At 39.4% G+C, this 72089-nt stretch overlaps 3 protein-coding genes, 1 non-coding gene and 1 pseudogene across 4 annotated transcripts; 1 reads left to right on the top strand and 4 right to left on the bottom strand.

Annotated features, from left to right (window-relative positions):
• Window positions 1–21141: 21141 nt before the first annotated feature.
• LOC141715943 (secreted RxLR effector protein 161-like) lies at window positions 21142–22809 on the bottom strand. The gene is made up of 3 exons (XM_074518754.1): window positions 22201–22809; window positions 21967–22092; window positions 21142–21147 (listed from the first exon to the last, which is right to left on the bottom strand). The coding sequence occupies exons 1-3, from the start codon at window positions 22807–22809 to the stop codon at window positions 21142–21144; spliced, it is 741 nt and encodes a 246-aa protein (XP_074374855.1).
• A 2512-nt stretch (window positions 22810–25321) lies between these two features.
• LOC141715635 (uncharacterized) lies at window positions 25322–26056 on the bottom strand. The gene has a single exon (XM_074518745.1). The coding sequence runs from the start codon at window positions 26054–26056 to the stop codon at window positions 25322–25324; it is 735 nt and encodes a 244-aa protein (XP_074374846.1).
• Window positions 26057–37699: 11643 nt separating this feature from the next.
• Window positions 37700–38224, bottom strand: LOC141715222 (uncharacterized). Its single transcript, XM_074518718.1, has one exon. It carries the CDS (start codon window positions 38222–38224, stop codon window positions 37700–37702), a length of 525 nt encoding a protein of 174 aa, XP_074374819.1.
• Window positions 38225–42106: 3882 nt separating this feature from the next.
• Window positions 42107–42845, top strand: LOC141715161 (uncharacterized; annotated as a pseudogene).
• Window positions 42846–55171: 12326 nt separating this feature from the next.
• LOC141679525 (small nucleolar RNA R71) lies at window positions 55172–55278 on the bottom strand. The gene has a single exon (XR_012558125.1). It is a non-coding gene; the product is annotated as a small nucleolar RNA R71 (small nucleolar RNA).
• Window positions 55279–72089: the final 16811 nt, after the last annotated feature.

Here is a 72089-nt window from a genome sequence, read left to right as displayed (position 1 = left end):
AATTAATGAAATATTGATTTCTCAGTTTTATAAAGTCCTAAAAATAATTATTGAAATTATAAAATTATAAAACTAATTTTAGAAATCATCCAAATATTTATGGAATTAAAAAAACAATAAAATCACTTTTACAAGTGAAATAAAATCGTATAACTCACTAATAATTCACGCAATCAAATCCCACAGCTCAACATATCACAACTTAATCAAATAATAATCAATAACTGCTGCCAAAACCATTACACACATTTTATTTAATTATTTAAACTTTATTACAATTTGAATAAAATAAAAGAATAATCACGAGTCGTTATACTAAACATTGCAGAAATGTTTTCAGCTTACTATCAGGTCCTGAGCTTCCAACCTCAGGCCCTGAACATTGCAGAAACTTATTTCATCACATCATCAGGCCCTGAACCTCTAGCCTAAGGTCCTGAACATTACATAAATTTCACAATATGCTTCTCAGCTAAAACCGAAACAACTCTTATATAAATAAGCATTATTGCTCTTATTTCTACATGGATTTCACTAAGAAATTGTCTTAGATCCAAATAAGAATGGTTATGTCCTTATAGAAAGGAACAACCTCCATTTGTTATTAACCGGAAATTGCATCAAGAAGACATATTACATGTGTCCTCAAATTTCAATTTTCTAAGAATCCCCCACAAATCCATATAGAAATGCATATCAGATTTTATCATGACTTATTTTTCAGAGTCAGTACCTTTCCGAGTTTGAACCCTCCTAAGTCCTCTACTTCGATGGCTATCGGATATAGATGGAATGATTCACCATGAATCTCTATCCGTTTGGTGTAACCACACTCCATAGACGATGACAAGTTAAAAGGCTATGGCGCTGATCTACGGCTTTGAGACGTTATGGTCTTGTCTCGATCCTGTTTATCGAATGCTTCAAGGAATAACCCTTTCCTCTAATTGCGGCCACACAATTGCATTCGCTTAGCTTGGCATCTCCAAAGATGTACTGCTAACATCTCGTCTTTCAAATTGACCCCATTCAGAGTTTACAAATTCTGACACAGTATTTGGTCCATCAAAATTTATCAAATCCTGATCCAAAACTGTTACAATCAGAGTTTGTTAAAACTCTTGCTAACTAGCAGTCATAGTACCTCTTAAGGTTTACAGGGGATAGACTCAGATACATAAGTATCTAAAAGTATATGGTAGAGGTACTACCAATTCATCCTTACAACTTGTTATTATCACATTGAATACACTTCGAGGGATCTCCTCTCAGGTGTATTGGATTCCTGTTGTTGATTAATTATGATGGGTTATCAGTCCCATCCCCAACCTCGACTTAAGGACTACAGCATGCTCAAGCCCTTTAGTCAGCGGATCAGCTATATTATCCTAAGTTCCTATGAACTCTATAGCAATAATCCTATCAGACACAAGACCCCTTATAGACTTTAGTCTAACTTGAACGTGTCTCTTTGTTTTAACATTATACTTTACACTTCTGACTTTGTCAATAGTTTTACGGCTATCACAATGAACATAAATGGCAGGAAGTGACTTGCTTACTACAGGTAACATACTCATGAGTCCATATAACCATTCAGCCTCCGTCCCCGTGGAATCAAGTGCACACAACTCAACCTCAAAAGTAGACCGAGTAATCAAAGTCTGTTTAGAAGACTTCCAGGACACTACTCCACCCGCAAGGGTAAACACTCATCCAGTCACTCCATTGGAGCCTAATTTCTTAGCTATCCAACTTGGATCACTATACCCCTCGAGTACCCCGAAAATCTCCGATAATGCAAGCCAAGGGAAATAGTTCCCTTCAGATATCTAAGAACTTTATCCAGTGCCTCCCAATGAGTCTTGTTTGGACAACTTGTATATCTAGCCAACTTAGACACATAATAAGAAATATCTGGCCTAGTCACATTAGCAAGATATTGCAAACACCCAATAATATGAGAATACCTTAAATGAGATATAGGAACTCCTGAACTATTCTTGACTAAGGCAACTTTTAAATCATATGGTGTACTGGCGATTCTACAATTTGAATAACCGTACTTCTCAAGTATAGATTTCTCTATATAATAAGACCGTGACAAAGTTATTCCATCAGTTGACTGAATTAACTTGATCCCAAGAATCACGCTAGCCTTACCCATATCCTTCATCTCAAAGTGTCTCTTCAAGAAACTCTTTGTCTCATTCATAGTCTCAATATTCGTTCCAAACAACAAGATATCATCTACATACAAGCACACAATCACACACTCATTACCTCTAACCTTATAGTAGAGACACTTGTCACTTTCATTAACTAAAAAATCGAAGTCTAAAACAGTTTCATCAAACTTTTTATGCCAGTCTATAGGTTCTTGTTTAAGGCCATAGATGGACTTGACTAGTCTACATACTTTCCTCTCATTACCAGAAGCAGCAAATCCCTCAGGTTGATCCATATAAATCTTTTCTTCAAGGTCACCATGAAGAAAAGCTGTCTTTACATCCATTTGATGGATGATAAGACCGTGTACAAAAGCCAATGCAATAAGCATTCTGATTGTTGTCATTCGGGAAACTGGAGAATATGTATCAAAGTAATCAATGCCTTCCCTTTGCCTAAAGCCCTTAGCAACTAGCCTAGCCTTGTACTTATCTATTGAGCCATCAGGGTTTAGCTTCCTCTTGAAGATCCATTTACATCCAATAGTAGAACACCCGGGAGGGAGATCAACTAACTCCCATGTTCCGTTTGAAATAATTGAGTCAATTTCACTCTTTATAGCGCCTTTCCAATGCCTTGATTCCGAAGAATCCATGGCTTGACGGAAAGTTAAAGGCTCATCCTCAACATTATAAGTGATAAAGTCACTTCCAAAGTCATTGACTACCTTTGAACGCTTACTCCTTTTAGGTTACTCTACTTCATTATGAGTAGAGCTACTACTAGGATCCACCCCCACATTTTTCATCTTTTCCACATGATCAGGAATAAAACTCGATGTGTGAGTGGGATCATCCTCAGAACTACCCAAAGGTACACCAGTCTACATAGGGAATACTTCCTCAAAGAAAGTTGCATCACAAAACTCAACTATCGTATTCGCCATAATATCATCTATGTAAGATTTTAATACTATAAATCTTATAGCAGTTGTGGTTTCAAGATAGCCCAAAAAGATACAATCAACAGTTTTTGGACCCAGTTCATTTCTCTTGTATTCAGGGAGAAGCACATTAGCAAGGCACCCCCACACACGAAGATAACTCAAACTTGTCCTACACTTTCTCCATAATTCATATGGTGTTCTGTCCATATGTTTCAGAGGGACTCTATTCTGAATATGGCAAGCCGTATTCAGAGCCTCTCCCCACATTACTTAGGCAACCCAGAATTAATTAGCATACTGTTAATCATGTCTTTAAAAGTTCTGTTTTCGTTCTGCCACCCCATTAGACTCAGGTGTGTATGGTGGAGTAACCTCATGAACTATACCATTGTTTGCGCAAAATTCATTAAACAAGGTACTCGTATACTCACCACCTCTATCAGACCTCAAACATTTAAGTACTTTGCCAGTTTGTGTTTCAGCTTGATTTTTATACATAATGAATTTATCTAGTGCTTCATCCTTATGTTTAAGCAAATAAACATAAAAATATCTACTACAATCATTTATAAAGGTAATGAAATATCTACAGTGATCCTTAGTCAACACACCACCAAATTCACATATGTCTGAGTGCACTAAATCTAACAAGTCTGAATCCCTAACAACATTATGAAAAGGTTTCCTTGTTTATTTAGCAGTTACACACACTTGACACTTAGATTTCTTATCAATGACATACTTTGGAATCAACTCTAAATTCTTCATATTCTTTAGAGCACCAAAATTTAAATGAGCAAGTCGTAATTGCTACAAATCAGATGATTCTACACAATTAACGGAAGGTGCAACACTATCATTAATAAAACCACCCAAAACGGGTTCAAAATTTATTAAAAACAAACCATCAGACAAGTAACCCTTGCCAAAGAATGTACCAGTATATGTAATAACTACTTTATTACATTTCAAAGAAAGTTCAAAGACGTTCTTAACTAAACAACTTCCACTTATAATATTTCTACGAATAGAGGGAACATTATGCACTCTAGTGAGAGATAGAATCCGCCCAGAAGCAAACTTCAGGTCCACATTTCCTATTCCAAGCACTTGTGCAGCACTCGAATTCCCCATCATCACTGTCACTCCATGACTCCATTGATAAGATACAAACAAGCTAATAACTGCATAAATATGTACATTAGCTCTAGTATCAATCAACCACTCATGTGACAGATAAGTGGAAAGTAGTACAGGGTTGTAAGTAACATACCCGTCATCGGTTCCAGAGGCAACAACCTCACCAATGACCATGTTAGCTACTGGCCCACTCGTGGTTCCAAGTCCAAGCACAGTATATGTAATAACCCCAATTTTTGTAATTTTTGAAACCCTTATGAATAGTGTTTTGCTGATTATGCTGAATAAAAAAACTTTTCATACCACACTATGTAGGGGCTCTTTTATTGATCTTCTGGGATATTATTAGTACTCTATATGATAAATAAGTGTATGTAAAGATCGTCAGAATCCAAATTCGAACACTTTGATTTTTCCCGAAAATCTACCAGATACAGAAAGAATTGAGTATAAGGTAACAGAATAAAAAGGATTTAAATTCAAGGATTAAAAGAGAGGATCATGAAAGGAATATAATGTATTGAGAAAGGTTAAAGAAACCTAAGTAATAAGATCCCGGATATGATCCCTCAAACGATAAACGAAAACGAAAGTTAAGCGAACCGTATAACAGATCAGTGGTCATTAGGCAAACAATTAAGAGTTAATCAAGGAGGTTAGGGATGATGATGTCATCAAAGCAAAAAGAAGAGGACAAGTGTGGAGGGTGACATTACATGATGACCAAAGCATGACATAAGGGAAAGAAGTGTGGTTGATTTATAACCACACAATAGCATTGATGTCCTTGAGCTTATTATGACTGAAATCAGTAGCATTGATGTGTATCTTGAGTTGTTGTTGATTGGTAGTTGGATTGATATGATTTGGAATGGTAAAAATTTGGGAAATCGCGTAAACATAGCCGTCGTAATGTCCGATTTACTTTAGACTGTTTTTGCTCTTAACATGAGGACCGGAGAACTCCCGGTAAGGTTTTGACCATTGCTATGATTAGATAGTTCATGTTACGAGCTTCGTTTTGATATGTGGTTCGTTTGAATCCGATGTACGGTTTAGGAGAAACGACCGTTTTATGTAACGGTGTTTCGCGACCGAACCATTACCCCTCGCCTTACTTTGAAACCTTGGTTAAGGACTTTATATGACTATTTGGGGTAAAAAATATTTATGTAAAGTGGATTAGGAAGTTGGTAAGGTGCTCGCGAAAGAATAGCCTTAAAACTCTTAATGGCTAATTTATTAAAAATGGTGGAGCCGAGGGTACTCGAGCGACTTAGGTGAATCATTAAGCGCAAAAGCGAATGTTAGGACTCTAAATGGTTAAAGTCTAGTTTCTTAAGCGACCGGGGTTTAATTTCGACTTATGTTGTTGTTCATAGGTTATCGGACCCACTCTAAGCTTAAGTCTATCCGGGAGCACTCAGGCAAGTTTTCTACCCGTTATACTGTTGTTGCGATGTATATATGTATATGCATTATCTTGTGATAAGTGCATGATTGTTATTAGAAAATTCTTGCGATATATTGGAGCATGTTGATATGATATATATGCATGCCTGTTTCGTATTCTTGATTTATATATCTGTTGGTTCAAATGCTTATTAGTTGCATAATACCTATGCTAGAGATAAGCAGTAATTGCGTACACCCTGAGTGTAGGGGACCCAAAGGTGAACCCTTTTCTAAAACCGGGAGTAGATGTTCCCGAGTATATTATATATATATTTATATATATATTGATGTAGTGTTCAAAACTATTAATCGAATAAGGTTTATTCGATAACTTTATATTATTTAATGAATATTATTTCGAATATTCATTCGGGGGCTTATGACTCCTTTTATTTTATTTAATGAATATTATTTCGAATATTCATTCGGGGGCTTATGACTCCTTTTTTTATTGAATATTATTCGAATATTCATTCGAGGGCTTATGACTCCTTTTATTTTATTTAATGAATATTATTTCGAATATTCATTCGAGGGCTTATGACTCAGTTTATTTTATTAACTGAATATTATTTGAATATTCATTCGGGGACTTATGACAGTTTATATTATTTAATGAATATTATTTGAATATCCATTTGAGGACCTATGACTCCGATTATTTACTAAAATATATTCTTTATTTTATTAAAGAATAAGGTGTCGATAATCAAACTTATTTTTGATTATTCAAATAAAGAAAGTACTTTCGTATAAGTATATCTTTGGTTATTTAATACTCATTTCAAGTATAAGTTTTACAACTTCTACTTCAATTATTTGTATAAAGATTATTCTTTATGGGAATATTATTTAAATAATAATATTCAGATATTTTCTAATATATTGAGACTGATTTACTTTATTAAATCAACATTACTCCAAACAATCTTTAAAGTATTTTCGAGTCTTTAAAATGATTTTTAAAAGTTAGAGCAGATCCCAAAACTCATTTTATATATATATAAGATCTTCCTTTTAAAGGGGATTTAAATACTCGCTTAAAACCAGAGGGATCCGGCTCTGTGGTGTATTTTATATTCGCAACAAGGTTGCGGTTTTGGTAAATGAATTGATTACTTACCCAACGTTCGGGAAGTAAGTCCATCTATTTGAGTCGGCATAAGCAACATGGGTTCAGTGGGCGTCCATGAAAGTGTAAGTGGCTCAATGGGAGTCCATCAAATGTGTAAGTGGCTAAGTGGCAGTCCAGCATAAGGTCCTATTGCGACCAGGGTGATGACCAGTGGGGAATTCGTCCGTCTACTAGTAGAAAAGGTTACTTATTGGTATCTTTGCCTGATCAGCAAGATATCAGGTTTATGCCAAGGTTTTCTCCTTTCCAAAATTCATTGGATATTGCAACTCTATTTATAATTTTCATAACAGAGGTTTTCAAGGAGTGTATGAAATGTATATATATAGGTGTATATATATATATCGGGACTTAATGAAGTATCTCGTAATTTCATTATTTATAATGATATTTCAAGGATTGAATCTATTCAAGTCTTATCTTGTAGTCTCATCTGGGTGATGAACTTTTGAAACTGATTATAACTTGAACGGTGGTTGTTCAAGCAGTATTCGGATATAAGTATATTGGAGTATCTTGTAACTTCATCTTTTAAACTTATATCTAGTAAATGATTATCTTGTGCATGTCAAAGATTTTCGAAAAAACATTGAGACAAGGTTAGATATAGGAGATCACCTTGCAACGATATTTTATACAGTTATAAACTGGAACTCTGTGTATATTATACATGTCAGAGGATTTCAAAGATTGTGAAAAGTATATATGTATATATATACTGAATATTTTGTGACTTGGTCGCGTTAAGATATCACCTTGGTTCATTTCTACTTGACCAAGACTTTCATGAGTACTGTGAGAATGCTCATATATTGTTAATTATTATACATATTATTTCGGTGGGCTTGTTGCTCACCCTTGCTTTCTTCTTTCATCACACAACATCAGATAGACAAGATGAACAGGACCAAGATCCCAATTCGCGAGCGGATAGGAAACGTTCCGCAGTTTCCTATAGGCGTTGATGTCGTTGTAGCTGAGGTAGGAACTACCAATAGGCTAGGCTTTCAACTTTTGATGTACCAGACTTATGTATCTCTATCAATTGTAATAATGGCAAAGAAATATAAATTTATTCAGAAACCCTTTTAAGGTGTATTGGCATATAATTGTGGAATAAAATGACTTGTGATTATTTTTGGATATTCATCTCTGAGACTATACCTTGTGGTGTGTGTGTTTATGGTGGGGTCACAGTACAGAATAGTTGATTATTTATTAAGATTGGGTGTTATTAAGAGAAATGGAACTCGTGAAAACCCGGATCTCCGACCCCGGATTTGGGGGTGTTACAGTATATGCTTGAGCTACCACTCCAGCTTTCTTAGCTTTCTTACTTGGACAGTCCTTACTCCAATGACCAATCTGTCCACAAGACCAACATGGTTTGTTCGCCTTTGGTTTCTTAGCCTTCTTCTTGTCAGGTTTAGTGTTAGCCTTCTTAGTGACTACCTTTTTTTTCTGTCCTACAGTCACTACATTCATCTTCGAGCTTCCGTGTTCCACAGGCAACACATGTCCCTGTTTGGTCTTGTGTTGCTCGTGTACAGAGATGTCCAACATCAAGTTAGTCTATGTGATCTCTCTTTTCTGTCTTTTCAGGTAGATAGCAAACTCTTCCCAAGACTTAGGGAGCTTTTCAATCAGAGACATCACTCGAAACTTCTCAGTCAAGACCATATCGGACTCACCCAAAGCATGAACCAACATCTCAAACTCATGAACCTGTTCAATCATGGATTTCCCATCCACCAATTTGAAATCAAGAAACCTAGCCACAGAATACTTCTCAAGAACTTGAGAATCAGTATTATGGGTTTAATCCAGCTTATCCCATAAGACGTTAGCAGTATAGGCATTTGATGAATAAACATTGAACAAAGTGTTCTCCAAGGCTGCCAAAATGGCTTCCCTAGCCACCCCATCCTTCTCATCCCATAAAGCATAAGCCTTAACAGATTCAGCTTTCTCTTGATCCAACACCGGAGGATCATACTGTACCACTGGCCATAGACCCTTAACCGTTAACCAGAGCTTCATCATTTTCTGCCAACGAGAAAAAGAAACTCCACCACTGAATTTATCAGGCATACCAGATAAATCAATTGGCTGGGGAAAATGATACGTAGCCCAATCAATGGAAACAGTACCACCAGAACCATAACCAGTTTCAACAGTCTTAGGAACTTCTGTTTCATTAACAAACTTGCTAATTAATATATAACACACATAATCTCTTCAAGATTGTTGGGTATAATTCTAAATAGAACTAACACTGATAATCTCTTCAAGATTGTTGGGTATAATTCTAAATAAAACTAACACTACGCGCAATAATGGGACAGTCACATAGAACAAATTAACAAGAACATGCAAATTCAACCAAGTAATGAAACAAACATGAAGGCACAAACAATCTATAATTAGAGATCGAATTGACAAGAAATTAGAGAAAATCACTTAGCTCTATGAAGCTTTATCAGAATTAGAGAATCGGTTGAGTCGCCAAGCCCTCAAGAAGACTTGACTCTTCTTGAAGAGATTATTGCCCCACTTACACTGTGATGGGTTGCCGCAATATCACTTCCTGGCTCAACAATGATCAGCACCTCAATTCATGAAGAAAATCTATGAATATATGTATTTATATATGGGAGAAATCCAGAGAGGTGATGTTATAGGGTTTCTATCTATTTTCCCCAATCTATCTCTCTCTCAGATTTTCACACACTTCAACTTTTGCTCTTCTCTACAAAAGTAACGTATGTAATCTGATCTATTATATATTGTATAAGAGTCTAATTATTATTATTATTAAAATAATAATAATCCTCACTCAAATATTAATATATAATATACTTATTTATATAAAACATGTTTATATAGTTTTAGCAATTGGCTTCCAGTTCAGGCCCTGAGCATAAGCCTCAAACCCTAAACAAACCAAAACTTTTTAGCACCTCAGGAGTTGAACATCTAGCCTCAGGCCCTGAACATTGCAGAAATGTTTTCAACATACCATCATGTCTTGAGCTTCCAACCTCAGGCCCTGAACATTGCAGAAACTTATTTCAGCACATTATCAGGCCCTGAACCTCTAGCCTCAGGTCCTGAACATTGCATAAATTTCACAATATGCTTCTCAGCTAAAACCGAAACAACTCTTATACAAATAAGCATTCTTGCTCTTATTTCTACATGGATTTCACTAAAAAATGTCTTAGATCCAAATATAAAAGTTTATATTCTTATAGAAAGGAACAACCTCCACTTGTTATTAACCGAAAATTACATCAAGAAGACATATTACATGTGTTCTCAAATTTCATTTTCTAACAGTTATTACCACATTGAATACACTTCGAGGGATCTCCTCTTATGTGTATTGGGTTCCCACTGTTGATGAATTATGATGGGTTGACAGTCCCATCCCCAACCTTGACTTGAGGACCACTGCAGGTTTCAGTCCTTTAGTCAAAGGATCAGCTATATTATTCTGAGTTCCTATGAACTCTATAGCTATAATCCTATTAGACATTAAACCCCTTACAGACTTGAGTCTATCTTGGACATGTCTCTTTGTTTTAGCATTATGTTTTTTACTGCTAATCTTGTCAATAGTTGTTCGACTATTATAATGAATAGTAATAACAGGAAGCGGTCTGCTTACTACAGGTATCACAAACATAAGTCTGTGTAACCATTCAGCCTCCGTCCCTGTGGCATCAAGTGGACACAACTCAGCCTCAAATGTAGACCGAGTCACTATAGTCTGTCTGCTTGACTTCCATGATATTGCTCCACCTGCCAAGGTGAACACATATCCAGTCCCTCTATTGGAACCAGTCTTCTTAGCTATCCAACTTGCATGACTATACCCTTCAAGCACATAAGGAAATCTCTTGTAATGTAAACTAAGGTACATTGTGCCTTTTAGATATCTAAGTACTCTATCAAGAGCATCCCAATGAGTTATGTTTGGATAGCTTGTATATCTAGCCAACTTAGACAAATAATATGAAATATCTGATCTAGTATAGTTAGCAAGATATTGTAAGCTTCCAATGATCTGAGAATACCTTAACTGAGACACAAGCACTCCTAAAGTATTCTTGACAAGGGCAACTTTAGGATCATAGGGTGTACTAGCGATTCTACATTGTGAATAAACATATTTTTCAAGTATAGATTTCTCTCTATAATGAGATTGAGTCAAGGTTATTCCCTCAGCTGATTGAATCAGTTTGATTTTAAGAATCACACTAGCCTCACCCATATCCTTCATTTCAAAATGCCTTTTCAAGAATTATTTTGTCTCGTTAATAATCTTAATATTGGTTCCAAACAATAAGATGTCATCCACATATAGGAACAAGATAACACACTCACTACCTTTAACTTTGGTGTAGACACACTTGTCACTTTCATTAATCATATAACTGAATAGAAATACAATTTTATCAAACTTTTTATGCCAATCCTTGAGAGCTTGTTTCAAGCCATAGATGGACTTGATCAACTTACAGACTTTCCTTTCATTGCCAGATGTAACAAATCCCTCAGCCTGGTCCATATAAATCTCTTCTTCAAGTTCACCATGAAGAAAAGCGGTCTTTACATCCATCTGATGGATGATAAGACCATGGATGGAAGCCAATGCTATAAGCATTCAAATTGTTACCATCCTTGCAATCGGAGAGTATGTATCAAAGTAATCAATTCCTTCCTTTTGCTTCAAACCCTTAGTTAGCCGTCTAACTTTGTACTTATCTATTGAGGCGTCAGGGTTCAACTACCTTATAAAGACCCATTTGCACCTGAGAGTATGCACCTACATGTTGGATTTTCTCTCCCATCTTTCCTTTGTGTCAAGCCTATAGTTATCAAGAAAGGTACAAATAAACAGAAAAATATTAACTTTGAATGAATTAATGTATAGCTTACCAGACATTTTAAGAAAGGTATTGAAGAATTATATGCAAAAAATATTAACTTTGAATGAATTAATGTATAGCGTACCAGACATTTTAAGAAAGGTATTGAAGAATTATATGCAAAACTTTATAATTCTGTAGTCAAGTAGAAGGGCTTCGAGGCAGGGGAATACCAGAATTGGTGTTGGCAGGGTTAAAATCTTAATTTTTTAAAAATATATATTGAGTAGGGTGGAAATTCTATATTAAGTGGTGTTAAAGTTTAAATTGAAGTATTTTTTTATATTAGTATGTAAAATGTAGCTACATCCCTGCTTGAAGGCTGTACGATGTAGCAACACAGAGACAGATAGACTATATGATTTTTCACTTATTTTCCACGAGAAAGCAAACAGGTATCCTGAAGACGAAGTAATGTTCTTTCTACATGATCTCCACAAAAAAGAAAATTTATGATGTTTAATTACAATGCAGGCCTAGATAAAAGGCAACATACAATATACCTACTTTAAAAATCTCACAGAAATGGAAAAAACAAGATTTGCTGCATATAGAATGTTTTGGCAAAGTAAAATAAAAATTGACATTACAGATACATGTCACCACAGAGCAAAGAAGTTGTGCATACCAGTCATGATAAACATCAGCAAAACCTTGATTGAGTATAAGAGGAAGTGTATTCTGTGCTGATCTGCAGTACTCCAAGTATTCATAGAATTCTTCAGGATGAACTTCTGAAACAACAGAAAAAAGCCATATATTTAGGTGAGAAATCATGATCGGAAAGGTTCGTTAACAAATATATCATTAACACATTAACACTGGAAACTTGACATAATTAACTGACAAATATCAAAAGTACTTTCCATGAATTTCTAGATCGGAAGGCTTTAAAGGATAGCTAGATGACCTGTTCTGAATTGGAATCCAACAATTACTAGATATACCAGTTATACAAGGTGCGAGTGACTGATAAAATGATGGAACATCATGCATGTCCTGACAAGGGGGTACAACACCCAGTTTGCTACATTAAGGCACCAAAGCGTGTTAGACTGGTTTGTTTCATCAAAAAGAAAGGAGATAGAAGAACAACACATGAAAAAGTGAAAAGAGTATAAAACTTAAAAAGTAGCCATCATTCCTGGACTCACCTAGTATAACATTGAAAATCTGCTGTTTTAAGCCAAACAAAAGTATCTTCTTCTTGAGCTAAAAGGCTCCAACAAATTTTCTCAGTCAACAAAAGTGATTTGTGCAACAGAATTTGTTTGCGTCCTACCTGCTGGTGAGTTTAAAACAAAGTAGCCTCCAGGCTTCAACAGCCGGTCAACTTCAATAGGGAACATGCCATCTGAATTTGTAACAAAAAAAGAAGCATGAATAAAGCATAAACTAAAAAAGACAGTGCCCAGTGTTATTACAACCTGATACTGCTCTCAGAACTTCAGAAATCACAAAAATTGGGCAGATGCATGCCACAATATAGACGCGAATAACAACTATAAACTATGTTAAGGGACTTGGCTGGAATTTTCCAACATGAATACATGTACAAGAATTGGTGTTTTTTTAAAAATATAGTATGTTTTGGCCCAAAATACAGTTTTGCATATAATTCATCCATCTCTCCATTTCCACACGAATCTCTTACAGATTAAAGAAGAAGTTTGGCTTCTGTCATCCTATTTATGTGCATCAAACAGAATGCAAGATTGCATTATTTGTTCCTATCTAGCTCGAAGGACAGTGAATTTCTGCAATGAGACGCATACCAGTCACCAGTGAAAAGATTGCACTTTATTATATAGAGTATAGACTAATTGAGAAAAATGTCACTTGAATCTAGAAATGAGGAACATACATGTACATCTCTTTAGCTGATTTGTATTTGCCCTGCTGCAGGTAAGCCCAAGCCAAATTCCCCAGTAAGCTATAATTGGATATGTACAAAATTAAAAAGGCACAGAGACTTGTAGCAACATTATAACACATCGACAGCTACATGACTACTAGAGTAATACAGGCCACGTCTTATAAATTATTTCCTGGAACTACCGATTCTTTAGACGAGTTTTCACATCCACCATTGATTTGGAAAAATACACAAATACACCAAATTATACCAATTTATAAAAACAAAAATATGCCAAACCAACAAATAAACGAAATGAAGAACATAAACCAAATAAACATCAAAATGAAAAACAAAAACTAAATAATATAAAATGAAGCCCTACAATCGAAAATACCTTAATTCAAACTTTGAAACGGAAAGCCATAATTAAACACCTAAAACTAGAGAGAGACGGGAGAGAGAGAAGGAGAGAGAGATTAGATGAAAAAACAAACCCTTAGTCTCAGAAACTAAAGCCTCCACCAAAATCAATTAAGCCCTAATTTGATGAAAAATCAATTTAGCTTATCTATTTTGAGTGCAAATCTCTAATTACATAATAGAGATTAAAAGCATAGGCGAGAGAGTTAAGGTTGTAGTAAGATAAATTAGGTTAATAGTGAGAGAGAGTGTGAGGTGAGTGAATGTGTCTTCTGGCAGGGCCAATGGATAGAAAAATTGGGCGGTTTTTTAGACCGCTTCAACCAAATTAGCAAGTGCCCAATATTTATCCGCCTAAGACCAATATTTGGGCATTCCGACGAGTACAATAATTTATATATATATATATATATATTATTTAAATTAGTAAATTTTATAAAATTATATTAGAAAAAAATAGTTACCTATATATATTTTACTGCTTCTGTAATTCATTTATTTAAATTTTTTAATATATTTTACTTTTTGAAGATTTGGTTTCAATACTCAAATAAAATTAAAGGGAATTTATACTATTTTTATTTTTTATTATTTTTAAAATTCATATTTCAAATTTTTAAAATTTTATAACTTTAAAAATTATTATTTTAGAATTTCAAAATTTAACTATGTATAAAATTCATGTATCATATTTATTCAATTTGTAAATATCCTTAAATTCTTGTAAGATTAATTTAAATTAATATTGAATGTCAAAAAAAATATTATATTTATATTTTAGTACTCTAGGCTAATATTTTTACAAATATGTTACAAACTGTAACACTTTCTAATTAATGCAACACCAGGTTTTTGGCTAAGGTAACACAATAAAAACAATGTTACACTAGGTCATAAGTAGCATAGCTAAGATAACATATTGGGGTAACATATTTTTTGAGGGGATTGTGATAGGTCATATTTGGTGTAGTGGGTCTATCTTCTCCCATAAGAGTTTTGCGGAGTAGGCATCAGAAGAATAAATATCAAACAAGGTGTTTGTTAAAGCAGCCAAAATGGCCGCTCTAGCCACCCCATCCTTCTCAGACCAATTCGCAAAAGCCTAAACCGTGTTATCCTTTTCTTGATCGACAACCAATTTCTCATACTCTATAGAAGGCCATAAACTTTTACAGTCAACCAAAATTTCATCCTTTTCTGCCAACGAGAAAATTCGATGCCATCATTGAACTTCTCCGGTAAAACAGTTAATTCAACGACTTGTGGAAAACTATAAGTGGTCCAATCAATGACCCCAACAGATGCACCAAAACTACCACCACCTACAGGAACCTCAGTTTCACTAACCATTATGCTAAATAATATATAACCAATTATCTCTTCAAGAATGTTGGAAATATTAACTATTACAGCAACATCGAGGCAATTATATAACATATTTAGAAAGCCAAGGCCAAGATAACAATTTACGAAACAAAACATGTAGGTAAACAACATGCATATCTGTAACTGTAAGAAAAAAGAAAGAACAGAAAGCACACCGGTAACCATAACTTTAACAGTGAAAAGAAATAGAAAGCTTAGATCGTCAACAGGTACAACAAAATAAGAATTACTTAACAGCTGAGTCTCCAGGCGTTGCTCGAAGCCCTGAGTGCTCTTGAAGAGATAATTTCCCCCACCTGCTGTGTTGGGATACTTGCAACGCCTCCTGCGGGATAATACAGCTCCGAGCTTGATATTCACAGCAACAACAAACTCAACTTCGACTAGCACCTCACTCGCCGAAAAACCATTAACTGTGTTTGTGAGAGCATAGAAAGTGGAGAGGAAGAAGAGAGAAAATAGAGAGTTTTTAAGATGTGTTTTCTCTGTATCTATACCTTCTATTTTTTCGATATTTATAGTACAAGAAATGAAAGTGTAACCGACAGATTTAAATATTATATTAACTCAGCCGTTACAGAATATAATATTTAATTCTCAGCCATTACATAATATATATTAAATTCTCAGCCACTACAAAATATATATATATATATATTTAATTCTTAGCCGTTACATAATATATAAATTTATATATATATATATATATATATATATATATATTGGGGGCTACTCCAATAGAAACCAATATTACAATAGATACTAGAAACCATTTTTTTTAAAATTACTTCAAAATATAACACATATGGTATGCAAATCGATTGTTGAGAGATGGAAAAAAATACAGTTAAGTCGGATTTTTTAAAAAAAATTGCAGTTTGACGGGAAAAATCAAATTAAAAATGTAGAGAAAAAATTAAAATTGTATGTGGGAGGGTGTAGATGAGTTGGGCGTGGTGCTTTAGGGAGGACCATTAGATTAGATTGATCTAATGGCTTGGATTAGTTTCTAGTTTCTATTTGATCATCTCCCTATATATATATATATTCAAATAAGTTAATTAAATCAGAGTTGACCAGCTCAGCCTATACAAGCCTAGTCGAGTCTAGCCCACATATCAATAAACTTATTTTTCCAGTTAAAACAATATTAAATCAATAATTAATTTAAATTGATTATTAAACGAATCTCATAACTCTTTCAGGTTCCCCGCTTTAACTCAATTTCTCTATGGATTTCATTAAGAAAAATCTTAATCCCATACATGAAAGTTTAAGTTCCCGTATCAAGCAACAACTTCCAATCATTAGATTTTGGAATTAACATCAAAAACATAATAAAACTTATGATCTAAAATTCCATTTTTCTAACAGTTTGCTCCTGCCATGAAAAACTGGATTTTTTACTAAGTCAATAGCTGACTTATTATCAATTAATAAGGTCACGGGTTGAATGCCAATTCCAGTGATCTGCATCAATAACTTTCTCAGCCATATTGCTTGACATGAAGCCGCAGTGGTTGCCATAAACTCTGCCTCACATGAGGAGAGTGCAACGCACTTCTACTTATGCGAATTTCAAGTTATCAGACTTTTATTCAGATAAAAGACCATGCCACCAGTGCTTTTTCTGTCCTCTATGTTCCCTACTAAATCACTATCTGAATAGCCAATCACCACGTTGTTTTCATCATCCTAAGTATATATTAATCCGTAATCTATCGTTCCCTTCACATAACACAAAATTCTTTTTGCTGCATTCAAGTGCATCACAGTAGGTTTCTCCATAAACCTTCTTATACCAACCGAATAAGCTAATCCAAGTCTAGTATGAACTAAGTACCTTAGTCCTCTAACTATGCTCTTGAAATTTGTAGGATCTACTAGTGTGCCTCCTTTGTCTTTGTTAATAACTTCCTTGGGATGTAGTGGAATTTTTGTGGGGTTACACTCGAGCATTCTAGCTTTACTAAGGATCTTCTTCGCGTAACATGCTTGTTTCAAATATATATAATCTTTTCCTTGTTCAACTTTGATGCCTAAATAATAAGTGAGTTTTACCAAATCACTCATGTCAAAACTCTAAGTCATTTGAGTTTCGAATTCCTTGATGGCTTCGATGCTTGTTCCAGTCACCAACAAGTCATTGACGTAAACACCAACGATCAATACTTTTCCTCCCACATGCCTGGTGTAGACAGCCTGCTCATAAGAACATCTCACGAAGCCCAATCCTTCAAGAAACCTATTTAGTTTTCAGTACCTGGCTCTTGGGGCCTATCGAAGCCCATACAGAGCTTTCAAGAGCCTATAAACAAGATGCTCTTTTCCGTGCTTAACAAATCCTTCAACTTGCTTTACAAAGAATTTTCCTTGATTTCTCCATTCAGAAATGCTGCTTTGACGTCAAGATGATGCACCTCCCAATTTCCTTTTGCTGCAAGAGCCAACAACAATCATATTGTTTCAATACGAGTAACAGGTGCAAAGACTTCATCAAAGTCCACTCCCTTCTTTTGCACGTAACATTTTTCCACGATTCTGGTTTTGTGCTTAGTGATATTGCCTGCTGCATCTCGCTTAAACTTGTTTATCCACTTTAAATCAATGGCCTTACGCCCCTTTGGTAATTCAGTCAACTCTCAGGTTCCATTCCTCTCAAAAGCTTCCATCTCAGCCTGCATTGCTTTTCTCCATTCAACTCCTTTGGCTGTCTGCGTATAGTTAGCTGGCTCATCGGTTTCCATAAAATAGAGTTAACCGTCATCTTACAATTCAATCGGCTTAGTAGCAACATATATCTGGTTGAGAGATTTGAAATTCACAGGTGGTTCATCTACATCAAAATAGAAATTGGAAGTATTATCACTTTGCACATCTTCGTTGTTTTTGTTTTCAGATTCATTTCTTGATTTATGCATTCTTTCTTCAAAATTGACATTTTCTTCCGGGCAATCTATTGTCATGATGAAATTTCCAGTATGTATTGACTCTGCAGCTACAATTTGCCTCCAACTCCATGATTTTTTCTCCTCAAAAATCACATCTCGACTCACATATATTTTTGACTTTCAAGATCCAACAATATGTAGTCCTTCGTGCCTAGTTCTTTTCCAAGATACACAACAGGCCTGCTTCTGTCATCGAGTTTCTTTAGATTCACGATTGGCTCCTTCATATGTGCTAGACAACCAAAGACTCGAATATGTTCCACAAATGGCTTCTCTTTCGACCCCGCTTCGTATGGAGTGACACCACTCATATCCCGGGTTGGAAATCAATTCAACAAATAAGTTGAGTGTAGAACGGATTCCCCCCATAGGTAATTTGGCATGTTCTTCTCTTTTAGCAAACTCTGAGACATCTCAATTAATGTCTTGTTATGCATTTTAACCACGCCGTTCTGTTGTGGCGAATACGGAGCAGAGAAGTGTCGATTGATCGCAGCCTCCTCACAATACCTAGCAAATTCATTTGAGGTAAATTCCCCATCATTATCGGTTCTGAGAGTTCCGATTTTCTTCCCTGGACTGTTTTCAACCAACGCACAAATTTTTTTGAATGCTCCAAGAGCATCATTTTTATTTTTCAACAGGTAAGTCCACATTACTTGACTATAATCATCAATTAAATATATATATATATATATATATATATATATATTTATTACCTGCAGGAGTACATGGCGAGATAGGACCGCAAAGATCACTGTGCACCAGTTCAAGTGGCCTAGTTGCAGCATATTTTGATTGAGACGGAAAGGGTTTTCTGGATTGCTTTGACATCGAACATCCAGTGCACACTTTATTTTGCTGCTTAATAACTAGCATTCCAGCACCATCTTACTCGACATTATTCTCATGGCCTTGAAATTGACATGGCCAAGACGCGAGTGCCACAACCAGCTTTTGTCTTCACATTGTGACATTAAACACTGAATCTCCCCACTGTAAATAATGATCTTGTACAGCCTATTCATCGGCCTTTTTACTTTCATCAGTAAGTCACCTTGATGTTCTCGAACCCACATGTACTCACCTTTCATGACTACATTGTATCCCTCTTCTGGAAGTTGCCCAAGACTAATTATATTACTACGTAAAGAAGTAATATAATATAACTCACTTAGTGTTCTGATTTTTCCGTTCTTTCACTTTAAAGTGATAGAACCTTTCCCTCTTATTTGCACAATTGATTCGTCCGCAAATTTGACTTAACCCACTACGCTTTCATTCAATTTATCGAACTTTAAGAGGTGTCCAGTCATGTGGTTACTAGCTCCATTGTCTAGATACCACAGGTTAGATTCCACTTTCTTTACCCCATCCTCTTGCTTCAAATTTGGTTTTAATCACTCTTCATTAATTAGCATCACCGTCTTCTCATTCTCTTCATGTTCAGCCAATAATAGAGCAGGTTCGTCATTAGGGATCTGCGTCATGTTCGCTTCTTCTTTTACTTCTTTCTCCCTATTTATTTTTTACATTCAATTGCATAGCACTCATAGGAAAGCCATTTAAAGTATCGCACCTTGTTTTTGTCATGACTACTACGAACACCATCTTTTGCATGAGATCTTTGAGTGCTCATATTACCACTGCCTATGTAGCTGTATTTCAACCACTCCTCCCTTGTTAATAGTAATTTTAATTTATCTTTCTTCCTTTCAATACATTGTTCCCTGGTAAGAAACAACTGATTTCCTCCAGTGTCAGTCGTTCCCTTAAGGCGCTCTTCATGAGCTTTCAGCGATCCTACCGTTTCCTCCAATGTCATAGTGTCCAGATTTCCAAATTGGTCGATAGTTGATGCAATTTGCAAGTACTTCATAGGCACAACCCTTAATATCTTCTTTACCACATTTCTTTCTGTGATTTATTCCCCTAATGCTCGTATATTCGTAACCAATCCTGCCAGCTTCATGCTGAAATCATTGATGTTGTCACTTTCTTTCATAACTAGTGCCTCGAACTCAGTTTTTAATGTTTGCACCTTAGCAGTTTTGACGCGTTCAACTCATTGACACGTCACCTTGATAGCCTCCCATGCTTCCTTGGTTGTCTCCTTATCAGCAAGGGACAATAAAATGTCCCCAGGTATGACCTGATATATTGCTTCCAGGGCCAAATTATCCACCTTCTCATCAACCACCGTTGATTTCGGATCTTTTGGTGAAACTGCCTCCCAAACTCCATAGGCTTGCAGGTTGACCTTCATTTTCATGGCCCATGCTGTGTAATTCCCTCGTGATAGAATGGGGTAAGTCAAGCTGATCGTCCAATTCTTGATTTTCCCTGACTCCATCGCTTGTTCCTTAGGCATATACTTGAGCATCCACTGTGTTTCCTAGCTCTGATACCAGATTATATGCACAATGATCACAAAACTTGCTATATAAGTATAGTTTGTATGTAAAATAAAGAAAGTAAGAGTTGAACAACTTAAAGATTTTATTAAAACTAACTCAAATACTTATACAAGGAAATAATGAAGTGTCCCACAAAATATGAACTACATACCTACCTATCCAGACTTAATCAAACTTTAACATTACAAAGGAATTTATTCAACACTACTCCTAAAAACTCTCCATGCCAGGATCCACACAAACGCGACACGTCTGCATCGACTAAGACAAACAAATAAAATAAATAACTCCCAAGTTTAGACTAATACCCCAACAATTCCATTAATTTGACTAACCCTGCAAACAAATTTATTAGAATTAGAATTTTATCAAAATAAGCAAGAAAATAATGAAACTAAATTACAATTTGAATTATATTTCATGAGTTCTAGGTTACCAGTGAATGCAAGAAAGCTTTATATTTAAAGGTGAGCATAACTAAAAAAATAGTTAAAAAAGGTCATCCTAACTAAATAAATTTAATTTCCACTTCTGTTAAAATGCTTAAAAAGTATGTTGGAAAACGTAAATGGGCTTACTTTGATTTTTCTACCTCACGACCAGGTGTATATGTGTGTACGTGTGCTGTGAATAATATGAACAGGTGATGGTAATACAAAACACAAACAAGCTTTATATATATAATAGCTACAGCTTTTTAATATATGCAGAGAGAGCTTCGGCTCTTTCTTTTCTTCCGCTTTTTTTATCTGGTGTATATCTATTACATGCACAATAACAGCCTTTTATAGGCTTCAAGTTTTCATCCTTACATCACTGCATACCTCATATTTTTTATCCTTAGACATATTAATAACCTTCCCTATTTTAAGGCTTGATTCTTGATATTTGGTGGCCAGCTTTCTTTGTTTGCTTTGGTCGATAGACTCCAGTATTAAGGTGCATGATTTTCTTTGTGCATGGTTTTGTGTTTTTGACTTCTCTCTGCGCCTACCATATTTTCTGGATGCTAGTCAATGTCTTCATACAATATTCAACATGCTACTGCCAACCTAAATGCCTATCGCTTATTTTAATATATGGGTACACCTATTTGTAGTTATAACAGCCACCTTAATTATTTGAGGGTTTGAATTCTAACACTCCCCCTCAAACCCGACTCTGCATTCCGAGTTTCACTTTCATTTTTCCAAACATGTCTGGTTTCAACGGCTTTGTAAAAATATCTGCCAAATTTTCTTCAGTCCTGCAATGCACCAATTCCACCATTTTGTCGTTCACCTGTTATCGAATAAAATGATATTTTATGTTGATGTGCTTGCTTCGACTGTGGGAAACTGGATTTTTCGCGAGAGAAATAGCAGATTTATTATCCACATAAATAGTAACCGGATCATCCTTGGCAAGATTTAACTCGCCCAATATGTAGCCTAGCCACATAGCTTGACATGCGCATGCTGCTGCTGCCATATACTCTGCCTCACATGTTGACAGAGCCACTGTCTGTTGCTTCTTTGATGACCATGAAAATATTGCTGAACCGATATGAAAAGCATATCCCGAAGTGCTTTTCCCGTCATCCAAGTCACCGCCATAATCACTGTCTGAGTAGCCAACAAATTTTGAATTTTGAGAATGCATGTAAAACAGACCATGATCAAGTGTACCTTTTATGTACCTCAAAATTCTTTTAGCTGCCATGAAATGATCTTGCTTCGGCTTCTCCATGTACCTACTAACCAGTCCAACTGTGTACATAATATCTGGACGAGTGAAAGTTAGGTACCTCAGACTTCCAACCAAACTTTTGAACAATGTCGGATTTACCAACTCCCTTGTTGAATCAATTCTGAGCTTTATGCTTGCTTCAGCTGGCGTGCTCACTGGCTTGCATTCTTCCATTCTGAATTTCTTTAAAATCTGTTCCGCATATTTTTTCTGTGACATAAAAATCCCGTCTTTGCTTTGCTTTACCTCGACTCCAAGAAAGTACGACATTTGACCAATATTTGTCATCTCAAATTCGTTAGTCATAACTTTCTTAAAATCATCAAACATACCACGGTTGTTTCCAGTAAAAATCATGTCATCCACGTATAAGCACACGATCATAATATCTCCCTCTGAATTTGTTTTCGTGTAAAGTGCATGCTCGGAGGGACTCTTCACAAAACCATTTTTCTGGAAATATTCATCAACCCTTGTGTTCCATGCTCTCGGAGCTTGCTTTAAACCATACAAGGCTTTCTTCAATTTGTAGACTTTGTTATTCTGGCCTTTCTGAACATATCCTGGTGGTTGCTCGATATAGACTTCTTCTTCAAGATAGCCATTCAGAAATGCAGACTTGACATCCATCTGATAAATCTTCCACTGATTCTGAGCTGCAATTGCTGTAAGCAGTCTTATGGTATCAACTCTTGCAACTGGAGCAAATACCTCGTCATAGTCAATTCCATATCTCTGCTTGTAGCCTTTAGCCACTAGCCTCGCCTTATATTTTTCCACTTCACCATCCTGATTTGTCTTTGTCTTGTAGACCCAATTGACACCAATTGCTTTGTGTCCTTCTGGAAGATCTGTGAGCTCCCAAGTGTCATTCTTCTTGATTGCACCAATTTCTTCATCCATGGCTTTATTCCATTTGCTTTCTTCAGAAGCTTCCTCAAATGTAACTGGATCACACTCAGCCATTAAGCAAAACAATGAATAATCAAAGGTAGTTTGTACCAGACTTGTTGCTTCATATATATTATCCAAACTCCGCATTTTCCTTGGCGCTCCCCCTGAACTGCTGCTTCCTCCAGTCGATGGTGTTGATGCAGGAGTTTGTTGATTTGGACTTTGGGGAGGAGTTGGATCATCATCTTCATCATCCTCAATGTTGGAATCATTATCGTCATCATCATCATCATTAAAGAACAGACCTGCAACTTTTCTTTCTTCATCGCTCCATTTCCAGTAGTCTGATTCATCGAACTTAACATCTCGAGAAATGATTAATTTCTTCGTGAGGGGATTGTAGAGTCTGTACGCCTTGCTTCTTTTGTCATATCCGGTAAAGATGCACTTCTCGCCTTTATCATCCAGCTTCTTCCTTTTCTGATCTGGAACATGTGCATATGCAATGCACCCAAAAATTCTGAGATGTCCAACAGATGGTTTGCTACCACTCCATGCTTCATTTGGAGTTTTGTTTCTGACACTTTTAGTTGGACAACGATTCAACAAATAAACTGCACATAGAACGGCTTCAGCCCAGAAAGTTCTCGGCATATGCTTTGCTTTGACCATGCCCCTTGCCATGTCAAGAATAGTACGATTCTTTCTTTCTGCAACGCCATTTTGTTGAGGAGTATATGCCGCTGTCAACTGATGATTGATTCCATGTGCTCTGCAGAAGCTTTTAAATAAATTTGAAGTATACTCGCCTCCTCTGTCTGATCGGAGTACCTTCAAATAATGACCACTTTGTTTTTCTGCCAAAGCTTTGAACTCCTTGAATTTATCAAGAGCCTCCGCTTTTTCTTTGAGGATATACACCCAACTTTTTCTGCTAAAATCATCAATAAATGTTAGGTAATACCTATTACCTCCAAGTGATGGAATATCAAATGGACCAGCAATATCTGTATGGACAATCTCCAATGGCCTTCTGGCTCTCCATGATTTTCCAACGGGAAAACTTTGTCTGTGTTGCTTCCCCTTAACACATGCTTCACACAAATTTTCTGGTTCATTGATTTCTGGCAAGCCGTCTACCATCTCCGTCTTTGACAATAATTTTAAACCAGAAAAACCAAGATGACCATATCTTAAATGCCATAACCACGAGTCATTTTTAATGACCGTCTTCAAACACCTCTGCATCTTCGTTTGTATATCAAGTGTAAATAAACGATTCTTTGACATCTCCACATCTGCAATTAATTCTTGATCCCGATTCCTGATGACGAGAGAATTATCCTGCATCTGTATATAATGTCCTTTCTCCACAAGTTGGCCAAGACTGATGATGTTACTTTTCAAAGCAGGTATATGGTAAACATCATTAATAAACTTTTTCTCACCATTCTTCAATACAATCGTAATTGTACCTTTACCTTTGACTGGAATCTTCGATGAATCACCAAACGTAACTTCTCCGCTGATGGTCTCGTCTATCTCCGTAAATAAATCTTTATGGCCCGTCATGTGGTTGCTTGCACCAGAGTCAAGATACCAAACATTTTTCTTGCTCTCCTCGTCGCCTTTATAAGTGAGGAACATAGCAGTGCCAATATCTTTGTCTTCGTTTGCTGCTGCAAAAATGACTTCTTTCTTCCACTTTCGGTGATCTACATTCATAACTGAAATGGCCAAATTTATTGCAATTATAGCACTGAAATTGAGACTTGTCACCTCGTTGAAATCCTCCTCGTCCTCGTCCTCTAAAATTCTGACCACGGCCAGATGGACGATAACCTTCAGTGTTCTGGCTTCTGTTGAAGGACTGTCTTCCACGTCCTCTTCAACCACGGTAGCCACCTCTAAAGCCACCTCTTCCACGATCAGAACTGCTACTGCTTGAACTTTCACCAATGGACACCTTACTTTGCAACGCCTTTTCTAAATGGCTTGTATCATCATACTGGTTCATCCGCTGCTCATGCGCTTGAAGTGAACCAACTAGCTCATCAATGGAAATTGTGGACAAATCTTTTGACTCCTCGATAGATGTAACCACGTAATCAAATTTTCTCATCAACGAACGGAGTAATTTTTCCATGACCCGAACATCATCGAGACTTTCTCCATTTCTCTTCATCTCATTTGTCACTGTTTTTAAACGAGTAATATATTCACCAATATTTTCTGAGGCCTTCATTTTAATATTTTCGAACTCGCCACGAAGAACTTGGAGCCGCACCTTTTTTACTTTCTCCACGCCTTGGAATGATTTCTGCAAAATCTCCCACGCATCTTTTGCTGTTTTTACATTTGAAATTTTTTCAAAGGTTGATTCGTCAACTCTTTGAATAATTGTATATAACGCCTTTTTATCTTTTTTCCGGGTCTCTTTCAAAATCATCTTCTCAGCAATTGATAGGGCTGCTTCAGCGGCTGCATCTGTGGGCTCGTCATACCCGCTTTCGACAATATCCCAATTATCGTAAGAACCGAGTAATACCTTCATTTGAATACTCCAGTTCCCGTAATTTATACTCGTCAATTTTGGAATATTTGGTTGCACCATCGTCGCCATTTTTCACGAACGGAACCTTAGCTCTGATACCACTTGTTGGAAAACGTAAATGGGCTTACTTTGATTTTTCTACCTCACGACCATGTGTATATGTGTGTACGTGTGCTGTGAATAATATGAACATGTGATGGTAATACAAAACACAAACAAGCTTTATATATATAATAGCTACAGCTTTTTAATATATGCAGAGAGAGCTTCGGCTCTTTCTTTTCTTCCGCTTTTTTTATCTGGTGTATATCTATTACATGCACAATAACAGCCTTTTATAGGCTTCAAGTTTTCATCCTTACATCACTGCATACCTCATATTTTTTATCCTTATACATATTAATAACCTTCCCTGTTTTAAGGCTTGATTCTTGATATTTGGTGGCCAGCTTTCTATGTTTGCTTTGGTCGATAGACTCCAGTATTAAGGTGCATGATTTTCTTTGTGCATGGTTTTGTGTTTTTGACTTCTCTCTGCGCCTACCATATTTTCTGGATGCTAGTCAATGTCTTCATACAATATTCAACATGTTACTGCCAACCTAAATGCCTACCGCTTATTTTAATATATGGATATACCTATTTATAGTTATAACAGCCACCTTAATTATTTGAGGGTTTGAATTCTAACAAAGTAAACATAACCATGAAAGACCAGGACAGGGCCTTATTTGTCGTACGTATGTTTCTTTTCCCTAAACTGAATACAATGTAGCACTTCTAAGAAAATGATTAGATTTTTCACTGTTAAAAGCTGTAGTACTTCTAAGAAAATAAACATGGGATCTTCATTTGTCCCACACATAAAAAAATAGGTATATGAAAATTGGTTCTAGTACAGAATTGGGTGTCTATTTTTTGTCTATAATAAGGTGAGATCAGAAAGACTCGAGTCATGGATTAAATTCATTAAAATTAAAATGTGAGAATAATTTAATATTGAGAAAGATAGAAAATTCACAAATTTGTGATTGAAATTTTAAATTTGAGACTAATTTAGTTGTAAAATTTTATGTTAAGTAAGAAAAAGATGATTGTGTCTGCATGTTGAGAAAAAATGGAAATTCGTTTGAGAAGTTTTATTGACTTAGAGAACCGTGTATGCATTCCAAAAATTGGAAATTTATTTGATAACTTTGTGATGACGATTGTGTTTCCACTTTAAAAAGTAGGAGTTTGTTCAAAAAATTATTTATTTTTATGAAACTTATTCGGGAAATTTAAATTAAGAGATAACATATATTCGAATGTTGAGTTTGTAATAGGAAAAGTATTAATATTAAATGCTTAATCGTTTTGGGATTCATAATAGCAGTCGGAAGCCAATCCTATTATGAATGATGAGAAAATAATTAATGTTGAACGGGTAAATACTAAATGTATGATATGTTTAAGTGATCAGAATTTTGATATTTTTCCTAATCAGTTGATTTGACTTGACAATTTTTATTAAATCTGGTAAATAAATGAAAACAATTTTTGATTGAGGAAAGTATGAGACTATAAAGATGATTAAAAAAAGCTCTTTTGCTTCCAGGACATACCTACTATCTATCTCCTTTCTTAGACGTACTTAATAGGGCGGGTACTCACTCTCATCAGACCTGACATTTGCTATGCCGTCAATCAAGTTTGTCAGTTTATGCACGCTCCACCACCGTACATCTCCAGGCTGTAGCATCTTACGGTATCTGAAGGGTTCTCTTGGTGGCCTTGGCCTAACCATCACTCCGGGGCCGTTAACCACCTTCTTTGCATTCTCCGATGCCACCTGTGCCTACGCCTGTACCTACGCACGATGCGACCTGTGCTTATGCCTCTGCGTCCGATGCCACGGAATCTGCTGCAAAGTCAGTCTTACTAGGACCCGAGACTGGCATTTGTCTTTCCGAACTAATAAGGCTATTGGGATCGAGCCCAGACCTGGTAAGCATTTCTTTGAACAGCAGAAAAACATTCTACCTCGGATGTCGCGTCGCGTCGGGTTTTCTTTCAAGTCAATTGCTACAGTGCCATAAGCTGGTTGGGTAAGACCGGATACATTAACAACAAGTAAACTACCTTGTGATAAGCATATAACACGCCTTATTGCCTCGTAGAGTCTCTTGGCATCCTAGCAGCGGTTTCTTTGCTACTATACTGTATAGCTTTAGAAGCATATACTAGCTAGAAACTATAGACTCTTACAGCCGCCCTACGACACAGAAGAGCTACAAGTGTAGTGTTATATAAAGAAGCTTATCTCTTCTATATCTTATCTTCTTTTCTTTTCTTTCAGAACCGAACCTTACGGCTATACGAGCTTCTTTCGATTCGATGGGCAGACAGTTTGTGCAGCCTTTGGGAGTTCCCCCTCCTGGTGTAGCAGTAGTTCGACGTGCCATTCCTTCGGTCCTAGTAACCATTGCAGGAAGTGTCCTGAGTGTTTATGACTCTTTCTTTCCCCTTCCGGGCATCCTTTCTTGAAACCCTAAAGCCCACCCACAACCGGGGGACCAAAACAGACCGTCGAGCGATCCTTAACGTATAACGTTTGGCAAGTCAACTTTCCTTCGAAGAGTGGTTGAACCTTGACTTATGGAGTTTAGTCAATGAAATTGTTGGGTAGCCCCTAGCCGTGGGAGTCTTTCGATGGTGGATCCAACACTCCAGACTTTCCACCCATTAGGCTCTCCAGAGAAAGAAGTTGACATTCTTAGTAGTGGTGACACTTGAGTGTCCCTAGTCCTAATTTCACATGTAAACCAGAGCTGGCAGTAGAGGTTTTTGCAAGCTGGTTGTTCCATTTCAGCACTCCCCGTCTTCCGTTAAGTAGTACCGTAAGGGAAAACGATGGATCATGTCCTTCGAGAGCCTATCCAAAGAGCTAAGTTTCTCACCACTTGAAGCTTCTGCCAGTCCTAGCTTGCTTCCCTTTGAGCTAACCTGGAGAAAGTAAAGTCGTCTTTGCCCCAGGTTCAAGTGGGCGCTTCATATTCGGATATAGCAAATCTATAGCTAGATGGACGGTTTCGTGTATCGGGGTTAAGCACTTACAAGAATAGCCGGGTAGTGAGATATACACTCTTGCAGGCGGCATTGAATGCGCGTATGATGAGAACAAGACGGATGAACTTCACCCCTAAAATCATTTCCTGCACCCACGTGTAGCGGTAGGCAGGAATGCTAATTAGTTTGGGGGGTTCGCTAGCTCGGATAGGACAGTCTTTCTGAAAGGGGGAGGAAGCTTTAGTCTTTTTACATCGTAAGAAAATTAGTCTGTAAGGAAGCTTTAGTTCCACTTCTCTTGAAGCGTAATACTCTTCTTGCCTATCCCCGGGAGCTTGATTTCACACTGACAGGTTTGAAGGAAATTTAATTAACTAACCCTTTCTTACACCCACTACTTCATCACCTGCGGACGGATACAGCGCTTACTTGATTGGCTCAAAACCTCATCTTGAAATTTAGTCTGAAAATATATATTTCATAGCAGGATTAGAAGAGGGTGTCACCCGAACATTCATCTTATTTATTCACCCCAAGCCGGTTCATCTTTGCTTCCTTGCATGCCGCTTTGTTAACAACCGGCGAGACTCTCCTTCTCAAGCCAACCCCAGGTCGGGACGATACTTTCTTTGAGCTACTGGGGTGCTACTTTCTACCCTAGATCTTCTCATTGCGTTCAAAGGAATGCCCCTCTACAACCGCCTAGAATTCGTGAAAAAAAGACTTTATTGGTGATGATTCTAATATTGAATCATATTTAAGTGAGGAACAACACTCTTTTATTGATACTATTTTTCCAACCCCTTTCATGTAGGGCAACTAGTCTCTATTTATATGGGACCCTTAATGGGCTTTTCCCTTTACAATTAGGCCCCTATCGGGCCTCTTATTACAAGATTATATATTAAAGTCCCTGTCGATAGTCCTTCTTTCTCTTTCTTTATTCTCAGGCCCAACATTTGTCCCCCACGAACACTATTGCAATATCTTTAGATCTGCTATAGTTCCTTATTAAAACCTGTAAAAAATACAAAATAAAGACCAAAATAGAGAATAAGCTAAAAGATAAAATATTAAGATTTTTTTTTATTGTTTCCTTTTATTATTTTGTTGTCATCATTTAGTTGTATGTTTAGGGGGCGTGTAATGATTAGCAGTCCAATGTGTATTGATTTTAAATATGAGAAGTCTTTTCACCTTCCCTCTCTTCTATCAAACAGGTGCTACAATATTTTTTTAAAAGGACTGTGCTTTTCTTCCGGCGTCTCCACTCCTGTAAGTCTTCTGTAACTTAAAGCTTTATTCTGATTAACTCTTTAACGTTTTAGTGTCGTAATCTTGGTTTGTATCCTTTGTTTTTGAGTCTTGTCTGTCCGCGTTAACATCTTTGTCGTTCCTTCTTTATTCAATTCCATGGCTAAACCGGCTTCTACTTCATCCAATCTCTTTCGCAATCCTGAGAAGCGTCCTTTAGATGAGGGTGACGAAGAATCTGCCATAAACTTAGATAATCTTGAGATTCCCAATTTGAATTCGTGTAAATCCTTCAACTTTATGAATGAAGACGAGATCTTCTCTGGCGTCGAAGTAGCTTCGAAGGAATCTCCCCCGCTCAGCCCTCGTACATTGGAGTATAGAGAGAGAGTTCTTCGCGAAAGCTTAGAACTTGGTCGTCTTGAGTTCCCCCAGGGTAGCAGCCTTGATTACATAAGCCATTTTACTAACCATAGATTAAATATGACCAAACTAGAGTCTTGCGTTGACTTAAAAAATAGGTATAGGTTACGTATCCCGACCCCCGAAGAGCGGATGTGGGTTATGCCGGAATTTGGTATGCACGGTATCCCCTTAATTATGTTCGAGTATGGCCTTCGACTCCCGATGCACCCCTTCCACTTAGCTATGTACGAGGCTATAGGGTGTGGGGTCGGCTAGTTGTCGCCTAACTCGGTAGCTCAGATTAGTGGTTTTATAGCTTTGTGTAACGAGAAGGAAAGGATTCCTTCTGTGAAACTATTTTTTTCAATTTATTTTGTTCGATACCATAACGGTCAGGTCTATTTCGATACCCAAAGTAAGCGACCTAAGATTATAAGTGTGAAATACTCTAACTCAGGATATCATCCTAAGTGGGTTTATATCGGGGGTAAGGATTTAGAGTTTGTGAGGCCTTGTCGTAAAGTAACTCAGTCGACGGTCGAGTATTTGAATAGTCTTGATAAGTATGATAGTGAATATCTTGATAGATTTCAGGGGTCGAGACCCGTTTTTATGCATAACGATTTAAAGGACTCTAAGTTTCTTGACGTGCATAACCGTAAGCTTTTTGCTACTTGTCCTTTTAAGTTTCCTCCTCTCCCTTTCTTTTTCTTTATATACTTCCGCTAATGTGGTTTTACATATGTTTCATTTCAGTTGCTGGAAATTCCTTGAGAAAGCTTTTGGACCGTGGAGTTTCGGTGGAAATGGACAAGGCCATGATGATGTTGGTTAAGAAATCCAAGGTTGGAGCTGTCGATGCACCGAGGGTTGATGAGAATACTTCATCAAAAATAATTTCTATTGAGCTGCTGGATGAGAACGGTAACAAGGTGGTCGGGGGATCTGAACGTGTCCCTTGTGAGGGGGTCGAGACACCTTCTCGGAAGAGGGCGAGGACTGTAGCTGTTGAGATTCCAGATGACACAGAAAAAGAGGCTCGTGAAGATGTTGCAGGGTCTGGCGTGAAAAGGACTTTGACGATAATTGAGAATCGGAGGATTATAAAGCCTACCGTTGACCCTGAGGTGAGCAAGGAAGTTATTCGTGTTGAGATTCGCCCAACCGAGAGATGGGTTGGTGGCTCAACAGTTCCTCTCCGAACTTTCCGAGTTTTTAATCTGCCTCAAGATTCCAGTGCTTATGCTAAGAGATCTAGAACGGATCTCGTTGATCGATGTTTAGGGAGAGCTGAGAGGGTATGCGTTTCTTTTTTTAGATGCTTATTTAACCTATTTCTTAGATACTGTGATTATAGATCTCTTGGTCGAAGCCTTTATTTTTGTTTATGTTTTGACAGTTTTTGTCCGATATGGTGCACCTTCTTGAGGATTATAGAGCTGATGAGAGCGGAGACTCTTCTTCAAGGCTTAAAGAAGAGAGGGATATTTTAAAGGGTGAGAAAAAGAAGCTTGAAAATGATTTAATTGATGCCAGGAGTCGCATTGCCGAGATTTCGAAGGCAAACTCATCTTTTCGAACTAAGGTGTGCGAATCACATATTTTTTTCTCTTAAATTACCTTTAATTATATGCTCGTTTTATAGCTACATATTTTGTTTCATGTAGATAAGTGAATTGGAGTTGACTAATGATTCCTTAAAAAAGGAATCAGAGGGTGTCGGGTCCCGACTGGTGAGTGCTGAAACTTCTCTTGGTGAGGAGAAGAAAAAGCGTGAGGCCCTGGAAGTCGAAGTCGTCACTCTTCATGAGAAAAATGAAGCTTTGGAGACGGACAATTTGAACTTAAAACTGGAGGTAGAGAAGGGTGTGGAGGAAATAACTGGGGCCCTCGGTAACGGGTATGGTTGATGCCTTAACCGTATGAAGATGGCTGGCTATGACGTCGAGGGACATGGTTTTGATGATTATATCCGAGACTTTGCTGAGGAGACCAGGGAGAAATGTACCGACCCCTGAAGGCGAGGGATGCCTCGTTTGTCTATGTATTTTTTAAACTGTCTTTTTTTTTTAATTTGAGTACGTTATGGATTTGTTATGGATTTGTGTTAGCCAACTCCTTTGAAGCAGATACTCGGTTTATCTTGTTTTTGTATGCATAATTCTGACTTCAGTCTTAATTATCCTCAAGGCTAACTGTTGATTTTTGAAGATATTAAAACTTGTTATTTCGTTCAACAAAGGGGTTCTTTAACTATGCACTGGTAATTATTGTCTTGCGATCGTGTTTGATTTTGTGATAGTATTGTTACACTTGTTTATCTTTCTTTTCTTTTCTTTTTTCGTTGGTGTATTTGTTTACCTATATTCCCTTATCTTGATATTCTAACTTTGCTTAAAAAGTGTGTTTGTTTCTTTTCTCTTTTTTATTTATTTATAGTCTCGATAGATGATGGTTTTCCTTGTGCTGCAACCCTCGTTGCTGGATTCGACCCTTTGAACTTGTAGGGTTTAGATCTCCTTTCTTAAGCTAATTAAACTTGTTTTTATACAAGAGCTTTTATACTTACGAATTACACAATATCTTGAACAAAATAGATTACATTGATAATTTAGGGTGATGTCTTAGCGGGGATCTCATATCAACCCCTTTTCGCTAAAACTGCTTTTGCATAATTAAAGGTAGTTCTGATTCATACATTTCAAACAAACTGATTACTGATAAAACTTCTTCAAGTGAATCGCGTTCTACGCATTCTTGATGGGAGTCCCATCGAGTGTCGACAGACGATAGGTTCCTGGTGCAACGACCTCTGTTACTTGATAAGGTCCCTCCCACGGGGCTTTGAGCTTTCTTGTTATAGAGGGCTGAGATGCTGCTGACTCTCGGAGAACTAAATCTCCCACCAAGAATTTCTTAACCTTCACCTTCTTGTTGAAGTAAGATAATGTACGCGCTTGTTGCTGGAGGACTCTCTTAGATGCTTAATCCCTGATTTCTTCCATTAGGACATTGTGAAGTTGGATTCCTTCCTGTGATGCTTTGGAGTCAAAGTACTCGACCCTCGGGGTATTGAGGGACACTTCCACTGGTGAGACCGCTTCTAAACCAAAGGCCATATTAAAGGGAGATACTCCTGTTGAGATCCTGGGGGTCGTTCTATAAGACCAGAGTACATTAAGCAGTTCCTCGACCCATGGCCTTGGCAACTCGTCGACCCTTTTTTTGATCCCCTGTAGGATTATCCTGTTGGTCACTTCAACCTGTCCGCTGGCTTGGGGGTAGGCTACCGAAGATTTGATGTGCTTTATTTTGAGTTGTGAGAGTGTTTCTGTGAACTTATCCCCCACAAATTGAGTTTCGTTATCGGTTACAATGATTCTTAGTACCCCAAATCTGAACACGATGTATTCCATCAAAAACTCGATCATCTCTTTCTCGCGAATCTTAACTAAAGGTCGGGCTTCGACCCATTTTGTTGTATAGTCAACGGCGACGACGATATATTGGGCTTGGTTCTTAGACTTTGGGAAATGTCCCACGATATCTATGCCCCACTGAAAGAAAGGGCATGGGTTGGTTACTGGAATCATTTCTACTGATGGTTGATGGGACACCGACCCGTAGAGTTGACATGACTTACACTTCCGCACAAAATTTTCACAATCACTTCGCATTGTAGGCCAAAAAAGACCCTGCCTCACTATTTTGAGGGCTAGGTTTTTACCCCCTAAATGATCTCCACAGATACCAGTATGGACTTCAACCATCGATAGGCGAGCGTCTTCTGGGCCTATGCATAGGAGTAACGGGTCTACAAGTCCCCGGCGATATAGCTTGTTTTCTAGCACACAATAGTTTTTTACCTTGTATGATATGGATCTAGCTTCATTTTTATCTTGCGGCAGTTTGTTCTGCAAGATATATTCTAAAAAGGGTTGATGCCAATCCGCCATAAAGGATATATCATTGACTTTCAATATGTTGGGGAATGGAGAGTCTAAATCGATGGAGGGGACCTTTCTTTCCTCGACGTAAATTGCCTCAGTAGTTGTCACAACAGACGAGGCCAATTTAGATAGTGCGTCGACCCATTGGTTGTCCTCCCTGCAAACATTCTTGATTGTCCACGACTGAACTTTCTCCAACAAGGACATGGCCAATTTTAAATATGTCGACATTCGAGCATCGTGCGCTTTAAAATCACCCTATAACTGTTTTTCTACATGTTGTGAATCCCCAAATATCTCTAAAATCTTTACCTCCAGTTCAATTGCCAATCGCAATCCTGCTAACAAAGTCTCGTACTCAGCTACATTGTTTGGTACTGGAAATGAGAATTATAAGGCCTATTGTATTTTAAAACCTTTTGGACTGATTAAAATGACACCTGCACCCCCTAATGATGATGTTGATGAGCCGTCGACGTAAAGAACCCAAGCCTTTTATGGAAATGATGTTCTTCAATTATAGGATTGTCAAATTGACATTCTAGAACAAAGTCTGATAAGACTTGAGACTTTACTGCATTCCGGGAAGAATATTCAATGTGGAATTGGCTTAGTTCGACCGTGCAAGCAGCGAGACGCCCTGTCATGTTGGGCTTATGTAAGATACATTTCAGGGGTTGATCAGTCATGACTTTTATCATGCGGCCTTGGAAGTAGTGTCGGAGTTTTCTGCTTGCTACCACGAGAGGATAGATTAATTTTTTAATATAGGGGTAACGAGTTTCAGCGTCTTTCAGAGTGTGACTGACGTAGTAGACCGGAGCTTCCCGTTCTTCAATGTCTTTAACCAACACAGAAGCTACTGACCCATCAGAGGCCGAGATGTATACTTTCAAACTCTCACGAGGCAATGCTCTTGCTAAGACTGGGGGGCTTGTTAAAAATGCTTTTATAGCTTCAAAGCTTTCTTTACATTGATCGTCCCATATCAAATTTTTGTTTCTTGATGCTTTTTTGATGACCTTAAAGAAAGAACTGCACTTTTTGGAGGCTTGTGGTATGAAGCGTCAAAGAGCTGCTATGCAACCCATAAGACGTTGAACCTCTTTGATGGTCGACGGATCTTTCATTTTAGATATAGCTCTGATCTGTGAGGGGTCGGCTTCAATCCCTCGTTGGGAAACAAGAAAACCTAGGAATTTCCCATATATTAGGCCAAAAGAGCACTTAAACGGATTCAATCTCATGTTATTGCGCCTGACATTCTCAAAAGTCTCTCCAAGGTCATTGTAATGATTATTTAAAGATTTTGATTTGGCTATCATATCGTCGACGTATACCTCAAGGTTTCGACCCAATTGTTTCTTAAATATTTCATCCATTATGCGCTGAAATGTTGCACCGGCATTAATTAACCCAAAAGGCATGTTTCGATATGCAAAGACCCCTCGATGTGTAATAAATGTTGTTTGCTCCCAATCTTGATCATCCATCCTGATTTGGTTATATCCTGAGAACGTATCCATGAAAGACAGCAGTTCGTGGCCGGCCGTGGCGTCGATAAGTTGATCTATATTCGGCAAAGGGTAATAATCCTTCGGACATGCTCTGTTAAGGTCTGAATAATCAACACACATTCGCCATTTCCCATTACTTTTCTTCACCAAGACAACATTAGCAATCCATGTTAGAAATTTCACCGGCTCAATGAAATGTGCCATTAAAAGCCGATCAAGTTCCTCCTCGTGCGCCTCTTTTGCTTGACTGGGTTTCTCTGTCGGTCCACATGTAGGGAGTGTCTTGCTACGTCAACGGGAATTCCTGGCATTTCGGAAGGCAACCATGCGAAAATATTCGAAAATTCTCGGAGTAACTTTGTTAATTCCTCCTTTATCTCGATGTCAAGACCTTTTCCCACTTTAACTGTTTTATCCGGCGAATTTTCAACTATCGACACCTCGACAGTCTCACCGACGGGAGAGAACGAGGGTTCCCTCGGGATATCGATGATGTTATCAGGGTCTATCTGGAAAACCTCGTTAACTGTTTGAGAATCGCAATCTTTCTTTTTGGGTACAACGGTAGTAAAGTAGCATTGTCTCGAGATCGCTTGGTCACCGCACATCTCCCCCACTCCAAACTCAGTTGGGAATTTCATCTTCAAATGAGGTATTGACGTGATGGCTTCAAGTGCCGATATAGTCGTTCGGCCTAGAACGGAATTATGACTTGATTTTGCACTAATTACATGGAATTTAACTATCTTCCATACTTGACAAGGCATTGTGCCAAAAAGAACCGGGAGATCAATTGTTCCAACAACCTTTACCTCATTACCCGTGAAGCCATAGAGAGGCGAATGGGTATTTTCGAATTTTCGTTCCCCTGTATCCATTCGCGCTAAGGCGTTATGATATAGAATGTCAACAGAACTGCCATTATCGACAAGGATTTTTTTTACTGTATTGGTGCCTATTTTTGCTGTGATGACCAGCGCATCTTGATGTCCTCTTATGATGTTTGGAGAGTAATCTTCGTCTGAGAAGGATATGACAAGAGATGGAGATGGTTTACATCTCTTGGGATATGATGGGTTGACACTACACACCTCTCGGGCGTAGGACTTACGAGAATTGTTAGACATACCTCCAGCGGCGTAACCACCGAAGATCACGTCGACTATTTTGTCGTCTTGTCTTTGCTGATTTTGGCCCTGTCCTTCGATGTAATGGACAAAATGGCCTCTTCTTATTTTGGATTCGATAAGATTGCTTAACTGATAGCATTGTTCTGTAGTGTGTCCCGTATCTTCGTGGTAGTCATAATACCGAGAGCTTGGCGGACGACCCGGCTTCATCGGCCTCGGGGGTCGAAAGTCGGGTTCTGTCTTTAGAATTGCCAAGATTGTTGCTTTGTCGACTGTAAGCTTAGTAAACTCTTTGTCTTTTCTGTCACGGGGCTGCCATTTTCTATCTGATACGGGCTGTCGCTGGTATTCTCGACCTCTCGGGCTTTGATATCTCTCTTTTCTAGTATCCCTCCTCGGCGATGAACGTCAAGGAGATTTGGAATCGTATCTTCGAGACTTCGGAGTCTGAGGGCTATGAGTTCTTGTCCTGTCGTACTTGTAGCTAGAGCGTCGAGGAGACCTTATGCTTCCCATAGCCTCCTGGAGCGTCATCCAATGCTCGACAATCTGGAAAGCCGCGTGGAGATGTTGCGGATGTTTTTCAATGAGCTCTTCTAGCAGAATGCCATGTTTGCTTCCATCGATGCCTGCTGCTAAATAGTTTACTGCCAAAGGTTCCTCCAGGTCTGTTATTTCAGATATAGCTTGACGAAAGCATCCTAAATAGCTTCTCAAGGATTCGCTAGGTCTTTGACGCATCATGATCAAAGATGCTGTGATCTTGCCCCCTTTGTAGTTGCTTGAAAACCTCATCTGAAATTTAGTTTTCAATGTAGTCCAGGAGTCGATCGACCTAGATGGGAGATTGTTGTACCAACGTAGGGCTGTTCCCTGTAGACATGTGGAGAAGAATTGGGAACGAGCGACTTCTGAGTGTCTGTAGAACGCCATTCGACCATCGAAAGTATTGAGAAAGCCTGATGGGTCTGTTGATCCATCGAATTGGTCGAGCGCCGGGGTTTTTAAAGTCTTGTCTATCTTTGCTTTTACGATACTTCGAGATAGGGGGCTTTCCACCGGGCTTCAAATCTCGATTGCATTTTAACTAGGTCGCGAAGTTGAGCCATATCTTCCTGCATCTTAAGAAACTCCTCTTGTGATATCGAGTCTGTTGACATCGACCCTTGCGGGGTACCGCCTGAAGAAACTGTCTTTGGACGTCGAGGCCTGGAATATATAGATTCTATGGATACTTCCTTCTCATCATAGTAGTAATCTTCATCATTTTCTGACAGCTCTACATATCCCATTTCTTCATCACCCCCTTCTTTAATTGATGCCTGCTTCAACTTCTGTTGTTAATGATGAATTTCTTTTATTTTTTCTAGCTTTGCTTCTAGTCTATTAGTTTCAGCTTCTAACAACTTAAGCTCTTCATCTGAACTTTCCGTGCCCTCTATTTCCTGCTCCCGTAAAAGTTTTTTCTGTCTCAATTTCTGCAAATCCAACCTAGCATCACTGGAGAGGACTTGCTTTCCTTTCTCTGTTAAAACACGGGAACGGGTATCTTTAATGATCCTCCTTTTACGCTTAACAGGTGGTTTCTGCAACTGAGAGCCTTCAGGTGGGGGATTATCCTCCACTGGAAACAGCCTTCTTGGCCTGAGGGTCGATGGTTCTTTTTCTTTTCCTGCTGGATTGATTTGCTCTGATTTTTAGACAGTTTGAATTTCTGCCGTGTTTCCGCATTTCTCTGGATCTTCTTCCTCAATTATCATGTTGGAGTATCAAATTTCAGAGCTCCTTCTAGCGCCAAATGATGATTCTAATATTGAATCATATATAAGTGAGGAACAACACTCTTTTATTGATATTATTTTTCCAACCCCTTTCATGTAGGGCAACTAGTCTCTATTTATAGGGGACCCTTAATGGGCTTTTCCCTTTACAATTGGGCCCCTATTGGGCCTCTTATTACAAGATTATATATTAAAGTCCCTATATATAGTCCTTCTTTCTCTTTCTTTATTCTCAGGCCCAATAATTCGTTTATCCTGTTTCCGTTCTACTCCAACTTTCCAGCCTAACTACTAAGCTTTCCAGGTTCGGTACTATAGTTGAACTCGGGTTTCCCTATTTCCCTACAAAGTCTTTCTTAATTGACCCTTACCTGCCCTGCCCGTACTATAACTAGATTGAGCACCAGAACCGAAGTAAGGTTCGTTCTATTATAAATTTATCCTAAAGCTTGAAAGCAATGCTGATTAGCACAGAAAGCCAGGAAGGAAGTATTTTATTTGAAGAATTGAACAAAACTCCAATTGATGTAGATCATTAAAACGTTTCTTGAATGAAAAATAGTAACTAAGGTAGGCTCAAAGCCATATTATAGATAGGATAAACCCATTACATTCGGGAATTCTATTCTAAAATTCCTTATACCCACTGAGGTCTGTAAGCCTAACTTCATATGGATTAGTAAGGATCAACTGGGAAAAAAACTCAACGTTGCGAGCTCGAAAAGTGGTCCTGGAAGGCCCACGGGTAAGCATTCGAAGTCATGATTGGCAGAGAAATGGCTCGTGCGAGCATAAACCAAAGGAAGGTGCCAATCCGAAGTGTACAAATCTCATAGGCCGATATCTGCTCAGTCTCTGTTAGCTGCTTCAGTGGGATTCAGGTCTTTTGTTTCTACTTTCTTCGATCAAATCATGGCTCCCGCGTGTTAGGCCATAATTGTATTCTGGTCCGACGTGCCAAAGATCCTTGGAAATAGATTCCTAGCTAACTCCTCTTCCCCAATCACCAACTAGGTAAATTCTTCGGAGACCAGGTGGATGGCAAGTCCGCTCCTATTTCCTCTATCTTCCCTTGAAAGAAACGAGAAATATCATAAAAGGTTTCACTCATATCTTGTGGACAAGAAGAAGGGAGCTCATTTCAGACCCCAGTGGATGCCTTAGAAGCGAAACTATTGGAATGAGCACTGCTAGCCGAATGACCAGTTTCATACGCGGGATCATAAATCAAATTAGAAACTTCGATTTATAGAAAATCACCTTGTTCCATAGTTCGCACGGGTCAAGGTTCAACTCATACTGATTAATATAGACTCCACGATTGAGTGGCATTTGGTCTATAGAATCTCTCTGTCTGATTCACCACACTGGGGTGAAGGGATTTGAACTCTTCCTCTTCCACGACCCCACATAAAATCACGAGAAAGAAGGGCAGGTTGATGATATGTCAAAAGAATATAATTATCGAATCCCCTGATATTGTATTTGAAACCTTTGATTTGAAGAACGAAGCAGTAAGATTTGTTCGACTTTCTATATAACCCAACTTTGAAAGGTTATCTCAAGACTCTTCTCAAGAACATACAGTTGTAAATGACATAGAGAAGATATCTTTAATGCATGTTATCTCTTACTTTTGTGAAGAATATAGCATTTTTTTAAATAGAAAGTTGATATCTTTCTCATGGGATTTTTCTATGTTATAACATGTGCCATCACCCAAAGTACTTACTCCCAAAAGCCTTGCCCTGTTCTTCCCACCTCTAAAGGGTGACATAGAGGGTACTTTACTTTTTCCCTATCTAAGCTATATCAACATAGCCCACTATCAAACTCATCCGCTTGTACATTCTTGGTGTCATACTCACTCGTAAATTCTTGGTGTCATAATTTTTCTATTTTCAGGTGTGATCAGTCAAATCCTTGGAATAATTAGTTGTCTTTGAAATAATTAGGATTTTCTCTTTGAACTCATCCCGGAATGGGTATTATGGCAAAGAAAGAAGAAGACAAAAGGAGAAATTTTTCCAATAGTCACAAATGGTGCCTCCACAGGTTGACATCCGATCCAACCTAGTAGTAAGCGATCCACCAAAAATAACAAATATATTATATGGTAAATCGGGTGAAATTTTGCACTACGTACATACATACTTTGATTTAAAAAGGGTAAAGTCAACAGACATATAAAAATTGGTGCCATTACGGCTACACCTCCCGCTTTGTCAGGTATACTACGAAGAATGGCATGGATCGATAGGAAATACCATTCTGGCACAATATGAGGCGGGGTGGGTATCAGATTAGCAGGTATATAATTGTCGGGATGCCCCAAAATATTAGGAGCATAAAAATTGAAAATGGAAGAAAAGATAGAAAAAGCTACCCAACCTACTAGATCCTTTACATAATTATAAGGGTAAAAAGCAATTTTATCCGTATATAAATTTATACTTAATGGATTATTTGATCCATATTGATGCAATGTTCCCAGATAAAGAATACTAGCGCCTACTAAAAGAAAGTGGAGTAGATAATGAAGACTAAAAAAATGATTTAAGGTGGCATTTCCCACGGAGAAATCGCCCCAAAGCCAAGTCACTATGGTATCTCCTACTATAGGTATGGCGCTAGCTAAGCTTGTAATTACTGTAGCTCCCCAAAAGCTCATATGACCCTAAGGTGGTACGTATCCTATAAAAGTTGTCACAATCATTAATAGGAAGATTACAACTCCGCTACACCGAACAAATTCCCTAGGACTGCTATAACTCCCATAATATAGACTACGAAACATATGAAAGTGAACCACAATGACAAACATACTTGTCCCATTAACATGCATATAACGGAGAAACCAGCCCCCTTCAACATCTCTCATATGTTGTTGTCATCTTTCTCGACCAGTTTCCCGAGGCGTTGAAAATACAGACTGGTTCAGAGAATCACTGGTGCTATTTAGCCCTTCGTTTCGCCAACAAAGAAGTCATCCTTGTCGATTTCCCATTCCTTCCCTACCTCTCTTCGCCATTCGATGCCTCTGCCTTCCCTTTCTATTACATACCCAGGCGCTCTCCATTTCAATCACTAATAAAAAAAGACCAATAAAAGCCCTATCTAAGTACAACTTCGTCTGTTCTTTTTCCGGCTCCAGGGGACTTTACTTGGCCCACTCTCCAGTCTCCCGCACTGCTCAAGTAAGTGTGCGACTCCGTATGAGGACCTCCTTCCCTTCTGCCCACTCTCCATTCACACGGTTCTCAAAGCAGAGGAGGAAGGTTGGGCAGGAGGTACCATGAGCCCTTTGTCTCATACATCTATCCAGAAGCAAGTGTAGTTCATCGGTTCCACCAAATGCTCCTAATCTCTCGGCAAAGATCGTGTGAGTGTGCAATTATTCTTCGTATGCTTCGCCATAGAATAGATCGACCCAGTTCTATTTTATTTTCCGGTGCACTAGCTTTATATCTCCGATACACAAGGAAGGACACGGTGTGAAGGAAGCAGCCCTAGCCTCTGTCCGGCCGATCGTTCCGCTGGCATCTCGCATTCACGCCCCCCCTTTGACTGCCGCTCGAGGATGTAGTTGTAGATACATTAGTCTTAGTGGGTAGTTGGCTCCACTTGTTATCTCCTTCTACGACACGCTGTTGTCATAGCCATATTCCATATATCACTTAGTCATCTCTGCCTCACTGCGGGTCAGCACCTCCGAAAGAAACGGAGGACTTCGTTCAGTGACCCCGCGATCGTCCTCTAAACGATCAGAATAAGGTAAAGCTTGAAGATAAGTTTTGTACTCTATTAATTTTGCAGTCCCTCTAGTCGGGTGGGCGCCGGTCGGTCTTTCGACCAGATCCCCCTAAAAACCGTACGTGCGGGTCTCACCGCATGCGGCTCATGCCATTCGAGGTGACCCAGTCCAGCATTCATTCACAAATCCTGTAGTGAAATTAAGACTGCTCGATCTCGGAAACTAATTCGCGTGTAGGCAGCGCTGTCTGTCGTACCGTTGACTCTATTCATAGAATTTGTCTTACATTTTTTTATTTTATAGAGGCTTGCCCCCTATTTTTCCAAGAATTCATGCACTTCCCTTTACTCCATAGGGCCTTCTCTAATAGGGAAAAACCCTCCATTTTTGTCAAATGACCCGGCCACCCCTGGCGCTTCCACCATCCGAGCCCCCTTTCCTCCCTATGCTCCCCTGGAGCGGGCCTACCACGCTTCGCGCCTGCGGAGTTTTCGCCAAACGGCCTTTGCCAATAGTGTCGTCCTCCCCGCTGGCTGTATAGGCGGGTTGTTCCTCGCTGCTGCGTTATGTTAGGCTATGGATTACAGGAACAAATGTAATTGAATGGAACAGCAGGCGGGTTACACGTTCCACTGTGCCGAGATGTGAGGTGCAGGTGGTGATGATCACCCTGGGGTATGCGCTAGCGCCTCTTGACAGGCACTCCAGAACCCGCCAACGCTCGTGAAAACCCGGGTCGGTCGGCCCTCCATTCGTCCGACCGGAGATGTGGATAACGGGGCCACCTTCACAACCTTCTCCCTTCTGTCCCTATATTATAGTAAGGTAGGGTGGTTTGCTTGAGTTGCTCAACCGCCCCTTAGCTTGGTTCTCATGATGAACTACGGAACCTCTACCGTGCTGGGGTACCAAGCAGGGCATAGCTAGCGGCATAGGAGCCGACTCGGCATTAGCGGCTTCATGCCACACTGGAGTGATCCAATATGTGGTTCCGCATATTCCACCACTTCTCCGTTCATTTCCAATACTAATCGTGAAACACCATGAGCAACAGGATGTTGAGGTCCGAAATTTAAAGTGAAAATTTTGATTCCCTCATTCCTAGTCGTCATGGGAAAGAAAGGCAGAAATAATAAAGAGACTATTCCCTTAGAGCTTGTCCAATACCACCAGTACCAGAAACGCATCTCCTTCGCCCGCACAAGATACTTCTATGCCAGCCGGGAAAAATGGCTCTGTTATGAAATAAAGCGGCAGGCGGGCTCATTTTACCGGTATTCCCTAATTAGTGGCCTTAGGAGATTAGGGTCCCCCCTTAGATTCTCCACTCATCCGCGGGGGGTTTCCCTATCCGTTCCGCGGGGATCTCCAGATCATAAGACATTATCACCCTCGCGGCACTTGAGTATATTTCCTGTCTTTCCAGAAAGTGCATGGGCAACCGTCCTTTCCCTTTTTCATAATGTTCGTGAAGTTGCTCACGAATTAAAGTTTGAATGTCTCTTCGAAGTGTCACACGCTCTTTTTTTTGATCGGTAGCGGGGTGGGTTACATCCCTCGGTGCTGGTCCCCCGTTCTGGAGCCAGCGCGTTCTGAATGACCTCCCTCTCACGGTTTAAAAGTGGTTAACCCATCTCGAAGAAATCCATATCATCCGTCCGAAAAAGGTATATCAATTACGACAACTCCCCTATCTCATTCCTAACAAACCCTACTCCTTTTTTTCTAGAAATGCTAACCAAGTGACACACCGGCCATGGGTCATGAAAGAGGTTGACCCCCATCCTCCTTAACTATATATGGCCAATGAACTCCTCGCTTTAGTCCGTTCATTCTTTGTTTGGGCTCGGGTCGATAGTAGCCGTGGTAGTAATGTCCCGGAGCCCGGCTACCGACCCGAGGCGCCGAGTCATAAAGAGGCATTAAATGTAATTATAGAAGGGCGTTACCATAAAAAATCGAGTCTTGGTAGTTCAAGTAAAAGTTTCTTAGACTAGTCCCACTAAGATGGCGGGGAAAACTTACTTCCGAGAGAGCTGCTTTCGCCTCAGAATTACCTAACAAGAGAGTCGATGCAAAAGTCTAGCCCTTGATGTGAGGGAATGTCAGATAGACTTACCTCTGCTAACTACATTTTATATAGACTGGAAGCTAGAGAGATACTAAGGTATAGTGCCGCTACCAGAGAAGGCTGTTTCATGCTAGGCGTCCACACCCACTACGCCCGAGCCGCATCCCTGGCATACTTGCTATATCTATATCCACTAACGCTTCATCCCACTATATCCTACCAACTATACCTGATAGAAAGCCGTTCTATAACAAGTTAAGATAACAAGAAAGCAAGAAAAGGGTAGCGATTGGTTTGGGAGCGTCGCGGGGGAAGAAGATAGAAGGGTAACCTATGACACCGGGGAGTTACGCTTTTTCTCCCGCCTTAGCTTCGCGGATGAGAGGAGGGCGAGAGCTGAGCCCGCACGCTCTATGCTTTTCCCCAGCTTTTCCTCCAATAAAAGATTCACTCGTATCCCCTGTGACTAGGGATTCCTGGGGCATGAGTTAAGATTCTAGTAGATTGTTCTTTCTTTCGATTGAGCGTCGATACTTTATGAGTCTCTCTTTGTAGGCATGCAAAAAAATAGAGCCACTACTCTTCGGGGCGGTGAGGTGGACAATCCCTTATTTCAGCTTTAGAGGAGCATCTTTGCATGAATCAATACTAACTCCTCGGTCAGATGACCTTCGATTTCGGAGATTAGAGCAGAAGAACTCCATAACGGCGGAGAAGGGTTTCGTCTCGAATCAAAATGATTTCTCTTCTTCTCTTAAGAGATTTATAGTTAGGACTTGATCGAGGGATCAATTGACTCCGTAACATAAAGTAACAAACAAGACCAGAACCTCGTGTGGACTATGAACCAACAAAAAGAAGAATTCCTTTGAGCTCTTGTTCGAGTTCTTCCTTGATGACTGGAAGGGGAGACAGAAGTATCAAATTCCTCTTCTCCCTGGAGGCTTTCTGGCATTTTCAGGATGAGAAGCTCTCTGATCCTTCCTTTAAGTTTTTATTTTATATAAAAATGGTAAACAAAACAAAAAGTACAATAAATTTTTTATTTACATGGCAAAAATGTAAATTTTTTTACTAATCGTGAGATCTATATTCTAATATTTACAGAGGATTACATTAAGCTTTGGTTGAAATATGGTGCATCAAAGATTATCTCTTCATATTCATTAAATGGTCTGCGGACTTCAAATCGGGGGCTGAACCTTCAATCGTTCCTATGTGGATTCGGTTTCCGAATCTCCCGATCTGTTTTTTTTAATACTACTACCTTTGATATATTGCTAACATAGTAGGCGAAGTGCTGTTAATCGAGGGTCCGGCCCCCAGGCTTTCTCGACCCGATGTCATAAGAGTATGCGTTGAGGTGGATCTTCTCAAGAAAACCCTACTATACTAATAGGGTCTGGTTAGGCATGGGATAAAATGAAGGAAGATGGCAGAAATCCGTCTATGAGAAGGACTTAAGGTATTGTACGTCTTGTTCCAAACAAGATCATGCAAAGTGAAACCGCAAACTTCATTCGAAAACCTCCAGTGCAACTGATGCAGCCAACAAAGAGAAGTCCAACCAGCAGCCGTCAGCCCCTAACTCGAATGCCTCTAGTAAAAAATCTACACAAGGTCACAAAGAGGAAAAGCTCCCCCACGTCAAGTCTACAGGCCAACAGGAAACACCGTCCAATCATCCTTTTGATAATACATATTCTCTTCCAAATAATACCGCGGACAATCAGACGGAGCGAAATATTTTTTAATAAATAAACTTCTTAGTACATACAGATTTCTTCCGATCCTTTAAGTAGTATTGCTTTTCATGATTCTGAGATGAGGGTTGATTCTTCTCATCAGGTAATAGTAGATGCCATTGACTCATCTCTGGCTGCTAACAATTCCAACGTTGATAATTAGAGTATTCAGGCTATAATACCTATTATCTTTCAGCTTGATCATGAACTCATAAACAACATGGAGTCTAATATATCCCTTATTAGACTGAAATACAAAGATGATGCTAACATTCCAAAGGAACAAGCTGCTCAGACCAAGGAATACTTATCGGACGCTGAACCTAGGAGAGAAATAACCCCCTTTTTGCCTTTCAGTCATTTTTTACCATTTGTAAGGAATTATCTCAAGTGTTATCTACAGCTTCGATATTCAAGAACGCTGACTGTACCCAGAAATAGAATCTGAATCCTACAAGGAGAAACCAGATACATCTTCAATCAAAAAGTACAAGAATCGAAGTTGAAGAACTCTAGAAGGATTACTAGAGCGTTGGCTCGTTCTTCTCAAACTTCTTCCATTGTTTTGTTAGCCATGATTAATAACCTCTTGTGGAATATCAGAGGCATAGACAACATCAAATCAAGAAGGAGGGTTGGCAAGCTTGTAAAGATGTATAATATCTCGTTGATTGCTATTCTTGAACCTCTTCACCATGCTAATAAGATTCAGTAATTCTCCAACAGAATTAGTTTTAACTTTTCATTGGCAAACCAAGAGGCAGATGATAAAATATGGCTATGTTGGAATCATGAAGTTCATGTAGTGCTTGTCGGTGCGTATGAATAGTGTATTGCAGTCAACATCGGCTTCCTTAATTCTGATCGGGTCAGGCTTACCGTTCTTTATTCAAAGTGCTCCGTTCAACGGCTTCTTTGGGAAAAACTTCCATTACTGTCTTAAGACATACAAGGTCCATGGATGTTTGCGGGTGATTTTAACATAATTTCAGATGTGTCTGAAAAACTTGGCAAACCAAGGTGGAGCGATATCCAAGAAAGCATTTAGTGTTTTGGTCATAGAGGGAGAATCCAAAGGACAGGGCAATAACGATGTATTTACTAATCTCGCTAACACTTCCTGGTAAAACATCTTCTTCTGGTACTGCTGATCAATCTTCTCCTTAGCTACTTTAGCTGCAGGAACTCATAGCTACAAGAGACCTAGACTCGAGACGAGATTCACCTCCGAAACTACCTTTAGAAAGAGAAGAGCAAGATCAAACTTTGTCTTCCGAGCTACCTGATTACGATTGTAACACCCCCAAAACCGGGGTTAGGGATCCGGGTTGTCACGACTTTCATTTCCCTTAATAACACCCAATCTTAATAAACAACCAACTACTGCGTACTGTGACCCCCGTAATAAACACACACACCACAAGTTATAGTCTCAGAGATGAATACCAAAATAACACAAGTCATTTTATTCCACAATTATAAGTCATTATACCTCAAAAGGGTTTCTGAATAAATTTACATTTCTTTGCCATTATTATAATTCATAAAGATACATAAATCTGGTACATCAAAATTTGAAAGCCTAGCCTATTGGTAGTTCCTACCTCAGCTACAGCGGCATCAACGCCTATAGGAAACTGCGGAATGTTTCCTATCCGCTCGCGAATTGGGCACTTGGTCCTGTTCATCTTGTCTATCTGTTGTTGTGTGATGAAAGAAGAAAGCAAGGGTAAGCAACAAACCCACCGAAATAATATGTATAATAATTAACAATATATGAGCATTCTCATAGGACTCATGAAAGTCTTGGTCAAGAAGAAATGAACCAAGTTGATATCTTAACGTGACCAAGTCACAAAATATTCAGTATATATGTATATATACTTTTCGAAATCTTTGAAATCCTCTGACATTAATAATATACACAGAGTTCCAGTTAATAACTGTACAAAAATATTGTTGCAAAGTGATCTCATATATCTAACCTTATCTCAACATTTTTCTGAAAATCTTTGTCATGCATAAGATAATCATTAACTAGATATAAGTTGAAAAGATGAAGTTACGAGATACTCCAATATACTTATATCTTTTTCGAATACTACTCGAACTACCACCGTTCAAGCTATAATCAGTTTCAAAAGTTCATCACATAGATGAGACTACAAGGTAAGACTTGAATAGATTTAATCTTTGAAATATCATTTGAAAGAATGAAGTTACGAGATACCTCATTAGTCCCGATATATATATATATACACCTATATATATACATTTCATACACTCTTCTGCTATGGAAGTATAAGCAGAGTTGTCATTCCCAAGAATTTTGGAAAGAAGAAACTTTGGCATAAACCTGATATCTTGCTGATCAGGAAAAGATACCTATTAAGTCACCTGTTCTACTAGTAGATGGATGAATCCCACACTGGTCATCACCCTGGCCACATTGAGACCTTATGTTGGACTGCCACTCAGCCATTTACGCATTTGATGGACTCCCACTGAGCCACTTACACTTTCATGGACTCCCACTGAGCCCATGTTGCTTATGCCGACATATTTCGATTGGGCTTACTTCCCGAATGTTGGGCAAGTAATCAAACTCTTTTATCAAGTTAGCAACTTCGTTGCTCCAAAAATACACCACGGAGCCGGATCCCTCAGATTTTTGAGCGAGTATTCAAGTCCCCTTTAAAAGGAAGATCTTAAATTTGAAAAAGAATTTTGGGATCCGCTATAACTTTTAAAATCATTTTGAAGACTCGAAAATATTTTTAAGAATGTTTGGAGTAATGTTGATTTAATAAAATAAACTAGTCCCAATATGTTGGAAAATATCTGAATATTATTATTTAAATAATATTCCCATAAAGGATAATCTTTATAAAAATAAATGAAGTATAAGTTTTAAAAACTCATACTTGAAACTGATAATAATAACAAAGATATACTTATACGAAAGTACGATTTTTAATTGAATAACTGAAAATAAGTTTGATTATTATTCAAAAATATCGAATATACCTTATTCGATTAATAGTTATAGAAAACTATATATATATACATATATATTATACTCGGGAACATCGACTCCCGGTTTAGAAAAATGTTCACCTTTGGGTCCCCTATACTAAGGGTATACGCAACTACTGCTTATCTCTAGCATAGGTGTTATGCAGTTTATAAGCATTTGGATTGATAATAGAATATCAAGATTACAAAATAGGCATGCATATATGTCATATCAACATGCTCCAATATATCACAAGATTTGCTAGTAACAATCATGCACTTATCGCAAGATAATGCATATACATATATATCACAACAACAATTATACGGGTAAAAAACTTGCCTGAGGGTTCTGGGGTAGACTTAAGCTTAGAGTGGGTCCGATAACCTATGAACAATAACATAAGCCTGAATTAGACCACGGTCTCTTAAGAAACTAGTCAACACTCACTCATACCCTAACGGTCGCTTATACGCTTAACGATTGGCGTTAATCATTTGCGTACCCTCGGCTCCACCAATTTTAATAAATTAACCGTTATGAATTTTAAGGCGACTCTTTCGCGAATACTTTACCAACTGTCTAACCCACCTTATATAATTGTTTCATAATCCAATTAGTCATTTAAGGGCCTTAAACAAGGTTTCAAAGTTAAGCGAGGGGTAAAGGTTCGTTCGTGAAATACCGTAACTTAAAACGGCCGTTTCTCCTAAACCATACATCGGATCTAAGCGAACCACATATCAAAACGAAGCTTGAATCATAAAATATCTAAGAATGGTAATGGTCAGTTCATGGCAGTGAGTGTTCAGGTGAAAAAGTTATGCACAAAACAGTCTAAGGAAAATTGGGCGTTACGACAGCTATAACTTAGCGAATCCCAAATTTTATTACAAGACCACAACCAGACCAAACCAACCCAACAATCAACATATTACATGATAACATTCAAAACAGCCCCTCAACTTCATCATACACCAAAAAAAGTTCCTCACAATCATCCATTTACATAATAACTCATAACTTCCATTTAAAGTTCATAACTACTCTAGAATCATACAAACATCCAAGAACTCTTAAAGAACAAGTTTAAAACTCATGGTATGGCTTAAACACAAAGAGGGGAAGAGGTTATACCTTCCATAGAGATTGGGTAATGCTTAACAAACCTTAGATGATCCTTAACTAGCCTTATAATGATTAAAACCTCAAAACAAAATCAAGAACACAAAGTTAATTCTTGAAACACTATTCCCTGAACTGTAAAACATTATAAACGGGTTTAAAAATCAAGAAGGTGAGGATAGTGGTTACCGTAATTGTGTAGATCTTCTCGAGGGATTCAATTTGATAGGTAGAACGCGCAAAATGGCTAAGGGAAACTCAAGATACAAGCTTGTCTTTCTCCTCCATTTTTACTCTCTTTTCCTCTCGGGTTTTTCATGAAAAAAAGGATGAAGTAGTCTTTGGCTTGCTTGGTTGATCTTGAATAATGTGTCCAAATGTGTAGTTTGATAATATCTATACTAATCCACTTGTTTAAAGTGATTACATCATCTTAGTGACATCATTCCCTTGCCAAGCGTTGGCTAATTGTGGTGGATGGTATCTTAAGCTCTTAACCACTTGTTTTAGCTTATCTTGGAAGCTTTCTCCCCATAATACTTGCATGCATTCATCCTTGATCGTTAAATTATTTTACGGCTCGTTTATCGCTCAATATCATTGATCATTTGAGGGAATATATCCGTAATTTTATTACTTGGGTTCCCCTAACCTTTCTCAATATTTTATATTCCTTTTATGATCCTCTCTTATAATCCTTGAATTTAAATCTTTTTAATCATGTTACCTTATACTCAATTCCTTCGGTATCTGGTGGATTTTCGGGAAAGTTCAAAGTGTTCGAATTTGGATTCTGACGATCTTTACATACACTTATATACCATATGGAGTACTAATAAGATCTCAGAATACCAATAAAAGAACTTCTACATAGTGTGACATGAAAAGTTTTCTTAATCAGCATAATCAGCAAAATCACTATTCATAAAGATTACAAAAAGTCCAAATTTTTTGGGGTTATTACAATGATCAACTCCTTTAGATAAGCCAGGGCTTAACAGCTCCTTACCTGATTATGATCAACTCCCGCAGGCACAAGGTAGAGCTCCTCTTCCATATCTGTTATATCTTCATCTTCCTCATATGTAGTTTCTATGCCTTCTGAAAGGCCTATTCTTGATCCACCATCTATCCCCCCCAAGAGGCTGTAAAGAAGGTATATCGGCTCAACATTTAGACATATAAAAGAAGTCGTGAACTCCAGAAAGGAGGGAACTCAAAGAAAGATACGTGCAAATGGTACTGCTACTTTAAAGCCTAAGGCTAATAGCAAGATAGAGAGATTCGTGGCGTGAGGAGATGTGCTAGACTCTATTTTTATCCTAATAGCCCCATCCTCTTTCAGATTCTAGTTACCATCAGATTGAATGAAAGGGATGACCAACAGATGATAGCAAGGCTAAACAGATTCAAGATTCTCGACCAGATGAGGGAACATGGCAAACACGTACTACCAGAAGAGTAGACCTTAGGGCAAGATAAAGGTGAGGGCTGAAGAAGGCATTGACTTTAAGGGGACTTACCTATAAGTGATATCTAGTAAACTACCTTGTGTGTGATGTAAGGTTTTCTTACTCTGTGTCGGTCGTTATAGTTGATATTGATTCGATAGGCCTCTTGTATTAGAAAAGACTTCATTCTTCCACTTTCTCGTGCTACTTAACTCACAGTAGTGCACTCAATACCCTGAGAGTGGCTTCAAAGCTGAGAAGAGAGGAGACATAGTGGTCACCCCCAAACCGACCGGATCCTACAAGTGAATCGAAAGTTTGATTTCGCCTTATTGTTTCTTAGGGTTGAAAGAGAAAAATGAGATGTCCGAAACCAGCATTGAGTGAAGTTCCTTCCTCTATAGCAGCCGATTCCAAGCAATGAAATTACCTCCTTAATAGCTTCTTTAGACAGCTAGTCTTTCCTCTGCTACTGCCGCTGATCAGGATAGAAGGTCACGTGAATTCCAACTCAATCTCTTACACCGGTATATCGTACTATCTCGACCAGGTCATCATAAGAAAATACTGCTAAATCTTTCCGAAGTGAGAGAATGGGGGAAGACATCCTACAACTAACATAATAGCCAGCTGATAAATGTTAGGTAGCTAGGCCAGCACGTGATGGAATTCTCTTATAGGGGCTCACTTCTTCACGCTCCGCCCGACCTATATAAGGTGTTGCTCACTTTCTCTCAGCCACCAGTGGCTTATGTAGTGGTCGGCATTCCTACGTGCTCCTCCTTGCCCCCCCACTTAAGAATCCAAAGGTTACCTTTGGTTGTTGTCGTGACGCTTTGGTTACGAAGGTTCCCAGGGTCGAATGGATTTAATCAACGAAAGTCCCCCCAACTCAATCAATATCAACAACATATCGTGACCGGTTAGGCTTGGTTTATTGATAAGTGGATTTTATATCCACTTGGAATGCTTTATTACAAGCTTAAATTGGTGTTTTGGACTCAAGTTGTTGGTATTTTGATGTGTTTTTGTGTTATTGCATTTCAGGTATCAGTTAAATGAAGAAAAGAGCTTTTAAAGGAAATATGATGAAAAGTGATCAAAATTGGAAGCCAAGGCCATTGTCAAGTTGTAGAGAATCTGAATAGCTTCGCGTGGGCAGTTGAATTGCCTAATTCTGACGAGTAGAACTCAAGTTATGGCCAAAACAAGATTCATCAGAATATTTTTCCCAGTCAGTAGCTGAGCGCCCGCTCAGAGAGCTGAGCGCCCGCTCAGGAGAGCTGAGCGGCCGCTCAGGAGGCGGCTGGTCGCTGATTTCGCTGAAAAAGTCTTTTTTGAGTAGAATTTGTCTATTTTAAGGGTTCAGGTCCACTAGGGGTGTATATATACTTAAAAAAAAGGTTTTCATCATCCGGGAAGATTGGGATACCAAGGAGAAGACCTAGAAGCACAGAACAACTCCGAAAAAGAAGATCTTGTTTTCAACTTGTGATTCTTTGAATTAGTTGTAACTTTGGATGCTCGTTTTCGTTCTTGTTGAACCTAGATCTCGTTTATTCATACTTTGATTATTATTTAGTTTATTAAGACCTTGTTTATACCATGCTTTCATTGGAACCCATGGTGACGATGAGTTTGATTATGGGTTAATCGTTGTCATGGGATTCTAGCGGATTTACTTATGGATTTTAATAATTAATTGTTTCGATATCTTGGTGTGTGGTGATTGTATGATATCCTAGTATGGTTGTGCTTATTCGTCTTATGTGCGTAGCTAACATATAAGATAGCGTGTTAATCTCTATTGAAGCGATAGTGAATATAGAGGTTTAGAACTTGCCATGCTAGCATAGGTTCATGTATGTGTATGCATGATTCGTAGGTAACTCTAACCGTTTTACTTGCCCTATGTAATCAAGATAGACAACTTGTTCTTAAACCGTTATGTTGTCAAATTCTATAGACATATAGGGTCTCAATATAATTGGTGCCTATTCAGCTTCTATCACTTTTGTGGATGTCTGGTAGAATGGTACTCGTGCAACGAAAGTTGGCGTTTATCAGTTTCGTGTTATCTGATTAGTGTCCTCACCATCACATGCTAAGGTTAAAAACAATAAGGCTATTGAATGAAGTATTTAATGAAGTTAGGATCCCATGTTTGTCATATATATAGTAATTCAACTTCAATTTTCTTAGTTAATGTTATTTAGTATAATCTCTTAGTTTAATAAAAACCCAATTTATTATTTGTCTTAGCATTGAGCGATAACCATACATTGTTGCATAGGTGCATAAATTGAACTTAACCTAAACCAGTCTCTGTGGGAACGAATCTGATTTATATCTTATACTACTTGCGAACGCGTATACTTGCGTGAATATTAGCGCGTGTTTTCGCCCTAACAAGTTTTTGGCGCCGCTGCCGGGGACTCGGTGTTAATTTTTAGTTTATGCGCTTGTCATCAGTGATCGTTAAAGTTCACTGACTCGGATTCTTTTACTTTCACGGTTTATTTGTTTGTGTTTCAGGTACTCATTACGATGGAAGATCCAGCAGCACGAACGAAAGCCTTGATGGATTTTTCTCAACCCAAGATCAATGACATTCAATCTAGCATTGTCCGGCCAGCTATCACAGCTAATACCTTTGAGATCAAGCCTGGCATAATTTAATGGGTACAGACTTTAGTCCAGTTTGGGGGTTCTCCAACGGAAGATCCCAATACACACATTAGGGATTTCATTGAAATATGCGACACCTTCAAGTTCAACGGTGTTTCTGAAGATGCTGTGAAGCTGAGACTGTTCACATTCTCTCTGAAGGACAAGGCTAAGAGCTGGTTACACTCTCTACCAGCTGGTTCGATTACTAGTTGGGAAGATCTTGCTCAGAAGTTTCTTACTAAATTCTTCCCTATGGCGAAGACAGCTGCACTCAGGAATGTTATTACTCAATTTGCGCAGCAAACGGGAGAATCGCTAAGTGAAGCTTGGGAGCGCTACAAAGAGATGCTTAGGAAGTGTCCTCATCATGGAATTCCTGATTGGATGATAATCACTTGTTTTTACAATGGGTTGGGAGCACAGTCCAGACCCATGCTCGATGCAGCATCAGGCAGAGCATTATGGGCAAAGAGCTATAAGGAAGCTTATGATCTAATTGAACTGATGGCTGCTAATGAATATCAGTATCCAACCCAGAGATATCCACATGGCAAGGTAGCAGGAGTTCTTGAAGTGGATACAGCTACGGATATCACTGCTCAACTAAAGGCGTTGTCTATGAAGATCGATTCTCTGGCTAACTATGGTGTTAAGCAGATAATTAGTGTTTGTGAGCTGTGTGCAGGTCCGCATGCGACAGAGCAATGCGCTATATCTAGCGACTCAGCTCAGTTTGTGAGTAACTTTCAGAGATCGCAACAACCAGTTCCAGACACTTATCATCCTGACAACTGGAATCATCCTAACTTCAGCTGGAGCAACAATCAGAATGTGATGCAACAGTCGTTCCAGCCGTTTGGAAATAAGCTGTTCAACTCTCTTGGTTTTCAGCAACAACTCCAACTTCAACAACAAACTCATGATGCAGGTCTATCTTCGAATGAAAAATCTGAATTAGAGGAGTTGAAGCTTATGTGCAAAAACCAGCCTCTTATATGCCAAAGCCAGGCTGTTTCTATCCAGAATCTGGAGAACCAAATAGGGCAAATTGCTAATGCCTTATTGAATCGACCACCAGGAACGCTTCCTAGTGATACAGAAGCCAATCCAGGAAAGGGGGAAGTTGAAGAACATGTGAACGCCATCACCTTAAGGTCTGGAAAGGTCACAAGCCCCCAAATTCAGCAAGACGAAGAGCCTGAAAAATCTCAAGATTCAGAAAATGCAGTTGTGGCTGAAGAAGATGTGCAGAAGGAAGTAGAGATGGAACCAAGGAAGACTACTGTGGAACACACTCCTCCTGAGGGTAATACAGGGGAGAAACAGATCTATCCTCCACCTCCTTTTCCAAAGAGGCTGCAGAAGAAAAATCCGGATAAGCAGTTTGAGAAGTTTTTGGAGGTGTTCAAGAAACTTCATATCAACATACCTTTCGCTGAAGCTCTTGAACAGATGCCTAGCTATGCGAGGTTTATGAAAGGTATTCTCTCTCAGAAAGTGAAGCTCGATGACTTAGAGACCGTTGCTCTAACGGAGGAATGCAGTGCTGTGCTACAACAGAAGTTGCCTCCGAAGCTTAAAGATCCTGGAAGCTTCACTATTCCTTGCACCATCGGAAACTTGTCATTTGACAAGTGTTTATGTGATTTAGGAGCTAGCATCAATCTGATGCCCTTATCTATCTTCAAGAAGCTTGGTCTGCCTGATCCGAAACCAACATACATGTCATTACAACTAGCTGACCGTTCCATCGCTTATCCACGAGGTATAGTGGAGGATGTCTTGGTCAAGGTGGATAAACTCTTCTTCCCTGCTGACTTTGTAATTCTTGATTTCGAGGAAGATAAGAAGATTCCCATTATCTTGGGAAGACCATTCTTGGCTACAGGCCGAACTATGATCGATGTGCAAAAAGAAGAGCTTACGATGAAGGTTCATGATCAGAAGGTCACTTTCAATATGTTCAAGGAAATAAAATTACCCACAGCTAAAGAGGAGTGCTTTAAAGTAGAGCAAATTCAGGTTTTGAATGCACCTCTGTGGAAGAGGAAGTTGGATGTGTCATTCGATTCTCTTGGGTTAGCAGAGCTGAAAATTTCTCAGGATCGTCTCGAGTCGTCTATTGAAGATGTTTCCACACTTGAGCTTCACTCACTACCAGATCACTTGAGTTATTCATTCTTAGGTGCACCCCCTGACAAGGGGTTGGGATATATCTTTGATGATGTAGAGGGTAGCCGAACGGATCCTCCAGTGCCTATAGAGGGTTCTTCTCATGTGCAGCAGGTAGTTGATAGGACTGGTGTTGGTGATGAGCAGTACAGGCGAGTAACTAGGCGTATGGAGGCCATGCACGACATTCACCGTCATTTTGCTGCAGATTTGACACATGCTTTCGGTACTGTTGTTCGAGACACTGGTGGCGAGGTTTATTGGCCACCTGATCCTCCACCCGAAGAGGGTGATCTTTCCGACGACTAGGTATGCCTGAAATCCTTATTATTACCTTCAATGAGGACATTGAAAATTTTAAGTTTGGGGGTGATAATGTAAGGATTAGTAGTGTGTGTCCATATAGATTCATATAGATTTATGTTGCATGTTTAGTTGTAGTTCATTCATATTTTTGCATGATTGTTCATTTAGGACATATTTGTTTGTTTTTATGTAATTTCATATAGTTGCATTTGCATGCATATTTAGCATGATCCCTTAAGATGAACTATGATATTGGATAAGTTGATGTTGATTTGAGTGTGGTGATGAGGAATAGAGGGATGTTTAAGTCTTAATGAATTGATTTGCATGCCAGAAATAAATATTTTCACAAAGTCTTATAGGGTTGCTTTTGATCTAGATCATGATCATACTTGTTTGTTGTTGAGATTTAATCACTTGGTTATATTTAGAATTTGTGATATTCTCGTAATGACGTAAAAACACTGATTTTTTTTTATCTGGAGAAAAACTTGGATTTCATTGCTAGTTGTTGTAAGGCTAGGCGTCAAATGGCTAGTAGCCAGCTCATATTTTTATGAGTAGTCTAGGGTTGAATGAGATGGAGCGAAACGCACTCATTCAAAAATTATTGAAAAAAAAGAAAAAAAAAGAAAAAAGAGAAAAAAAAGAAAGAAAAAAAGTATGTGTTTATGCACAATTGATCAAGAGTGAGCTCTTTAATACTCGAGTTATTAAGTTCTAGGGGACTTTGTGCCTAGTGACCTAAGGTTTTTATAGTCTGGGATCCGCAAACCTAACGCTCGCTACATGGGTATTATTGTATAAGTCTTTTGGGACCTCATTCATTGCACGATCAAATAAGCATCTTTGCTATGTGTTCAATAATAGTGTGAATCCTTGTATAACTCTAGTAGAAAGGAGGTGTTGTGAGTCATAATGTGTTTATTGTCTATTCTGTTTATAAACTTTTGATTGTTTCGATGATAGATAAGTTATGGTTATTGATCTAGTATCGAGAGTATATCTGTTAAGCATTCACACACGCACATTTCTGGTTTGTGAGTTGGTTTGTGGGATTTATTCGAACTCTGTTTCAAGTTATTGCATTTTTAGAGGCATTGGCTTATTCATTTGGTTATGGTTATTCTGAGGGGATCAATTGCATTATCATTTAGTTGCATTCACATAGTTGCATTCATGCATTAGGTTTGTTTTGTAGTTTTGAGTCTGTTTATGCTTGAGGACAAGCATCGATTCAAGTTTGGGGGTGTGATAAGTGGATTTTATATCCACTTGGAATGCTTTATTACAAGCTTAAATTGGTGTTTTGGACTCAAGTTATTGGTATTTTGATGTGTTTTTGTGTTATTGCATTTCAGGTATTAATTAAATGAAGAAAAGAGCTTTTAAAGGAAATATGATGAAAAGTGTTCAAAATTTGAAGCCAAGGCCATTGTCAAGTTGTAGAGAATCTCAATAGCTTCGCGTGGGCAGTTGAATCGCCTAATTCTGACGAGTAGAACTCAAGTTATGGCCAAAACAAGATTCATCAGAATATTTTTCCCAGTCAGTAGCTGAGCGGCCGCTCAGCAGAGCTGAGCGGCCGCTCAGGAGGCGGCTGGTCGCTGATTTCGTTGAAAAAGCCTTTTTTGAGTAGAATTTGTCGATTTTAAGGGTCCAGGTCCACTAGGGGCATATATATACTTAAAAAAAGGGTTTTCATCATCCGGGAAGATTGGGATACCAAGGAGAAGACCTAGAAGCACAGAACAACTCCGAAAAAGAAGATCTTGTTTTTAACTTGTGATTCTTTGAATTAGTTGTAACTTTGGATGCTCGTTTTCGTTCTTGTTGAACCTAGATCTCGTTTATTCGTACTTTGATTATTATTTAGTTTATTAAGACCTTGTTTATACCATGCTTTCATTGGAACCCATGGTGACGATGAGTTCGATTATGGGTTAATCGTTGTCATGGGATTCTAGCGGATTTACTTATGGATTTCAATAATTAATTGTTTCGATATCTTGGTGTGTGGTGATTGTATGATATCCTACTATGGTTGTGCTTATTCGTCTTATGTGCGTAGCTAACATATAAGATAGCGTGTTAATCTCTATTGAAGCGACAGTGAATATAGAGGTTTAGAACTTGCCATGCTAGCATAGGTTCATGTATGTGTATGCATGATTCGTAGGTAACTCTAACCGTTTTACTTGCCCTATGTAATCAAGATAGATAACTTGTTCTTAAACCGTTATGTTGTCAAATTCTATAGACATATAGGGTCTCAATATAATTGGTGCCTATTCAGCTTCTATCTCTTTTGTGGATGTCTGGTAGAATGGTACTCGTGCAACGAAAGTTGGCGTTTATCAGTTTCGTGTTATCTGATTAGTGTCCTCACCATCACATGCTAAGGTTAAAAACATTAAGGCTATTGAATGAAGTATTTAATGAAGTTAGGATCCCATGTTTGTCATATATATAGTAATTCAACTTCAATTCTCTTAGTTAATGTTATTTAGTATAATCTCTTAGTTTAATAAAAACCCAATTTGTTATTTGTCTTAGCATTGAGCGATAACCATACATTGTTGCATAGGTGCATAAATTGAACTTAACCTAAACCAGTCTCTGTGGGAACAAATCTGATTTATATCTTATACTACTTGCGAACGCGTATACTTGCATGAATATTAGCGCGTGTTTTCGCCCTAACATTTATTTTATCAGAAAATAAAGTAGGTTTTGGGGGTTCATTGATTAGTACACCTCAGGTGCTGGTAAGGTTGGGACCATGGTCGTCCGTCTCCGGTTTGTCGGCCAAGAATATTTTAGAGATTGACCAGCCAGCTGGGTTGGTTTGATTTTTATTTTATATTGAAAAGGAGTCAGCTGTCTGCGCGAGTCACCTTCTTCTAGGCTCCGCTGGACGACACGACATTCTCGTTCAAATAAATAGAGGCTGGCCATACTTGTGATGGTTCCCAAAAATCCAATATGACCACTTAGGTCTACGTTGCCACAATATTATTATATGGAGGCGGGCGAAAGTTCGGCCCGGTTTTTGGTGTCGTAGGGGAGGGATTTACCTTTTTAACGCATATTCAGTCTTACCGGCATGGCCCCACTTATTTGTTTTCGATCAGAGCATCAAGCAGTGCAACCCGGTTCTACTTGACTAAGCCCGTGCTCATCCAAGGAGGGAGTTTGCTTTACCCAACTAACTTTTTGATAACAAGGCAGAAACCCCCGACCTGACATTCATTAGTTTCGAATGAAGAGTGCTCCGCCCTAGCAAGCACCTACTCCTATAAAAAAGCGAGACTTTACTAAACAAGCAAGACAAGCCCTTTACTTTCTATTAGTCAAGCGCGAATGAGCGAGTGAAGTATATGACGTAACGAGGCATTAGAGCAACGGATTTCAGCTCAATTCGTTGCTTGTTGCCCTTTATTGAAACTCAAGGACATCCTTGATCGATACCTTTTCTTTCAAAATAGAAAAGGTGATAATGTGCTCAAGCAACCTATCTTACTAATAATAATGAAGGGCCCTTATATAAGCCCTATCGTTGCATTGTAAAGCTACAGATCGAAAGTCGGCCTTACTTTCTATTCTATTAGTAGAGGGACAAGGCTCACGCTAGGCGCTCATATTTTTTGGCTTCCCTAAAATTGACGGTTTTTAAGTTGGTAAAGACCCGCCCCTTGTTTTAGTCAGAATGAGTCTCCGGAACCCCGAGACATTGGCTTCCTCCAACAGTAAACTATTTTAAGGATCGCATCCCGCACATATTCTACGTTATAGCCTACAACTGATTCAGCTTCCGCTTCTGGCAGATCAAACGGAGCTCGATTTGTTTCTGCTAGACGAGAAATAAAGAACATAACCAATAAAGGGAATAATGGAATACCAGACCATATATGCTTTTGTGCCATGACAATCTCACTCGAATAACAGGGACCTACATATATTAGTACAGTATACCAGGGCCCCCGGCCAGAACCACACGTGCAAGTTTCCCTGCATGTGGCTCGTCCGTGCTTTCTGAGGCGCTGCCGGTGACTCAGCATGGGAAGAGGGGCATGGAATTGCACACTTTCGTGTTCAGAGCATTGTCCGAGTTAGTAGGGAGCGCCTACCAAGCAAAGCTTTCTTGAAGAGACTGGGATGGTTCCTTTTTAGCGTCCACCCTTTCCTTATTTGAATGTTGAGGCAAGGCAAGCCCCAAGAAAGTATAGGCTGGCTCCCAGCTCCATCTCGGCCGACATCCTGCTCTCGAGGGGGGTGGGCTCCTGGAGCGAACTACTCATTGCTGTGTTGCCCCAACCCAAGGAAGAGCACTTAGCGAGGAGCATTATTTTGAGGTAGGGAAAGCGTGGTTGACAAACCACTTCGAGGAGGCGGCTGGAGTGCTTTCATCAAATGATGCATGTGAGCTGAGCCATTCCCATCCCATGCGGTGTCCCAATTCGGCCTGGCCAGGTCGGGAAGAGAGTCACATAGAGACTACTACTCTCCGGGAATCTCTTTCTATGTTAGCTTGCGGGGGCGGGCTTTCCTATGGGAGTCCCGCTGCGACCTCTGACCGTCCGTCCCGTCTCATCTTGATTTGGCTATACTTGTATATAGCCAGTCATGTTAGCTCCACATGAGAGCCTTTAGTTTATAAATTATAATTATAAAAAGGCTAAAACGGCAATTATCAGTCAGCTCGGCCCCTTTCCTATTCAGCCTTGCCGCCTATTAAAAGAATAGGTCCCATTCAAGTGGTTCGCCTTTATTTATCTATACCAGCTGCCACGCACGACCCATATTTTAGCGCCCCTCTCTAGATAAGAAGTAGTAGAACTGGCCATCACCTACAGCTCTTTCCTCTGCCGGGGACTTCCACGAAATGAAAATGGGCGGCATCATCGTATGCTTCACTTTTGTTGCCCTGGTTTATATCCCGGAGTACTCTTATGGTCGATCTGTCACCCAACCTACTTAAACAACCTAAAGGCTTGGCGTTTGGAGAATGACCCCTTATGGCATGGCTTAGTCAGTTCTTCTCGCAGTTCAGATAAGATTTGGACCACCATTTCTATGAAAGCATGGTTCTTGTCCCCTCTCTCCTCCCCCCCTTGAGCTCGTCCATTCATTGGGTGATCCCTTGCTCTCAAGTTCGAGTGTTTGCTCGTCGTTTAGGCCGGTAAGTGAAATTTCTACTCATTACAGTCACCTCCGGGGTTCTTCGTACCTGAATAGTACCAGGACCCTTATGCCCCGACCCTTGATCAAATAAAGCTGCCCGCCCTATGACCCACAACTACAAATGAGCCTTGCGACGAGACACAGACATTCCCCATGCTGCGGTTCCCTCTGGTCCGTTCCCGGGTTGGGTTAGGGGAACATCCGAGCGATTGCCTTCGCGGATCCAAGCGCGCTCACAAGGCGCACAATAAGAATAAGACCAATAGAGACTTCATAAGGGACCATTTGAACTACAGATCGTAATGCTCCTAGAAAGGCATATTTCGAATATATAGGAGTGAAAGTTCCCAAAAATTAACGACTTTTTCACATCCTTATATGAACCGTACGAGCACGTCCTCTGTTACACCCTACCGCGCTTACAGCTCTATACCCCAACCCAACTTGCTCTGGCCCCGGGTCCTTCCTTTATATTTCTCGGTAAGCGGGCCGTGGGAGCATGGGAGCATGGGGGCGGTATCTGTTTTTTTTACTTATAGAAAACATCTCTCTTTTGTCCCTCCTGACCAAACCCGAACAAAATTGAAAAAGTGGTTCTTACCGGGAGAGTCGCGTCGGAGACATCTTTATCTAAGGAGGAGGCTTCATCGTCCGGCTCCTCATAAATGATGTTAGGATCGGCTGGCTCATCCTCGGAATCCTAAAATAAAATAGAGACAGAGAGGAATCACTTTGTTTCAGTGACATATCTAATCAGACCGAATAGGATTTGAAGAGCTGTCACGATCATTCACATCAATTTCAGCAGGCAGGAAGGGTGCGGAAGCTACGGTTCTAGAATGCAAGCAAGCTAGATTTCTTAATCTCCTAGTAGCATACATTGGCGGAAAAGAAGGAGGCATTGGAAAGACTAGACCATACTAAAGTAAAGAGGCATTCAGAAAGCGACTAGAAGGCCGACCACTACATAGAGAGATCCCATATGCCAGTGATAAGCGATAGCAAAACTTAGAGAGGCAGAAGTAGTAGCTTCTAGGACGAAGCCGAGCCGCTAGTGGAGTGGCGAAGGAGGCCTACTATACGGATACTTGTATAGTAACCGGAAAAATAAAATTAAAATGCAAAAAATTAGTGAATTATTGAAGCTATTAGTATGATTGATCAGACAAGTACCAAGGGCTTGCGGTAGACTTCTTTCATTTCCTAATTTGCTTGTGACAAGTCCTAGCATTAGTATGAGTTCGTTGACCGCGTAATGGCAATCCATCTTGATGACGAATTCTATGATAAGAAGAAATAGAAACGAATCATTTGATGTCTGCTCGTTCTCCCCTCTTCAATTCCCAATGAACAACATGATCTTGACTATCGTTTGTTCCATTTGGTCGATATGATACTTAGTTAATTCTTTTATCTTTATATTCCCACTGATGCGTAATCGATAACGAACCTGAATGGCTTTTTTAGGCCCAATTCTATACATTTTTATTGAGGCAATTCTGGCTTGTTTCTCGGCAACTGATCTAGCTCCTGAAATATATAACATGATTGATCCTTCCTTTTATAAGTCTCCTCGGCTGGAATATCATAAAGAGAAAGGGGTTGTATCCTTTCTGATGATCTTTTGCATCTTTCACTTCAAAGGAGGGATTCCCCAAAGGCGAGATTGCCCTTCAATGAAGCTTATGACTAGCAACTGCATCTTTCCATGGAATCGTAAGAGAAAGGTGGAAAGTAGAAGCAGCTTTCCGGCAACTCCTTTTGGGTGAAAGGGACATGGGCGGACTTCAAGATACTCTACTCTTATCAGCCATTTTTCGTGACATCATATCACTTTCGGCAAGTCAATCCTGCTTACCGGCTCAATAAATCTCTCAATAGATTTGCTTGCCACAACGACCAGACTGGATAGGAGATCGCCCATCCTTGCTATCCAAATTACCTCTTCTCCCATCCCAAGCGAGAACATTAGATCATGGATTAGCGCGAGTAGTGTAACGAGCTCTATTTATGTTATTATCAGAGGCCCTTCACGCGGCTTGACCGAGAACGGGGCGTTCAGGCATTCAGGCAGAGGCTATCGGGATTTTTCCAAGCCTAGCTCTATCTCTTGTTTTGGTTTTGTGTCTGGATCGCATTCTACATGATAACTACTAGTTTAATTCTTCAATACCATTTTACCGGCTTCTTTTTAGCTTCTGCCACTTGCTTCTGAGAGGATGATTTTATTAGGGGATTCTTTTATGCCACTATCCACACCTTTCTTGTAGAGTTGGCCATCGATCAACACATATCTTAGGGTTGAAATCATCTCTTTCTTTTAGTGAATATCCGATGAATGAAATAAATAACTGGTGTCAAAGTAATAACTACATCCTCTCTTCCCTTCGCGTAAAATACTAAGCATATAAACAACCTAGGATCGTAAGAGGCTCGACTAGGTAGTGAAATTTTTGACCCACAATAATGGCGTTACCAAGCTGCGCTACATCCCTCTATTTCTAGTACAAAAAAGAGATGTTTTGCAATCGAAAGGATTCCTTCGTGACTAAAAACAATAGAAGTTGCCTGTATTAAGCATGGCGACAGAAACAAGTTTTCGTATCCTTGATCAGGCCTTTCCTCACTCCTGTTCGAGCTCAGATTGGCTCGTAGATTTGATGAACTCTTATTTATTATGCCATTTGATATTGTCATCGCGAGGATATCAAGTTCCATCTCAAGTCTCAGGTGTAAGGCGGATTAGGAAATTCGATCCGGGCACGCGCAAAAGAGACAAGTTTTAGTCTCCTTTCAATGCTTATATATCATTCTCTTTACTCCATAGTTGGAGGGAGAATTGTTCGAAAAACCCGTGCAACTTCACTTACGGTTTTCCGGTGACAATAGAAGTTATATAAGGAGTCCCATCTTTCTGAGGATAAGAAGCCACAAATAGCCCCCTTGCAAGCACAGTTGACTTCCATAGACTGGCTTCCGTCGTTGACCTTTTTTACTGAACACCTCTCGGATTCTCTCTTTCTAGAATAGTGGCAAGATGAAACCAGCTCCTTGTCATATTTCAACCCATATCTGTCATAAAGGATCAAGATGAGAGTGTCTAGGAGTTTCTGCTATTTTAATGAGCTAGGAGCTTGTGTTGCTCTTGCCTGTTGTAGTTCCTCCTGTCTTTATGAGGAGAAAAAGAAGCTATGCCCTCTTTTAGTAACAGTAGTTGCGCCAGAGAATGTTCGCCTTTTTCTTTATTTTTCGAACGAAGTGGTTGGTCGACGAATGTGTGGAGCCTGATAGCTCACTCAAGTGTGGGTGGACTCAATTTATTCCGGTTTGAAGCAATCCCTCTTTCACATGCTTCACCATATGGATAACCTATCTTTCGGTTTCCTCCTATAACTCCCTCTGGTCTCCTTTAGCTCTGGCGGGCGTGGTTCTGTAGTTCTTCTGGCCTTCCTTCATGTCGTAGCCTTATCTTATCGACGGGTCTTGCATTATATACAACATTATTTTCTTTTACTCATGCCTTCGAAAAGTGCGTTCTTTGTTTTAGTTTGAAGTCGTTACCTTACGGGAGCCATCTAGGCGAGAGCTTCTCTTCTTTCCTATTTCAATATGGTATGTTGGATCCCCTGTGAAGTCGACTTCACTTGGCCGTGTCTGCTTCAACTTTCCCTAGACTCGTGTCGTGTAGTGTAGCAAGACTAACAAGTGGTCGAGTGGATTTATGAACGAGCAACTATTATAAGCAATACCTTTCTATTTTTAAATGTTTTTCCCCACGGAAAAATAGAGTATACTACACTCTTTCTTGGCTGGTGTAGTACACTATATTATAGGTCACTCGGAAGGGCCCCGTAGAGTTTTCTTTTGTGGCGTAACATTGTGGTTGTTCCCTCGACTGATCGATAAAAAAAGTGAAAGAGGCATCTTCCATTCATATCGATTTGGGTTTTTCTGCACCATATTTTGATCTACCTCTTCTTTGATCCGGAATTCCCATCAAATCCTTGACTCCTCGAATACAATGGGATTTCAGACCCGACGAATCTTTCACTCTACCCCCTCTAATTAAGACCATAAAATGTTCCTGCAAATTATGACCTTCGCCTGGAATGTGAGCAAATATATCATGTCGATTGCTCAGCCGTACTTTGGCTATCTTACGTGGAGCTGAATTAGGTTTTTTCGGTGTTCTCGTTGGTACACGCAGGCGTACTCCTTGCTTCTGGGGACATTTATCCGAAGCTCGAGTATGGTCCGTGCGCCGTTTTTCTTCTCTACCATGACGAATTAATTGATTTAATGTAGGCATCGCTCTTTCCTTTGTATTTCCCCTCGATTTTTTCCCTATCACTAGTGGTTACTCCCGATCCGAAGTACCCCTTTTCCATTCATAGAGAGATCCAATCATCAAAATTAATAAAAAGGCCATCATGGACCAAGATCCAAATGGATCAACCTTGTTGAGAGGTACTGCCCAAGGAAAGGAAAAGGATACTTCCGAATCAGGGATAATAAATAAAATTGAAACAAAATAAAATCGTATATCAAAACGACTTCTGGCATCACCGAAAGGATCGAAACCACATTCGTAGGCCGACAATTTGTTTGGATAGGTCGAACTATTGGAAGCAAATAGAAAAGGAACACCAAGTGGGATCAAAGAAACTAGCGGACTGATCACTAAATAGATACAAATAGGTGCAAATTCTGACATCACCACAACCCGCTTGGTTCTATCGCTCCTTGCTCACGGAGCGGTATACCGGAAGAAAATAAGGATTCAATCCAGCCCATAGGTTATCCCTACATCTACCTTGTTGCGAACGAAAGCCAAGCCCCCTTATGGGTCACGGCGGACTAGGTCGAAGAAGAAGTGCTCGTTCATGTCGTCACCCCAATTAGAAGAATTACGATGGTACGGAACAATGAAGTTACGTAATCCTTTATTAAGGACGTTGACATTGGCGTCCGACGAGATTGATAAGAAGACTCCTGCTGAGCAATTGTAGCAGCTCAGGAACCCATTGACTGCCGCTGTTAGAATACCACAATAGTAACCGCCTTTTTGGGGTTAATGCTTTCAATGGTGAATCGAGGAAAAGATTTCCTTTTGCGAGAGTGCCTGAAAGGCAGAAAAGTAAGAAAGCCTGTGATGGCTACTGAATACCCTCTTCTGATTTTATGACAAATAAGGCCTTTTACCTTTGTATTCGTTCGCCAAATCTTGTTCAGTTTCATCTAAGCTCGGTTTTTTCTGAATCTTCATTGAAGAAGAAACGGTTCACCATCCACTACATCTGTGTACCCCACCAATTTCTTAAACCTGGAAGCTGCTTGCTCTTTGATAAGTGATTCACTGGCCACTAGATCGATGAAGAATCTCTCCAAAATATGCTTTTTGATCGGTGATTCACCGGCCACTAGATCCAGGGATCCCACCTTATTCTCAAACCTGGTGGTTCGGTTGATTGGCACTCCTGTAGGCGTATCTTGCATACAAATTTTGGGGGTCCCAAGTCTTGTATCCATCAAGAAAATGTCTTCCCTTAAGCGTAAAACTTCAGACTTTAAGGCATCTCCACTATATAAGGAAAAACTTGAATTAGATCTTGGAAATGTTCGACTCAAATAGATGGTCATCATAAGCTATTTATTTTCCTCCTCTTCCTATTAATCAAAAGCTTCTTTTAAGTCGATTTAGTAGAAAACTAATCATACCTTAACTAGAGCTCTAGAAAAAGCCAAGGATCAGACTTTTGGTGTGGATCCTAAGAAGAAGGAAGCTACCAACCTGCCAAGCCAGTTTTGAAAGGTATATCCTTAAAAGAGCCAATCCATTCAACTCAATCAAACAGACCAATCACTAGGTCTAGGACTGCTGAAACTCTTGATAAGGGAAAGAGCAAGGTGGTGGTAGAAAAGGAAGTTCCAAAGAAAACTCTTGTCATAATTGCTGATTCTACAAAGGCAGAATTTCTCTTTGAAGATAATGAACAAGAAGCCACTCAACTTACCAGAAAGAGGAAGGCAACTGCAGATCCAATTCCTGATGCACAAGTTCAAGAAAAAGCATCAGAGTTCATCCCTAAACCACTACAAGCTGGTGTTACAGGATTTGTCTCTAGTGTTACAAGTCAAGCTAAGGTTGTGATATACGGTATACTCACTTGCTTTCTTTCCCGAGAGTCTTTTTCTCTCTTACTACACATCTGGGTGTACATCAAGCTTCCAACAGTGGAAGCATATGGAATGTCCTTCATCTTCTCTTTCTCTATATCGCTTCTCTGTACAACCTTTAGCGTAGGAAATGAGGTGCTACAAGGGCCAAAAGAAAAGCTGGCAACTTATTCTCAAAAGTCCGATTACAGGCGACCTGATAGGATAGAAGTTGACTTGGAGTAAGCACATGGACAATGACATGAAGGACTATTTGTTACCAGTCCTCCCAAGGCTGCATATAGGGCACCTCTTTCTCTTTTTCTTTATTGGGGAGTAAGTAAAGATAGATTCCCTTATATAAAGTTAACCTTACGCTTGAAATCTAAACCTAGTTGTTCGGATATAAGACTTTCAGTCAAAAAGCAATCCCTCTACCTCTTCTACTATATGAACGAAGACTGTGTTAAGTGAAGTTTAAACTAGGAATTCGTTAGCTCACCTCAGCCAAATCATCGGAACTCTCACAATAAGGTACGAAAGTTTCTTCGGCAGTAGCCACAGTTTATCCAATATTCGTAGTGGTTGTAGCTGTAATCGCAGTAGGGGGAAGTTCATCATACCTAGTTCAGTCTCCAGGTTCAATAGATGCCATGTCTCTTCTGGACTGGAGGCAGGAATTTGGGTTATTTATTGGCCTTATCTCCCGGGAAGCTTGACTTCATGTCCTTGTTTGATCCTGCCTCACGCCCACACTCACAAAAGACAACAGCGCCTACGTCTTGAACTACCAAGCAAGGGATGAGCTACCTATCGACACACTATCGCCTCACATTAAACTCCCAACTTGCATACTACTCCTAGCATGAAAGAATAAGCATTCTTAGCGCATCCGACAGCCGGCCCTATGAGCTAGCATACCAGCTCGACCTCTGCCACTACTGATTCGCTAGCCAATGATGGAGATAGAAGATCTAAAACAAGGGCGGAGCCTATGATTGATCAGCCTTTCTGATTGCTTATTTGAAGGCAGATTTTGACTCCTTTTATGCAATTATGAATTCCATGGAACCTTTTTAATTCCAACGCAACTTATCCTTTTGTAGCTGACGTAACAAACTATGCGAGCCCCCCTGCGAAGCCAACAGAAATCCGATCCGAATAAAAGAAATAAAAGGAAGTTTCATTATGGTAGTATACCAGCCACCTGTTCTGGAACTTCCAGTTCCAATCGGAGCATATAGATCCATAAATAGATTTGTATGTATAGCCACTTCAGTCGTGTTCGTCGTTTCTCGAAAGTATCTTTTTTCTGGGAACATGGTCAACCATAAATTCTTATGTTCTCGATTCTTCATCCACCGATGCAGAAAATGCTCCCGTTTTCCATTCTCATATGAGGTCGGAACATTTATTGGTAACAGGTGGGCACGAAGTGATTCATCATGCTCAAAGCTGAGCCGATCGTTCATTAGGGTCGGTGTATAGATCATCAAATTCCCACAAATGGAATGAAAAGTGGGTCCATGTAAATGATCGAGACCTCACAAACAATAACGCTCCTTTCCCATATGGATTTCGGAACCCAAATCCAATCGTTGAGTGAACTGTATCTTCTTTGTGTTAGTTGACCTAAGTCACGCCCTTATTGCTGGGGTGGGGCTCGGCCTCTGAAATGTACGTGAGACGAGTTTCTGCCTCATACAGCTTGGGCCAAAGATCGGGGGAAGTTTAGGAGAGATGGGGAGATCCAGCAGCTGCCAGTCGGGGCGGACACCAGACCGCCCACTTTCTCTCTCCCTAAATGGAATGGCTCTCTTAGTTACGTTGCGCCCCGCCCCGAGTGCCCACGTCCATTTTTCTCCGCCCGCAACCCAGGAAGTTGGCAAAGCCAACATTAGGGCCGTCCCTTTCATTCTATGCTGACCCCGGCCCGGGTTGGCTTTTTGGGAAGCCCGTTCCCACCGTGCTCATGGCTCGGCTGGCCTGCCAGCGGTAGTGGGAATTATCCCGTTCCCTGGTCAAAGACTTGGTTGGATGCGGGATTTACTCCACGAAGAGTGGTACAGACGTAGATGATATCATTACGACCTCTCTTTTCATACCGCTAGGGATGCTTAACGCCATTTCGCCAACTGGCGTTATATGCGCTTTCGTGTCTCTCAGTGTGGTCAGCACTGGGTGTTTCCGAGCAGTGAAGCTTACACTCATTCAAATTAGTTTATCCAAAGTTCCTTACCTTATGCCCGAATTCTTGAATAAGCCATCTTCCTATCAAGGTTAAGGAGTCAACTGAGCATCTCAGCGGCAGGATTGAATACCCGGATCGAATTAGAGTTCACGCCGCCTGCCCTGAACAAATAGGAGGCATGGGCCATAGGTCGCACATACGCCGCTGGGTCGCACAACAGAAGAACACCCAACAAACAGATGCACACTCCTCCATGTGGAATATTCATCTTCATTGGAACTTTTTTATAGTAGTCATGATCAACAGCCATCAGCTGCCGGCTCGTTGGTAAGGTGAGAGCTTCCATCCCGATTTCTGGTTGCACACCCCCCACACAAGCACCGCCCGACGAGGGGAGACGGGGAAAGCTACAGGCCCAAAACCTTCGACCTTTCCTTCTAAATGGGGGTGCCCGGGGCACCTCATCTTGTCATTTTGTCGTTGTTGATTCCCGTTAGGCCGAAGTGTTTGGCGTTTCCTTCTCCGCGCTCGCTCACGCTTCGCTGACCTATCGCATGGTAAAGAGAAGAAAGTATGAAAGAATAGTAAACAGAGCATACCGCATAAAGATTCTAAATAGGAGAAGTCCCCTTTGGATTTGAGAAGAAGGAAATAAAAAACGGGAACTAAACGAAATAAGGCGTTTCTAGCTCTAATTTCAGAAGAGCTTCTCCCAATTATGTCTGGTAATAGAATAGGGTGGCTTGCTCTAACCAAGACTCCACTTTTTGCTCCGTTCATGGAGTGTATGAATTTCTTGGAATGTAGATAGACCAAAATAGGGAATGAAGGGATATGAATATGAATTATAGTACCATTGGAAGAAGGGGCACCTGTGGGAACATCTCTATTGACGAACCATTTCAATAGTACGGGTGCTGCCGTGCCACGAGACACGACCGTGGAAGTAATGAAAAAGAAAATGTTATGCAGTTGGACCATCTGTTCTATCCGTTTGAGTTTTGCTTCTCTAGAGAAGATGAGAAGCTAAAAATTAAAGTGTTCGCAACACATACTGAAAGGGTACTAATTAAGCCGACCATTAATGACTAACACCAGGAGCGGTTTGGTCAAATAAGGGATCAGACCACTCTTCTAAACAGAAAACAAAAGCAAACTCTCATTGTTCGGAGCCCA

Source organism: Apium graveolens, chromosome 1 (genome assembly GCF_009905375.1).
Source record: "Apium graveolens cultivar Ventura chromosome 1, ASM990537v1, whole genome shotgun sequence".
In the NCBI taxonomy this organism is placed as follows: domain Eukaryota; kingdom Viridiplantae; phylum Streptophyta; class Magnoliopsida; order Apiales; family Apiaceae; genus Apium; species Apium graveolens.
The sequence above is the reverse complement of the archived record's forward strand: the minus strand, read 5'-3'. Positions and strand labels throughout refer to the sequence as shown.

Bases quoted from the DNA above. Each gene is read 5' to 3' on its own strand.
- LOC141715943 (XM_074518754.1), bottom strand. From the start codon at position 22,809: ATGTCGTACTTTCTTGGAGTCGAGGTAAAGCAAAGCAAAGACGGGATT. The intron at 22,093-22,200 runs GTTACTATTTAT...ATTCGATAACAG, and splicing joins ATCTTGCCAAGGATGATCCG to GTGAACGACAAAATGGTGGA.
- LOC141715635 (XM_074518745.1), bottom strand. From the start codon at position 26,056: ATGGCGACGATGGTGCAACCAAATATTCCAAAATTGACGAGTATAAAT.
- LOC141715222 (XM_074518718.1), bottom strand. From the start codon at position 38,224: ATGGCGTTCTACAGACACTCAGAAGTCGCTCGTTCCCAATTCTTCTCC.